The 72,089-nt window shown below is 34.7% G+C and overlaps 3 protein-coding genes across 3 annotated transcripts; 1 reads left to right on the top strand and 2 right to left on the bottom strand.

Moving 5' to 3' along the window:
- Positions 1-2,485: 2,485 nt before the first annotated feature.
- On the bottom strand, positions 2,486-10,429 carry LOC141661928 (uncharacterized). The gene is made up of 10 exons (XM_074468956.1): positions 10,372-10,429; positions 9,652-9,882; positions 7,942-8,127; positions 6,870-6,962; positions 5,578-5,760; positions 5,382-5,484; positions 5,068-5,250; positions 3,364-4,268; positions 2,865-3,232; positions 2,486-2,751 (listed from the first exon to the last, which is right to left on the bottom strand). Exons 2-10 carry the CDS (start codon positions 9,868-9,870, stop codon positions 2,691-2,693), a joined length of 2,301 nt encoding a protein of 766 aa, XP_074325057.1. The 5' UTR covers positions 9,871-9,882; positions 10,372-10,429; the 3' UTR covers positions 2,486-2,690.
- Positions 10,430-47,603: 37,174 nt separating this feature from the next.
- Positions 47,604-56,072, top strand: LOC141661927 (protein TOPLESS-like). The gene is made up of 28 exons (XM_074468955.1): positions 47,604-47,793; positions 48,102-48,134; positions 48,291-48,436; positions 48,533-48,712; positions 48,805-48,918; positions 49,008-49,166; positions 49,559-49,736; positions 49,821-49,944; positions 50,028-50,137; positions 50,268-50,433; positions 50,545-50,654; positions 50,758-50,827; positions 50,920-50,993; positions 51,102-51,197; positions 51,308-51,403; positions 51,532-51,659; positions 51,836-52,070; positions 52,159-52,317; positions 52,402-52,491; positions 52,650-52,796; positions 53,221-53,331; positions 53,417-53,596; positions 53,680-53,808; positions 53,904-53,999; positions 54,419-54,607; positions 54,691-54,857; positions 55,139-55,392; positions 55,790-56,072. The coding sequence occupies exons 3-27, from the start codon at positions 48,357-48,359 to the stop codon at positions 55,347-55,349; spliced, it is 3,399 nt and encodes a 1,132-aa protein (XP_074325056.1). The 5' UTR covers positions 47,604-47,793; positions 48,102-48,134; positions 48,291-48,356; the 3' UTR covers positions 55,350-55,392; positions 55,790-56,072.
- A 3,337-nt stretch (positions 56,073-59,409) lies between these two features.
- Positions 59,410-67,569, bottom strand: LOC141661925 (uncharacterized). The gene is made up of 16 exons (XM_074468953.1): positions 67,415-67,569; positions 66,420-66,696; positions 66,201-66,329; positions 65,880-66,087; positions 64,927-65,073; positions 64,238-64,312; positions 63,849-63,920; positions 63,348-63,419; positions 62,923-62,994; positions 62,735-62,806; positions 62,081-62,152; positions 61,626-61,697; positions 61,369-61,512; positions 60,535-60,606; positions 60,204-60,350; positions 59,410-59,804 (listed from the first exon to the last, which is right to left on the bottom strand). Exons 2-16 carry the CDS (start codon positions 66,615-66,617, stop codon positions 59,620-59,622), a joined length of 1,737 nt encoding a protein of 578 aa, XP_074325054.1. The 5' UTR covers positions 66,618-66,696; positions 67,415-67,569; the 3' UTR covers positions 59,410-59,619.
- Between the last annotated feature and the right edge of the window lie 4,520 nt (positions 67,570-72,089).

The following is a 72,089-nucleotide window of genomic DNA, read 5'->3' as shown; positions in this document are numbered from 1 at the left end:
TAACTGAAGCAAAAAATAAAGATAGCCTTATTAACGTCTGCATAATAACTTTTAGATTCAAACTACGTCAGTAAAATGAAGAAACTTTACATGAATCATTGCAGGAGGAAATCATCTGGTAATTATCTGCACTCTGAGAATTAGTCATGTCTATAAGAATGGAATCTACATTCCGGCCACGGACGCGACGTTTTTTTTCTGATTGGACAAAAACTGAAAAATCATTACCAAATACAAAACAAAAAGTGTAACAATGAGACATGTTCATCAGATTTCATACCTTGATTACCTGAGGTGTGCGATGCATTCAAAATATTTTCAGTATTACGACCACGAACACGTTTGGATCCTACAATTAGTGATTAACGTACATAAGGTATAATCTTGTGAATCACATGACAAAATAACAGATAATAATCAAACAACAAATTAGAAACTGGTGATAAGCAATACCTTGAATTTCCATGATTATGATATCGTTTCAGCGCCAAGATTCAGTTTTCAGATCCAATGGTCATCCATTGTAGCGTCTAATTCGCGAGAGAGAGAGAGAGACCGAGCGAGAGAGAGAGAGGGAGAGAGAGGGAGTGAGAGAGAAAGAGAGAGTATGGAGGAAGAGTGAAAGAGTGATGTAACAGAATGAGCAAATCATGCATGATTTGTTTTTTTTGAAATTATTTTCCATAGATAGGCTGATTTTGAAATTCAAAAATAGGTAATTAGTAATTAAGATGGGTCAATTGAAGCTAATTGGATAGTCCATGGATATGGCAAAATATATATGATTTGGGTCATGGGTAAATTTATTTACTCATGGGTATTTACCCATGGGTAAATTAGGGAGTAGTCATTAAGATATATAGATTCTTCTTAGTCAACTTCAATTATTCGAATTTCACCGATATATTGTGTTCATTGTCACGTATCCTCTTTAAAAGTCGAGCAATCACACCTCGACTTAGATGGTAAAAAGGATCATCAACTCACCGAAAATTAATCAGATCCATTAGCTGTACGAACATATCCTACAAATTCCTGACCTCCATTCAGCTCAATCCATGATGTCCCCTCTACAACTCATTTGCCACAATTACAAAATTAGCCATTAAAGATGATTTTAGGTGAAGAAACAATAGATATTCGATTTTGTAAAATTGAGCTCAATTTAAATTTCTAAAAAAAGGAGGAAATGATATAATTTTCTTACAATTTTGAATAAAATAAATTTTGTGAAAATAAATACTAGAGGTGCGAAATTTTAAATGAAATATTTAAATGAAAATTTTGTGTGGCTATAATCCAAATTTCTAAAAAAAGGTAGGAAATGCCAGTTTTCTTACAATTTGAATAAATTAATTTTTGTAAAAATAAATGCTAGAAATACCAAATTGGATACCAAATTTTAAATGAATGATTAAAATCTTATTTTGTGAGAAATATATCAATTATAGAGATATCAAATTGGGTTACTATGTTTGTTAATCCCGAATGTCGTGATAAAGATGACTTGATAAATTGAAATAATTAATTAATAAAATTTACATGAATACAAGACTGTTCATTATTATTAATTATTTTATACCCAACCACACAATAACATGTGATATTTGATATTTAGTCTCCAACCACAGATGAGTCATCCAAAAGTCTACTAAACTTTCAAGTAAACATTTGTCAATTTTTTAGATTGTTCATATAATTTGGGTATTTTATTTTTGGGTATTTTTCACCAAATACATAAGTTTTATTTAATGTTTGTAGTATCCAGCAAACCAGCACATTTAAAACACCCTAACATTAGTTTGAAGCAAGTAGAAGTGGGCAAGAACCTTGACTCAACTCTAGCTAAGATAACCAATTATTTAAACAAACGGTTTTTCTAGTGTTTGGCCGTGAGCACGCGTTAGAGACGTAGGTAGCAAATCAAATTAGCTCATTCTCGTGACGGGCTCATGTATACACAAAAATCCCCCACCAATACAAATCCACCAACTCGTCAAGTGATTGTTAAAGTGTCCAGGCTAGAAATACCCTTAAACAAATAACAGGGGAAGTGAAGTTGCATTAATTACACTGTGAACCTTACTATACTATAAGGGAGAAAACGGAGCTTTAACACTGCATCAAGCACAAAAAGGCATAGCATCTCACAGTCTCACACTATACTAGCACCAGTAACGCGCAATACTAGCACCTGGAGCAGTTTCCTTGGTGGCACAAACTCGACTAATCTTTTCCAGAACTTGCATCAAGAATAAACTCTTGGCAGAATTAGTGATTCACCTTAATCAAGCAACTCAAGGATACGTTGCTATAAAAAACTCATAACCACCGAAGAAAACTAACATGACAGCAAAGACCAAAAACAAAGACTCTATTATCAATTTTAATTTACTTCTCAGATTGTCATACTTAATTTATTTATTCTTGTTAATTATCGAAATCAAAGAATGGAGATGCATGGGGAAAAAATTGAACCAGGAGATTGTACAAAACTACAAAAACTTTTTTTAATCCATCTTCTAAATTTTTTTTTCAGTTTTTTTTCTAATGCTATACGAACCAAAAAGACAAAAGTTTGAACTGTGCTCAACTCAAAAAAAACCTCTAAAGATCATTCTCAATGTTAGAACCTATAACTTATCGAACTCTCAAGTTAACACATGCAGAAATATACCCCTTCAAAAGATTTAGGAAGAAAGAGGGGGAAAGTCATCATCGTTCTTGAGGTTCAGAAAATTCTCCGCATCCCTGAAATAAAAGACCAAAACATATGTACATGGCTTTAGGAACACACCAGAATATCTAACGAATCTGCATTTAAACTATGAATTCTAAATGAATTAAACTAGATAATCACCCACCTTCCTTGAATAGCTTTTACTTCTTTGGAAATCTGCGCTGCTGGAGATGCAGGGCTTGAAACAGATGCCAACGACCCAAAAGATCCAAATTTAAGTTCCCATTTTGGGATTGTAGTTCCGTTGCCATGAGTGTTAACAGGCTGGCTGTTCAGATCTTGCTTCTCACAACTTGAAACCGAAGACTGTTCTTTCACAAGCTGGTGGTCACCTCCTTCAAATGTGTTCTTTCTAATAGAATTCGCATCTAATGTTCTGGGGGAAGTAGAATCCACAATGTTGTTGAAGGTGTTTTTCTGCACCTGGCAGCGATTGTCTTGTAACTGATTCCTCCAAGCCTGAGAGGTTCTCTCCCTTGATGAATTACGCTTCTGCAAATTACAATACTAAAATTATTAGATTTCCGTGTAGATAAGGATGGTACTTGTACCTCAAACCAAGTAATCAATTAAAAAAACTTGTGTCCAAAAATCAATAAATATTGAAAAAGTCAAAAAGATACCGGGTGAGGAATGTATGTCCCTGTTCCTCGTGCTTTTCTCCTTTCGACCAGACCAAAACCAGCTGTGGATGGATTAGAATTGTCAGCATGAGGATGTCCAAAAGCTGCATCATTTGAGTTCATTTTCCAGATTACTGGCAAGTACTGGCGGACAGTATCCCAGGGCTTGTTCGGGAAAGGACTAGGGGATGCTAAGAGAGTACTACATTTTGCAGGTGAGGACAATGGAATTCCATGGCAACACTGACCATAGAGCAGACTTCTTATGTGACTATCATAATCCCCACTAAGGTCTGCTAGATTTAAACTTTCAGTGTCATCAATACTGCCATCCAAGGATTTCTTTCTAAAATCAACAGATAAACTTTCTGAGAAAGTATCTACTGGACTAGAGATTGCTGAATCACCAAAATGACCTGCATTGAAGTTTGTTACGAAATAATCACTATTGTCTCTTGCAGGCACTGAAAAATCAGATTCTACATTTGTGTTTTGCGAGAGCAGAGACCTATCTGTAACAAGGTCATCATGTTCCCTTTCCAAGTGATCTCCGGTGGTAACAATTCCCTCTGGATGCACCATCTGTGAAGAAACTGTGCTGTTTGAGAATTTACCCAGCTCATTTTTGGATGCAGACCTGATATTATCTTCCAACCCAAACATATGGTGATCAAAATCTCCGTTGAATTGGTTCAGATGTATGTCGTCATAAGAATAAACCGTAAATGGTAATCTCTCAAGCTCATCACCACATGTATGTGAGGCATTTTGGCGCCCATGCCTCTCTAGAGTGTTCTCGAAGAAATTCTTGATTTCTTCGGCAAGTCTGTCCCTGGGCAACCTAAGAATGTTACCAAGTTTTCGGGCCCCAAACTTAAAGGCACTGCGTATCCGGAAATAGTTTCCTGAAAGAATCAAGCATATATAATTTTCATTTCTTGAAAAACAGAACAGCAAAAAAAGAAGAAACATTCAAGTTTGATCCTTCTATAGATATACCAAATAATGCTATCCATGTCCTGAATTCTCAAAACCAGAATCGTGCTTGAATTTTTTTTTAAAAAAAAATTCAAAGGTGGAAATTGATTAAGATTGTTCAACAAGTGAACTAGATATTTAAATCATCAACGCTAATGATGTGCTAGTATTGTGACATTCATGTATCATAAAAAATATTTATAATTTAAAAACATAGATTAAAGCAAACAAATGGTGGAGAGCTGAATTTACAAATATTCGTGTTATTATCTATGTGGTCACCACTGAGACAAGTGCATGCCGGTACCAAATGATTTAACTAATAATTTTTATAAAAAAAATAAAAAATTAAACACTCATACATTTTCTTATGGAAATACATTAATGTTGGAAATACACTTCCAAGTTGCTCAAGTATTTTAAACCCAGTCCACCTTGCAGCAGGAACTACGGGCTTCAATGCAAAGTAACTCATCAATCAAAAGATGATACAAGCTAAACACTCCAAAAACAACTGACTTTATGATGTACAAATATGCAGCCAACTACAGTTTTCTACATTTGCTTTAAATCAGTTTCATCGTCTTTCAGAATTCAGACCAAATAATTTTCATGAAAAACATAATTACATTTCCTTATTTATCTCATCGAATAAAACAAAAAAGAAAACATTAATCTTGCCACTTACAAATGACTTAAAGGGTATGAGGGAAGAAAGTTACCTACCTCTATTAACACTGCGCCCGAGGTTATTGTTTTCTTTCAAAGGATCAATTATATTAAGATTCTTCTTGGGGAAGGCACGCAAATTGGACTCGGATGATTTCGGTGAAACTGAGAACATGTCCACACAGTTTCTCAGAAATTCTTCACTAAGCACTCGCTCTTCTTCACTATCTGAATTGTGAACTAAAACAAACACAGAAACACATTCTTAAAAACTTACAGAATCAATTTTCTTCTATTATTACTTGAACACAGGTAGAAGAAAGAGACTGAAATACATCATGCGACAAATTCAAACGCTTAGTATTGCTTACCTACTAAATCAGGAAGATAGGAGGTGAAAACTGGACCATTCAAACTGATACAATAGTTCTCCCAATCAAATTGGCTATAATAAACCAAAAAACGGTGAAGAGCCTACAATTGGGAAAAGCAAATTTGATAAGACAACTTGTTTGTGTATTGGTTACACAAAGATTTAAAACATTTAACATAGCCACAAGTAAATACCGCTAGGGGTCCATTTAAGGATGAATTGAACATATGGAATATGTACAGGATCAATGATTCCAAAGCATATGTAGATATAAGACCATGATGAGCGCCCAGAATTCGGCTCTCGTAGTAACACCAGGCCTTTATCAGAATAATACTGTGTTTAAACAAATGGCCTTTCCCAATTACACGATCAACCTGCATTTAATGAATTAAAAAACAAGATTGAGAATGAAAAATATATAATAAAAACATAATCAATCAACTATACGTGCACTACTCCAAACAACTATACGTGCACTACTCCAAATAATAGTCAACAACTCATGCCATATCGGCATATCCTGTCACTACAAATCAACAAAAGTAACAATATTTTCTGTGTTAAAAAATGGTATGAGAATCCTCATAAGGGGAATCGGTCCCTCAAGGCTCCATTTAGGTCTGTACAATCTGTTCAAAGGTATAAATACTATTATATATTGGTACCAAATTGGAATGAAGATGGATACAGAAAAAGAATATAGTTTTCTTAAAGAGGCTGCGTCCGTGGCTGCTTAAAAAGGAATATGCTTATAGTATTTACAGTAAAATCAATTTAAATTAATATTTACATCCACCTGGATGATTTGACATTAAACGTTTCTCAGTGTAGTAGTAGGTACCAGGGACGGAGTGAGGGAAATGGCGAACGAGTGAACGGTTAAGTGGTGGCGGACAGCTCTAAAATTGGCACAAAACTATTAAATATATTTTATTTATTTATTTTAAGAAATTGGGTAATTTGAGGATAAACTAATATAATCCGTAAATTCGCCCCCTCAAATGTGTACTTCTGTGAATGTGTTATAACAATTGTGTCAATTTCAAATTTATTTTTGAAATTTAATGAATTTAAGTATTTAACTAGATAATTTAGAATATATTCAATGACTTTACGTTTTATATAACTAATATATAAAATTTATATATTTTTACTATGTAAGTCGTAAAAAAAATCGCCTGCTCATTGGGTAAAATCTGGCTCCATTCCTGATAGGTATATCCATGCAAAATATATACTGCTTATATATACAGTGAAAGAACAGATACTAGTACATTTAAAATTTTATTGTAGTTAACGAGTTTTATTATTACTGTTATGTAGTTCAGCTTTCAGAAAGGCAATATCAACATATTTATAGATAAAAAGTGTACTAAAACAGTAAAACCTACATTATTTAGTAAAAAATAAAATTGATAGTGTTAAAGAAGCATATGAAACCCATTCATGATGTTTAAAATGTACAAAAAGTATAAATTAATACCTGTTCGAGAAAACAAAGTGTAGAAAGACCTCCCAGCTGATTAAAGGATATATCTATTACAATATTATCTACCAGGCACTTAACTAGCTTGACCTGCAACCAGAGAAAACAGTCACCAAGAGATGAAGGAAAAAAAAGCATGGGAGAAATATAACTTTCTCAACAAATACATAACAGCTTAGAAGGGAAAAAGAGTTGTATCAAGTTGTGACATTTTTCTTCCTCGTTAAAACATTATTGTTTGAAAATATAAAAGGGAAAAAATACTGACACTAGTAAATTACGACCAAGTACATAAGCGAACTAGCATTTAATGCAGGCATAACAAGACAAAAAGAAGGAAGCCCTAAATACTATTTAAAATTTAGTTTAATGCGTTACGATCTTAAATCTTATATACCCCAAGTGCTTAACATAGTATCTTAATTTCTGGTGAGTTAGTTACAGATACGACACCAATTGGAGGTAAACAAGCTAATAGGGTTTGTATTAAAAGTAATTTATTTCCTATTTTAGAATAACAGGAACCACTAAGCGTCAACATATATATAAACAAGGTTCAACATATTTGTGTATAAAACATTTACGTTGTATTTAATCGGCAATGATCCTCTTGGTATTAACCGTTCAAGAATTTGGGTACAGAGATATTAAGTAGATAGATTCTATTTAACAGCAATGGTCCATCTAGGGTTCACCATTCCATACTTAAGTATAGACTTTGGTACAGAACCACGATGGTTTAACATGATACATAACCAAGGTTTTACTCCGTGTTGAACCCCAGCGGCTCTCACGATTAATATTCTTGTTTGGTTTCTATTTAAACCAGACCCATAAGAAACACTAATTTTGTAACATGATAGTATGATACCACAAAGACCACTGCCGTCGATCTGCACTTGTAAAAGTTGCTACTAGCTACAACTTAGGGTTCATCACTTGAAGGAAATCCCGAACTTGTCTCAGTAAGTAGCATTGCTATAACTAGTATCCCAAGTTTGTAATTATTATTAGAAGCACCTCAAGAATCACTGGAAACATTTAAGTGATCCAGGAATAAGAAAAGAACCTCGGCATCAATAAACTGAGTATCTCGGACTTCAAATTCGGCATTTGCCTTTAACTGTTCAGCATGCATGACCGCAAGTACATCACGGCACAAAGAATCATTAGATTTAGGAGGACTCAGAGCAGTCAAGTCAATATCTCCATCAGGTAAGTAAGTCTTCAGCGGAACTGAACCGTACGGGAAAACCTGCAAGTAAAAAATTATATAAGTAATTCAGTACAAGAGATTATCTTCCAAATTACAATCACTTCTATCAGCAAAATGCCGCATATAATCCAATAAGAAAGTTAAAATTCTAGAAGTGAATATTATAATGAACTGCAAAAATGAAAACAAAAATAATTAGAAGAACACCAAAAGATTCAAGCTTGGACGCAGATATGCATATTGCATAGGCCGAAACTGATGAACAGTCCAACAAATAAATTGTTAAAACCAACAAGGCAGGCATACACAAGTTCTAAACAAGATAAATGCATACGGACAATAAAACTCCAAGTCCCACATAACAACAAAACATTCCTTTGCTAAATGACTAGTATAGAACACATAAAACTAGACAAAACATACAGCTCCAACAAATTGTACAACTGATTCGATTCACCAAGCTTTTACGGATGTTTTAATTTGGCATTTTAAACTGATGTAGTAACCAGATAAATCTCTATATCCACAACGGGAAATTTTATAAAACACATTGGGAATTGTACAGAAACAAAAAAAAAAGTAAATACCTTTAATTTTCTAAAAGTAAGTAAGACACCGATGACTGAAAAGCATAATGAGATATACAAGACTTGCTGATCAAGCAGTGGAGTATGTTTATGCAACCTACTTATCCAAGACTGTTTCAACAGTTAAAGGAGGTTGGGCAAATTTATTTCTGACTTCAATTAAGGCTGGCATACCTAGATATTGAAGACGTCAACAGCGGCAAAAGATTATTTCTTGAAAGTATTATGCGATCTTTGTGGTTAAATAGTATGCCTTCCACTAACAAGAAGTAATTAAAGCATGGAAATTTCAGGTTATACAGATTTCTCCACCAAGTAATACCGCACATCAAATTAACATTCTTTGTAAACAAGGGCCGCCTGTACGTAAATTTTAATAATCACTTGTGTACACTCAAAACTATGGTTCAGATTAGCAATTAGGTTATACTCCTGCCACTAACTTTTTATCCCAAACATACACCAAACCAAAATAACCACAAACTTAAAAAACAACAAATCATAACCTTGCCTCCTACATCTCTCCAATTAAAATCACAAATGCTAAGATCAAACACATAAAATGTACACACTTGACCACAAAAAGGTAATCAAACTCATATTCAAACCACAAATCAATAAACACAATTATAAACCTTATCACACACACGTAGAAGTATTAATCACTATCATTCACATATATGCACACATAGACACACATATAAAAACATAAATCCCTATCATTCACACACACTCGAAACTATAATCACAAACACACACCAAGCTTAGCATTATCAAAAACATAATCAAATTCATATTAAAAACCACAAATCAATAAACACATTCATAAACCCTATCACAAAAACACATACACAAGTACTAATCACTATCATTCACATATATGCACTTACATAAACACACACATTGATAAACAAATAGATAAACACGACAAGTAAACACGGGACGTAAAAGAGGAGAAAGCTGAAAAATTAACAACCTCAACGCCGAGATTGCGCCTGATGAGCCTATGAACATAATCAATAACGTCTTTACGCTTCTCCTCAGAGTCATAAGTAGGATGAATACACGCTAAAACCTCATCCCACGCCACTTGCTCAGCTGTTTCCATCACATCTTCTCCGATCGCCGTCGGATCCGGCGGCACACTCCGATCACTACTCGATTCCGATGAGCTAATTGAACTGTTCTCCTCCATCACCACCACCGCCTGTACACAATTCACCTCAATTATGTGTGTTTGTGTGTGTGAAACGGTTACTAGTCTTATTATTATGTGTGTTTGTGTGTAAATTAAAAAAAAAAGTGAAATCGGTGATGTTTTTGGGGAAAAAAGAAAACGTTTTTTGAGTATATCCTTTTGCTTTTTGTGTTGTGTGTGTGTAATTCTGTTGTCTGTGACGCGAGAGAGAGAGAGAGAGAAAGAGATAGAGAGAGATGTCTGTGACGCGAGAGAGAGAGAGAGAGAGATGTCTGTGACGCGAGAGAGAGAGAGAGATAGAGAGAGAGATAGAGAGAGAGCGAGAGAGAGAGAGAGAGAGAGAGAGAGAGAGCGAGAGAGAGAGAGAGAGAGAGAGAGAGAGAGAGAGAGAGAGAGAGAGAGAGAGAGAGAGAGAGAGAGAGAGAGATGTGTGTGTGTGTGTGTTTGAGAGAGAGAGAGAGAGAGAGAGAGAGGGGAGAGAGATGTGAAATGACTTACCAAAGAACGGATATTGAAACCAAATGAAGAGGAGATAAACACGGGGGAGAACACACAATACAATAGCGATAGATTTTCTCACAGGGGACACCTATTATACTAGTACTAATTTTTTAATATTTTATTGTTATTTTATTATTTAATTTTATTGAGCCTGTGTTTTAAACAAAAGATAGTGGTGCACAGTAGAGGTCAAATATAATTAAAAAAAGAATAGAATGGAATTTAAAAACTTTGGATTTTGTGGACCAGATTTAATGTCAGCTAATTTCAGAAAAAGAAAGATTTAATTTCACCTAATTCAAGATTTCTAGTTTGAATTTGGATTCTTTGATTATTGACTTATCTCCATCTAATCTTTTTATAAAAATAAGGACATGTGATATTATTAAAAATTTATGATCATTTTAAGGCCATTTTATGAATAAAAAACTAAAAACTTTTATATGTAATATATCGTACGCAAAAAACAATACTCATAAAAAAATTATAATTTTATATATATATATAGAGAGAGATATTTCTAGAAGTACAGTTGAAACTCGATTAAGTAATAATTGTTAAAGTAATAATATCGTTAAATTAATATTATTTTCCGGTCCCAACATAATACACACAGTGTATTTTTATTACTGATAAAGTTATCAGTAATAAATTCGTTAAAATAATATTTTTTTCTCGATTACAATTCTATTATTTTAAAAAAAATTAACTCTATATGCCCAAAAATAAACGTCTAATATTTTAAAATAATTTTAATTTAATGCTTTACTCTATAGTGGGACAACCTTCAGAAATTCTACTATTTATATTCCAGTGGGACCCAATACATTTTGTCTCCCTTGCAGATTTGGTTGTACTTGTTGACTAATATAGCCATATGGGTTAAGTTTACCCACAGATACATGCAATCTGGACCGTGTAATACATAGGATCAACTGATCAAACAAAAGTGGGCCCTATAAAAGGTGGGGCCTACAAGGTAAGGAGGAGGAGTAGTATTCTTTTTGGAGATTTATCATGTTTTTCGTATTTTAAACTGTTACTCCTTTCGTCCTGAAAATGTTTCCTATTTGTATTTAACACGTTTGTCAATGCACATTTTTAATTGTTAATATTTTTAATTTAGTATTAGTATTAAATATAAAAATTTCATTATATTAAAGTACTCATAAATACGAATTTAACAAGATTATACATGACTATATTTAATTTTATAGATTAGACGTAAATTAATAGTCAATCATTTATCGTGAATATTATCAGAAATCAAAATAGGAAGCATATAACGGGACGGAGGAGAGGAATTATTAAATTTTAAGTTTAAAAGAGTTTGCACTTCTTTGCCGTGAATTGCATCGGGTCCGAATAATGATAGTCACATTTCAACTAACACCGTCAAATTATCTGGAAAGTTAAATTCTCGCAAAAAAATGGAGTATAAATTTAAGCAAACTAGGGAAATAGTCCAAATTAAATTGATCAAAATTGTGATAGACCTATTTTGTGTTTACCGAGTATAATAAGGGATTGTTTTATTCAATCAATGGTATTGGGTTGAAAGTAAAAATGGGGTTAAAATGATAAGGAGAAATGGAGAGTATGGATCAGTTCGATCGATTTTCGGATAAAACTGAAATCCTAATCATATATTTTTAGCATTTAAAATCAAAAATCGCAGCTATCAATCCGGATTCAAATTCAGTTTAAAAAACTCCAATTTGATTATAATTGGTTTGATTTTGATTAAAAATATGATAAAATAAGAAAATGAAAAATAATATACAAACGAGACAAATAAATGTGTACAAGTTAGATTTTAATGTATTTCACCTATAAATTTTCGAAATTAATTATTTTCATTCTGAATGAATGGGCACTTGTAGCCCTTCCAGCAACAAAAATTATAGTAAATCAGTTTGCATTGTCTTGTCCGTGACCCCGGTTCTTTTTCCATTCTCGGTTGACAAATAACAAACTAACATTTATAAAATTCACAATTATAATTTTTTAAAAATTCATAAATAATATTTGATACAAATATGTAAATATAATATTTATTAATATTAATAACTAGTTCGATCAATATTGGTTCGGTTAGAATGTATAATCGGAATCGTGCCATTTTAAAACAATCGATTTTTTATTTTCAGTTTCGATTTTAATTCGGTATTTTGCTCAACCCTAAATTAAGATATCATTTCTGATATCGCATGTTTGGTTAAGTGTGTTTGGCTGAGTGTTGGTGTGGAATAAAAACTAGGGTGCGTTAGTAATTAATGTTAGGGTTTGTGAGGTTCGAGCTTTAATGGTTGTTCTCGCGGTAGGGACTAGTTGTCCTCGCAAGATGCCTATGCATCTTTGTGTTGTAAATAATCAAGTCAAAAATGTAATTTTAAGTTGAGGGGTAGAACCATTTAAATAGAGATGAGTATGGGGATAAACTTGTGTTGGGAGACTTGGTGGACAAGTCTCCTACTTAGATGGTAATTAGGAATTTGTGTCCGTTCTGGACACATATTTTTGCTCTTATAGCCGTATTGGCCCTAGTTCGTGAACAGCTCATTTTCGTGGATCTTGACGACCTCTGTTAGTGGGTCTTGACCGCTTGGGCCGTCTCTAGTCCATTACGAGCCTAGACCAGCCTTGTCTGTATTGGGCTTTGAACAAGAATTCCAAGTGTAATTAATGCGACATTTGTCTTTAGGATGTATTTTCTATCAATATCATTTGCCCCCAAATTTCGGGAATACTACTCGAGTTTTCGTGGAAGTTATAATGATCTATTCACGACTCGGGGTACTTTTGGCCCTTCTTGGGTATCGGCCCTTCATTTGTATCGTCATTTTATCGTAAAGTGTGGAGCGACCTACACATTTACAACGACTTATATAGTATGAGTATACACACTTAAGGCCTTTGCGTAGGCTAACTGAATAGTGTTTGACACTAAACGGTCTTAATCGGGACTAAAAAGTGAGCGTTTATCACCCCTTAAACTTTGTCAAGGTTAATTATAGGGTAAAAGCTGCTAACAGGCCCTAACCGGGGCTAGTCGACCCTAAATGGGGCTAACTTCCATGTATAAGCTGCTAATTAGGCTTAAAATAGCCTAATCTTAAGCTAGAATGCACTAATTGGCCTTAATCGAGGCTAATCTCCCCTAATCGGGGCTAATTTATCTTAATCAGGACTAATTAGGATGCACAAGACACTAATTATCCTTAATTCACACTAATCATGTGCGTAATTAAGTTAAACCACCCTAATCGAGGCTAATTTATCACACGAACCACTAATTACCCTTGATTTAGGTTAATTACGTGTAATATACATTAATCGGTCCTACTCGGGGTTAAATCTCACTAATCATCCCAAATCGAGGCTAAGTTTAAAATCCTGAATTTTTTTAAAAAAATATTGAATTTTTCCAATTTTTGCAAAAATTGGAAAACAAATTTGCAGGAGGGTCACCGGAAAACCTAAAGGACCCCTGGACCATTCTCCCAAGAGGTCTTAGTCGGCCTCACCTCCCCATGTAGGCTGCTCGCCTCCTATTGGTCGGATGGAGCTGAGCTTCCTGCTGACCGGGAGGTGAACGTCCTGATTTTTTTTTTGCATAAACTTTTACTCGGCCTTATGCCCTTCATGTGGACTACTAGGCTTTTTCTGCTCTTGGTCGGCCATTGAACCACCTCCATGGTGGTCCTGGAGCCTCTTGTAGCTTCCCTGTTCTTGTTTCCGTGAACGTTCTGTACTCGTTCTAGTGAACGTTTTGTACTCGTTCTAGTGAACGTTCTGCACTCGTTATAGTGAATGTTCTGCTCTTCACGAAACTTGTTTCCATGGACGTTCTAGTCTTTGCGGACCTTGTTCTCGTGGATGTTCTAACCTTCGTAAAACTTGTTCTCGTTGACGTTCTAGTCTTCACGAAACTTGTTCTTGTTGGGCACTCAATTTTGCAAGAGTTTTCAAAAAAAAATCATATGAGGGCCACCGGAAAACCTTCATGAGTGTCTGGACCAATCCTATAGAAAGTTTTGGTCGGCCCTAAGCCTTTCATGTGGCCTACTCGGCCAAACTTGCTCTTGGTCGGCCATGGATCCACCTCCATGGTGGTCCTGTTCGGCCGAGAGGTGAATATTCTTCGAACTTTTTGTACTCATTTCCGTGAACTTTATGAACTTGTTGTGGTGAACGTCCTACTCTTTTCTGGAAGGCGTTCTACTCCTGTTCTAGTGGACGTTCTACTCTTTTTCTAGTGAACGTTCTACTTATGTTCTCGTGAATGCTCTATTATTCATGAAACTTGTTTCTCATAATGTCCCCATAATTGAGTCGTGGCTCTAGATGGCCATTGATGTTGGATTAAGACTTTGATCTTGCTCTAATCTTCATGGTTTTCACTAATCATAGTGATTAGCATAATTAATCACCGAGTTAAGACTTACTACTTGTGCTTAGCCTCAGCCAAGCTTTTCTTGGAGGATTGATATGATAAGTGACGCTCTGCATCGCTTTATTCGTTTATTGTGTCCTTTCATCGGACTTCTTGATCGTTTTTCCTACAATTCTTCGGTATTTTTTCTAGGGATACCTGCTAACGCGAAGCAGACAGAGTTATAACCTGCTGCAGCAGGTAACTAATCTCCTTTAAAAGAAGATGAGAAGTGCATATTTTCATTCACACTTTCATTTCTCAACTTCTCAAGTTTCAGAAGCTCTCAACTTCTTAAGTTTTTAGAGATGTCTCAAGGTCCTGGCAAGCCCTCCATCTCAGCCAAGGAAGCCATGCACAAGAGAGCTACAATCCGATCATTGAAAGGTATAGCCTTCGTTTCTCCTTATTCCCTTAACCGTTCACTTTGATGGATTCAAGCATAAGAGTGTGCTTGATGAAGAGGACGTTAACGAGATTCAGTCAAGTTACCCCTGGCCTGAATTTATAGAGGTTTGCAAGGCCAAGCCCAACGAGAGGACCTGTAATCTGAGCACCAACAGGTTGTATGTGTACAAGGCAACTCTGAAATTCGGGCTAAGGTTTCCATTACACCCTTTCATCCTGAGACTCCTTGTCGAGTTGAAAGTTCACCCGTGCCAACTTTATCTTAACGGGTGGGCTTTTATTATTGTTTTCATAGTGAGGGGCAATGACCAGGGCATTCCACTGAGTGTCTCAATATTCCGAAGTATTTTCATGTTGAAGGCATCTCCTTCCAATAGGCCATGCATGGTCCTTCTACAACACATACCTCGTGTTCCTCACATTGTGAACACGTATTCCCTTATGATTCCATTCACCATTGGAACAAGAAGTTTGTAGTCTTAGAATGAAAGGAGGACAACTGGGGGGTATATTTCAGACGCGATTTCAGCTGTCTCGTAGACAGTGCTCATTACATTTTGCATCTAGGGATGGCAATCAGGTTGGGTTTTGCAGAATCCATATCCAAACCCGAAAATTTTATCCATACCCGAACCGACCCGAACCCGAGAAATACCCGAAAATAAATACCTAACCCGATCCATCAGATTTCGGATCAGATTCGGGTATACCCGAAACCCGAATTTTTTTTGAATTGGATATTCATACCTGAACCCGAAATCTGAAAATTTGTATAATTATTGATATTGCAAGTGCTTGGGATCAAACACGGGACTTGCAGAGAAAGAGTTTTAAATTGTCATCTTCAACCACTCCACCACATCATTAATTGTGTTATTATATGTATAGCTAATATTTAAAAAAAATAACTCAATTGATACCCAATTTTTTAGATTTATCATTAAAAGATGTTTTGTTAACTTTATAAACTTTATCACCCGTTTAAATGATCGAATAATTATATTTCATTGAACTTTATAATTAGTTAATTTTTGACATAAATATAAAAATATATGTTCTAAAAATTATAGAATAATATGTGTAATGTATATTATATAAAATAATATATGTATAATATTATAATGTGTACTATATAAAATTCTAATATTATATATATAATAATTCAGGGTTTTTTCGGATTTCGGGTTCAGATAGGGTTCGGATAGAGTTTCAAATTTCGGATCGGGTTTCGGATCGGTATACATAATATCCAAATTCAAATCCAAAAATTTTCGGGTTTAAAAATTAAATCCATATCAAAATCCAAATCCAAAAAATTAGGTTCGGTAAACTCAAAATTTCGGGTTTCGGATCAGGTATCCGTCGGATCAGATTATTTTGCCATCCCTACATGCATCTCACGGATGCTGAGCTTTACGACCGTGACCGCATTATTAACGATAATGGAAGAACCCCTTATTGGGAGTTTGTCTCGGAGGCCAAGCTCGTTGATGTCGGCATTAGTAGCCTCTCGAAAGAGGGTATTCATTTTTATTTTATCTCAACTTTAGCTGCTGAGGCCCTGGATGCAATGACTGATAAGAGCGACAAGATTACGGAAAGATGGTTAGGGAAGCAGCCAAGCATGTTAACCGTATTACCAAGGTTCCGGCTTTCCTTGAGGCCTCTGGCTCTGGCAAGAAAAGAGTCAAGGATTTTGATGGAAATGTGAAGATCCCCTGTGAACCTTCACGGGGAATATCTACTAACGACTCAGTGTTCGGGAGCCCGACCCTTTCTCTTGAGTGGTCCAAGAACTGCATTACTCCTTCAAACCTTCTTCACGTCTCTTCGGGTGAGAAGTTGCTCAAGGCCGAGGTGCTAGGGGCTCATGCCTTGTACCAGGTACATCTTAGCTTGTTTAATTTTCGTTCAAGTGTACCCCCTTCATAATTTTCATAAAGTTTTCCCAGTAAGGTCAAGGAAAATCCCCCAGGAGGGCCTGGACCAACCTTAAAGGAGGTCCTGGTCGGCCTTAAGCCCTCCATGTGGCCTACTCGGCTCTTCTTGATCTTGGTCGACCAAGATCACTCTTTGGAGAAGGTCCTGGTCGGCTGAGACTCTGTGTGTTGGGGACTCGACCCTCTTGAGTCTTAGTCGGTCTTGATATCTTAACCCATAACTGAGTTAGCCTTTTTATGACTCTTCTTTGTGTTTTTTTTGTCATGTCACTGCCTAATTTATTGTGTCCTCTACTCAAAACATCAAGATGAGGAGTGACTATGCGGCGTTGCAGATTTTCATGAATAAGATGAAGATCTCCACAGATGAATATGAGTCTAAAGCTCATCAAGCGGAAGACAATGTTGATGTCCTAGAGAAGAAACCTTCCGATGAGATGAAGATGAGAAAGATGGAGTGGAGGAAGCTTGTAGATGTGTATCACAAATCCCATGAGTTTACCCAGATGATGGACGACCATGATGACCAGATGCGCCTCGTGAACCTGACCATAGGATGGCAAAGGGGCGTCAAAGACGTTCATAGCTTGAATGCGGACGTGGTCGATTCAAGCCTCTTCACTTGCCCTTAGGACGTTCTTGTTATGGACCCTTCCGAGAAGGCCTCCGGGTCTGTGGCCAAGAATTCCCGCCAGAGGTCTCAATCTGGTTTAAGTCGTGGGGGTTCTGGTTCCAAGAGTAAGGCTCCTTCGGGAAGCCCCGACTCTAAAGCGGCCCTCTAAGGGAAGATCAGGGAGCCGGTTTCAGGGAGCAACAACTCTTCCTTCGAGGCTGGTTCGGATGAAAATGGTGAGGAAGAGGATGAGGAGGTCGCCTGGGAGAGGGGAATGACGAGGATGATTCTTTTGATGATTGATTGAGATAGCCTTGCATGGCTTTAGATGCCACGTGTGGCTTTATATTAAGAACTTGTTTGTTTGAACTATATTGGTTTATAACCTATCCGTCATTCGGGACTTAACTTGTGATCCTTCGGGATCTTTATTTATGCATATCATTTGGTTTCATTTCATACTTGTCTTTTATTTTCGGCATTTGGTCCTTCAAGACTTGCACTTTTTAGATGCTCGTACTTAAACAAATTGGTAGACAAGATAATGGAAACCAACTCGCATAAATAGATAATATATCTGAAAAATGGGTTCAACCCTTACATAAGATAGTTTCATCGATCTTATTCTTATATCTAATACTAAGTACTAGGAATACGTTATGAATGTCCTAATATATAATAAATCTTCAGGCTTGAAGCGTGCCAGGTGCGGGGTCCTTCATCATCATTCAAGGTCTCTAACTTGTAGGAGCCTCGTCCTAATGTCTTTCTGATATTAAAAGGCCCTTCCCAGTTAGGGGCTAGCTCTCTCCCCGACTCATGACACCTCAATCTTCCTTGAGAACAAGTCTCCTTGCTGAAAGAACCTTTCATTTACCCTTCTATTATAATAGAGGGAGGCTCTTTGTTGATGCTCTGCATTGCGGGCGTTGGCCTTATCTCTGACCTCGTTAATGAGGTCGAGAGCAATCCTCATGTCTTCTTCATTGGTTTCATAAGCTTTGACCCTGGGCGATCCATGGATATTTTCTAGGGGCACCACATCTAAGGCTCCGTAAGCTAACATGAATGGGGTAACTTCAGTTATCACTTTATAGGTGGTACGATACGCCCATAGTATAGGCAGCAACTCATCCACCCAGGTGTTCCTCGAGCGTTCGACCCTTTTATTAAGTCCATCAAGGATGATTCTGTTAGCAACTTCCGCCTGCCCGTTTGCTTGCGGGTGTGCAACCGAGGTGAATCGAAGCTTTATGTTGTTATCGTCGCAATATTCTCTGAACTCTGCATTATCAAATTGTCGCCCATTGTCCGTGACAATGATGCGTGGGATACCAAACCGACATATCACATTTTCCCAGAAGAATTGGGTAATTTGCTTGGTGGTTATTTTTGCTCGTGCCTCAGCTTCAATCCACTTTGTGAGGTAGTGTATGGCTATCACAATGAGCTTCCTATGTCCCAATGCCACGAAAAATGGACCAAGTATATCCATTCCCCACATTGTGAACGAGATGGGTGTGTTGATGAATGTAAGCCTCTCTGGGGGCTGTCGTACTATCGGAGCATGCTTCTAGCATCTATCGCATTTCTTTACATAGGCCTTTGCATCGGCTAACATAGTTGGCCAGTAGAACCCCAATCGAGTTATCTTGTGAGCGAGGGCCTTGCCCCCCAAGTGCTGTCCACAAATTCCCTCATGGGCTTTCTTAAGTGCCTCATCTGCTTCAAGAGGTCTCAAGCACTTCAAGCATAGAATAAAAAATGACCTTTTGTACAGAAGGCCTTCAATCAACGAATATCTAAATGTTCCTTAAAGGTTGGTCCATAAGGACTTCGATCTTGTAAGCCTGAAAGTATGGTTTCAACTTCCTCGAGGTTGTGATCATGGCAAGCGCAAACTTCTCAGTAGTGGAATAGTTCAATTTCGCTCTATGGAGTACTTTACTCACATAGTAGACGGGCTTCTCGAGTTTTCGTTCTTCCTTTATCAGTACGACACTCACGGCTTGTTCAGAGACCGCAGGGTATAAGTAAAGGATGTCCCCCAGACTAGGTTTGGCCAACAACGGGGCCTCAGTCATATACTTCTTCAGTTGTTCGAAGGCCTATTGGCTCTCAGCTGTCCACTCAAAATTCTTCACCTTCTTCAGGGTTTTGAAAAATGGTAGAAATTTGTCTTCAGACTTAGAGATGAACCTCCCTAGAGCTGTGATTCTTCCGGTTAGCTTTTGAACGTCCTTAATGGAGCGTGGTGACTCCATATCTAGGATGGCTTTGATCTTATCGGGGTTGACCTCGATTCCTCTCTTCGAGACCATGTGACCCAAAAATTTCCCAGACCCTACACCAAAAGCACACTTGGCGGGGTTCAACATCATCTTGTGGTGTCTTAGCACTTCGAATGCCTCTACGAGGTGATTAATATAATCGACCTTGGATAGGCTTTTGACTAATATGTCATCAACATAGACCTCCATGGTCTTCCCAATTAGATGGAAAAATATCTTATTTACCAATCTCCGGTAGGTAGCTATTGCATTCTTAAGTCCAAAGGCCATAACAAGATAACCAAAGACACCAAAGTCAGTTATGAAAGATACCTTGGGGGTGTCATCTTTGTGCATTTTGATCTGATTATAACCGCTGAAGTCATCCGTAAAACTCAGTATCTCGTGTCCAGCGGTGGCATTGATCGGAGTATCAATCCTTGGTAGGGGTAGCAGTCCTTAGGATAAGCGTCATTCAAGCCAGTGAAGTCGATGCACATTCTCCACTTCCCATTAGCCTTTTTGACCATTACGAGGTTGGCCAACCACTCAAGGGATTACACTTCCTCAATGAATCCAGCTTCTAGGAGCTTCTCGACCTCCTGTTTAATGGCTTTTAGCCTATCAGGGGCATAAGTTCTCTTCTTCTGCTTCACGGCCTTCCGAGTTGGATCATTTTCAACTTGTGAGTTATAAGGTTGGGTCGATCCCAGGCATATCATCTGCCGTCCAAGCAAACACATCACTGCTCTTTTGTAAGAAAGTTATCAATTGGCTTTTCCAGGTTTAAGGAGTCTGGGGGAATTGTTACTAAGTCCTTTGCTGGTTTTCCTCGAAATTCTTCATTCTAACGGACATCCATGTCTTTTATGGGGAGGACCTGCCCCAAGTTCCATCGGGCCTAAGTGCTGCAACATAGCAACTGCAGGACATTTTCTGATCTCCTCTTGTCTCACCGACACCGTTTCTAGTTAGGAACTTCAGTACCATGTGGTAGGTTGAGGTCACGGTCTTAGACACATGGATTCCTGTTCTACCCATGACATCGTTATAAGTAGAGGCTGCCTTAACAACCTGAAAGTTTAACATTTGCGTGGCCTCCCTGGGCTCTTCCCCAATAGTCACGGGAAGTTGTATAGCTCCGTCGACTTGGCATTCCACTTGATTAAAAACCCGTGTATGGGTGCGTCGGATGGAGTCAGTTAGGAATCATTGTAGATCATCCTTAGGAACATGTCATGGAAAAGAATATCCACGGAAGCTCTATTGTCCACTAGGTACCTCATGACATGAAAATTTCCAATAATTGATACAATGACTAAAGGATCGTCCTGAGAAAATTTCAAACCTTCAAGGTATGGGTTACCGAACTCAAGTGTCATCTCCGACTTGGAACGCTTAGACTGTTCTACGACTATACTTTACCTCCCTCGCATAAGCTTTTCAAGAGTTCCTTGTAGTCCCAGCTACTGTCGGACCTCCTAAGATCATGTTGATTACCGGCCCTCGGGGCTGTGGGTTACGATCCCTGTCATTACATCTTTGATCGTCATCTTTTCAATCATTATCTCTTTTTTGGCCTCCAACCTCTTCACCCTGGTGAAGCGTCCGAAGTTTCCTCTTCAGATTAAATACTCAATCTCATCCTTGAGTTGCCTACAATCATCGGTATCATGACCAACATCTTTATGATACCTACAATATCGCCCCTTGTCTCTTTTCTCGGGGTATTCCTGTAGTGGCTTCGGCCATTTGAACTATTTGTCCTTCTCAATTTCCATAAGGATTTGGCTCCTTGGAGCGTTCAATTTGGCATATTTAATGAACCTCGGTGTTTGATTCTTCCTAGAAGAGGATTCAAAGCCTTTTCCAGTTCGTGGATACTTGTCATTGGCATCATACTCCTGATCCGTCTTCTGCTTCTTGTTGTCAGCAGGCTCATTATTCACCACTGTCTTCTTCATACTCTCCTCCGCCTTGATATACTTTCCGGCCCTATCCTGAAGCTGCAGCCTGCAGCATGCTTTCAGGAGGGCGTTTGGCCAGGGACATCTTGAAGAACTCATCTCTAGTCCCTTGTTGTAGGGCTATCATAGCTACCTTGTCGTCAAGATCTGGGACCTTTAGGGCCTCCTTCGTGAATCGGTTCAGGTTGTCTCTAAGGGACTCCTTCGCTCCTTGGACTAAGCCTATGAGAGAAGCCGAACTCTTCTCGTGTACTCTGCCACTAATAAATTACTTGATGAAAGCTTGGCTCAAATCCTTGAAGGATCCAATCGAGTTTGGGGGTAGACGGTTGTACCATATTTGAGCCATACCCGACAGGGTTTGAGGAAAGGCCTGACAGTTGATAGCGTTGTTCACGGTCTGTAGCAACATGGCGTTAGAGAACGTTCTGACATGGTTAGCTGAGTCTCCAGTACCATCATATGCTTTGATGATGGGCATCTTAAACTTCCTCGAGATGTGGGTATTCATTATCTCTCTAGTGAACGGTGGGTTTGGATCATCAGGATCTCCTAGGGGCATCAAATCACTTAGATTAGCCCTTGGGGTAGCAACCCTTTTTGATGTTGGACCTTCCAGGTCTATGATAGGAGGAAAATCCATTTTCCTCGCTGCAGGTGGAGGTATTGGGGTCAAGTGCACCTCCAGGTCATGTTTCAGCCTTTGTATCTCAGCTTCATGAGCCCTGATCCTCTCTTGTACATCTTGGGGAATCATCCCTTGAGTGCTCATGGGATGTTGGTAGCCACTAGGCATTGGATCATTGCCAGCACGCCTCCTCCTTGGAGCGAATTCATCATCCGATGATTCGGAGTCCCTAGCAGAGTAGGTTCTAGAGAATTCTCGGTTCTCAGAGATGGAAGCCAAGCCACGGATATATTGGGGTGTCCGCCTTTATCCTTCGCTGCGATTAGAGTGTCCACTTCCTCCAACCAACTCGGGGTATAGAGGCATCCCGTAAGGTGGGTTGGTGGTCCCCGAGGTTATGATCGTTGAGTATTCATACCCTACGAGTTGAGGGTTTATAGTTGCATGTAGTTGCTGAAATTGGGGGATTCATCCTTTGAGGATCCAGGGGATTCGTCCCTTATGGCGGTTCTTAGATTGAGGGATTCGTCCCTTGAGGCTGAGGCTCAGATGCCCCTACAGAGGTTCCTCCTTGTGTGGAGGCATAAGTTGAGTGTGGAGGTATCTCCACTATTGAGGAGATCGTCTGTGATGGGATGGGGTCATCATCTCCTCTGTTGTTTCTGCTCTATGTGTTCACCATGGTAGTTTTTGTTGTCCCACAGACAACACCAAATGTTGTGGAATAAAAATTAGGGTGCGTTAGTAATTAATGCTAAGGTTTCTAAGCTTCGAGCTTTAATGAATGTTCTCACGGTGGGGACTAACTGCCCTCGCAAGATGCCAATGTATCTCTGTGTTTTAGGGAATCAAGCCAAAAACGTAGTTCTAGGTTGAGGGATAGAGCGCTTTATATAGAGATGAGTCTAGGGTTAAAATTGTGTTGGGAGACTTGGTGGACAAGTCTCCTACTTAGATGGTAATTAGGACTCCTGTAAGGGAAGGAATTTTAAATCCTTCCTTGTAGGAATTTGTGTCCGTTTTGGACACCTGTCTCTGCTCTTCTAATCGTATTGGGCCTAGTTCATGAACAACTCGTGGACCTTGACGACCTCTATTTGTGGCCCTTGACCGCTTGGGCGGTTTTTAGTCTGTTACGGGCCTAGACCAGTCTGGTCTGTATTGGGCATTAGACAAGAATTCCAAGTATAATTAATGCGACATTTAATGTGTATTTGGGATGCATTTTCAATCCATATCAAGTGCTATATTAAACATTTACATTTAAATATTTAAATACAGATTAAGTGATAGAAATAAAATTGATTACTCGTATCACTCTCTCGTAATCAACCCCCAGATATAAAAATACATACCTTGGGGGTTTGAGCAAGGGCCTCTAATAAATAAACTATGTCCTTAAATACATGTCCATTTTGATTTTTAACTAGTCAAGTTGACCAAATTTTGACTTAAATTTACACATGTTATATAATTGAACAAACAAATATCATTGAAAAGTACATTTAATCCGTAACTTTCAGAATTTTAAAATACTTAACCGGTAATTCTTAATTTAAATTAAAAAACTGATCAATTTGATTCCTAAAAAATCAAAATGAACGTATAATTAAACACGAAGGGAGTGAATTTTTGAACCAAACATCAAATTAGTGTTGAAATTAAGAAAACATGGATATGATTCGAAAATACCAAACGACCTATGATTGTAGCTCATAGGTGACATGGGTAACTATATTTTACGTATTTTAATGTAACTTAAATATTTTGGAACTAAAAACAAATTTCAAATTCGAAAACTATGAAACATGTGTTATAATATTTCATTTAACTTCCAAAAGAACATAAAGACACAAAGCTAAGTAGTTAGTGTAGGAAAATTTGAGGATCGAACTTATTCGATAAATACATCGTACATGAATTAATTAGATAATAAAAATTGATTGCTATAAATAATATGAAACAATAACCTTAATACATTTTTACTACATGCCTCGAGTTTGAACAAGTTCGATACAAAACAAAATCAAACTTATTATACTCCCTTCCATCTCAAATTAATGGTCATAATTGATTTTATGCGTATTTTATGGTGTCTTGACCTCATATCTACGTTAATTATTTTAAAAAAATGTGAATAAAAATTTAAACCTTAAACTTTTATTCACAAAAAAAAAAATTTAAAAAATAATTAACAAAAATATGCTGTCAAGACACGTTAAATTACATGCAAAAGTGAAGCATGACCACGAAGTTGCAGTGGAGGGAGTAGTATATTGTGATTGTCAAATATCTAGAGGGCAGGCAAATCAAGCCACTCTGCAGCTGCGTTCAAAACACAAGTTACTATGTCTAATTTATCACACACAGAACCTTGAAAATGTGCAGCATAGGATACTTTGTGACCGTTTGGGAAATCTTAAAATAAGCAACTTATGACTTAAAATTATTAAGTGACTTAAAAGTGATAAGTAGATGAATACTTATAAGTTATGTAAGTGTTTAGTTAATTTTACTTATAAGTCAGATTTTCTTTAACTTAAATGAATTAAAATAAATAATTTTTAAATATTATTATCTTAATTCATGATTTTTAAATTAACTTAACATTTAAAAACATATATTAAAAACTAAAATTAATAAAAAAGTGAAAAATCAAAATAAGTTGAGAAAAAGTAGATCGTTACTAACATTCAACTTATCAGCTTATAAGTTGTAAATTCGACTTATAATTTGGGTTGACAAACAATACGAAATAAATACTTGCAGGTTTATAAACTATAAGTAACTTATAAATCCGTACACAAACATGCCATTTTGTACTGTGACGTCCATTTTCACTTCTTATGTAAACTAGATCAAGTCCTATAAATAGAACCCTTCTCCTTTCTCCTGCACAATATGTGCACATACAAAGCACTTCAATAATAAGTTTTAACAGTTACTTCTATCTTTTCTTTGTCATTTTTTTTATAAGTTAATATTCCATCTGTTTTTTTATAAGACGTTTTAGGTTTTTCATCAGGATTAAGGAATATCATTATTATGATATATTATTCCTTACTTTTCATTTTTTACCCTTGCCCTTGTGCACATTCTCTCTTCACTATCAATGTACAATTAATATTATAATTATTGTGGTTAGAGTAACGTCAAAACACTTTTCAAAAATTAACCTATCATCTTCATTTTGAGTTTTCCACTCCCTCTCATCTTCATTTTGAATTTTCATTTTCAGTAATTTTAATTTTCTATAAAATTTTCAATCTCCCTTTCATGAAATTCCAAAGATTTTTATCTCCATCCATAACTTCACTTCAAATAAGGTTATATATACGTGTTCTTTTAATTTACAACAACACATGAAGAAAATACTTAGAAAAACATTCAAAAAACATGGGTACTAATTATAATATTGATTTAAATATGTCATTGAGTTTATGGGAAGATATCTTAACAAATGAAGAAGATATTTCAGCAAACACCCCCAACCAGAAAATTCTATATTTGCGGGTCTTGGTAGATTTTTAGATTTTTATTATCAATCCAACTTTGTTTTATTTTTTTTTGGATTTATAATTATTGTTATACTTTATTTTATGATTGTTTTTTTTTCTTATTTTAACAAATGAACAATCATTTACGACTGAAGAAGTTAATTCACATGAAGATTATTCAGATGAAGAATTTTACGATCATTCTCAAAATGATTTAAATAGCTCTAATAGTAAGTTTCATAATAAATGATTATATATATTTGCATGGATACATTGTGCATGTGAGTGGCTAGATTTTACTTAAGAATACAAATATAAGTGTGAATAGAAAAGTATGGTCGTGTGTATTTATATATTTTTATCATCAAAATTCTTTTTACGTAGAAATTTTATGTGGAAAAATTATATTTTATTTAACATTTTACTTAAATTATGTTTGTAGGAATTTTTTTATTCTACTCTGATGGAGTAGTAATTTTCTTTCATTTATATATTTTTATTATCAAAATTCTTTTTACGTAGAAAAATTTCGTTGAAATTTTTTATAGAAAAATTATATTTTAGTAGAAATTTTACTTAAATTATATTGGTAGGAATTTTTTATTATTCTTTGATGAAGTATTAATTTTCTTTCATATCTTTAGAGTTTTTTTTATATTTTAGCGTGTGCAGATAAGATTACATGTTAACTTAATTTTTTTGGAGTGATTTTCTAGATACAGACTCTATATTTAATGACGACCAAATTATGTTTGATACAATTGAACTTTTGTCATTAGAGAGTAACAATACATATTTTAGTTTCACTTTTATTTTACTTTAAAATTTTATAAATTTTTGATATTTTTAATTTTTTTTTGTACTTGTTCAGGTCAAACAGAGGTTGGTGATGATGAAGTATTAGTAAAAAAAGAAGAATAACCACAAATGATGAAATACAAACTATTTATGCAGCTTTGTTAAAAAAAGGCATAATGGAAAGCTTAAAAAAAATTCTACAGCAATTGTTGCAGAAATATTTTCGGTGCCATTACGTACGGTTGAGAGAATTTGGAAGAGGTCAAAGAAAAATTGTGATGAACAATGTGTTACACAAAAAGACAAAAATTGTGGTCGTAAAAGAATAGAAATTAATCTGGAGCAATTTGAAAACTTACCACTTCAACAAAGAACAAATGTACGTACTTCAACAAGTGGTATGAATATTAGTTCATCTCTCTTTTATAATAATTACAAAAAGTATAGTAAAATTAGAGGACACGCTAATGCATTCAAACCTCAGTTGAAAAATGCTAGATTATAATTTTGTTTATCAATTCTCAAAGAAGAAAGCTTACCAATTAATCTTATGTTCAAGGATATGTATAATGTTATTCATATCGATGAGAAATGGTTTAACATATCTAGAATAAATGAGACATATTATCTTTTACCCGATGAAGAGAAACCTTACCGGACATGCAAGAGCAAAATTTTTGTGAGAAAAGTTATGCTTTTAGCGGTTATAGTTAGGCCACGATTTGATGTACAAGGTAGAGCAATATTTTTGGGAAAATTGACATATTTCCGTTTGTTACTAGAGAGTCGGCAAAAAGAAGTACCGTGAATCGAGTTGCAGGGATACTTGAGATAATAACTATGACTTCAGTAATAAGAGACAAAGTACGATCTATTATTATTAATGATATGGTGCGTGTTATTGTAAAAAAGTAGCCAAAAGAAGATGGTAATCTTACCATCATTGTTCAACAAGACAATGCAAGAACACATATTGATCCAAATGATAGAGATTTTTGTGAAGATGTGAGAAGAATTGATTTTGACATAAGAATAAAATGCCAACCTCCAAATTCTCTTGATCTAAATGTATTGGATCCTGGTTTTTTTAAAGCTATCCAATCTTTGAAGTACAAGGAAGCCTGTAAAAGCATTGAAGAGTTGACGACGGGAGTAGAAAAAACTTTTGATATATTTTCAAGTAAAATGCCATATATAATTTTTTTTGGCTCTACAGTCATGTATGCAGTGTGTACTGAAGGTGAGGGGGAGCAATAATTGTAATACCCCCAAATCCGGGGTCGGGATTGGGTGTTACTAAACAATCTTTACATAATATAAACCTGTATATTGAAATAATATACAGATGACCCCTCAATTCCGGATCGTGTACAGGTTATAGTATGAAACAAGAATCTAACCTTCTAAAATTTATATCAAATAATTACAATTTCATTACCTCTTTACTAACTTCCTTGTCTTATTTACTTTGCCACCTTCAACTTCTCACAACTAGGATTTCTCCAACTTTGCTTTCTACTAAGAGCCACTCACTTTACTCATTTAAAACTGAAAGAAATAAGAATTTACAAAGTAAGAGTGAGCCAAAAATATCCAGCAAGTATCATAATTGATTTCCAAGTATCAATATCAAAAGGAATTTCTGGACAAAATTTTTAAATAATTTATAAACATTTTTATTTATTTATTTGAAGTAGTTGAACGAATAAAACATCGACCCTCATTGGCCTCTAATCATAAATCACATTTCTTTGAGAAGAACTTCGTACAATTATCATATTCATCTCTTGAATCAAATCTTGTTTGGTTTTGTAATCATAAACTTTTCACGAAGGAATGCCATTAATGGCGATCAATAATAAATTAGACTGGACACTAGAACCAACATATGCACTATAACCTGCTGATTAGTCGGGGTATAGTGCGGATCTATACACTACTGCGTAGACCCACCAACATATAGGGTACTCAAGCACTATGGCCTAATAATCAGGGTCCAGCCATCTCTGGCCCTTAGGGTCCAGCTCATTCCTGGCCCTCATCGTAACCATCCAGTCCGTAGAGTATTTTCATGTCAAATCACTTTGATTTCAAAATATCCCGATTCAGGGTTCGCAAATAACCCGAAATAATGAGTATTTGCTCAAGAGATCAATCGATAATCAAGGAACAAGACCAAAAAGGTACTTGCATAAATAAGAGTAATTGCAGCGAAATATAAAAATATTTAACTATTCCGAACATAGAATAGGAATGAAGTATTTGTAGTATATTAGAAGAAAGTTTAGGAATACTTGCCTCAATTGATAATCCTTTGATCTTTAGCTATCTGCCATATAACTCAGTTATGGTTTATCTGTGTTTCCAGTGATAGGCTATATGATCTTGTAAATCACCATTCTATATTTATCTTTATTCTGTACTTACTTGTCTCGGTACCATACACAATCAAGCTTTACTTTTACTATCACTGTCTGGCTTTGAACGTCTCGAACTATGTGTATGTATCATAAAAGATACCATTTCAACTATCTGATAATATATACTTATCTATTTTACGCTTATTCTTATCGTCTACCCATCCGATAATAACATATAAGGATCATATTTTTATTAGATAGCGTTTAGAAGACACATGGACTCATAATTCACATGACATGTATACACATAAGGCACGTATCACATAATTCATGTAACATATGCTTCAGTTCGTCAAAACATTCGACTTGATGTATTTAAAATTGAAATCGAGTTTGAAATATGAATTTTTAATAATTACGCGATTCAGAAACGTTTACAAAATCAAGCGACCTTTCGAAACAAAAGATTTTAGGTCTCAAAAGTATTTTTAATAGATTCAAAATATTTTACTGAGTCTATACGCGTTCATTTCGTATTAAACGGATAAACGGTCTATTTAATATGAATAAAATAAGAATAATTCAATTAATAATAATATTAATTGAATTTTAAATACCTTTCTATAGTTTTGAAAAGCTCAAAATGATTTTTAAATCATTATTTGGTTAATTATATATAATTACATTTTATTTAACCATTTATAGAATTAATTAATTAATTAATTAAATCAATCAATTAATAAAATCCATAAATAATTACCTAAAATAAATTATAAGTAATTAAATCAAATTTTTATTTATGAAAATAACAAAGAAAATAATATTACGAAATTAAAATAATTTAGTCAATTATTTAAAATAATAAACTAAATTAATTTTGAATTTAAAATCAATTTTTAGAAATTAAAAAAAATGATTTTTGAACTAATATTTGAAAGTAATTGCCAAAAACAGTTTTCTAAAAGGAGTTTGGGCAAAAACAGATCAACAGCGGGTTGGATTTGGGTTCCAACCGGGTCTTATCTGGGTCACGAAGAACCCTGGAACCGACAGGATAATCTGCAGAATCCGATGATTTGCGATTTCCAGCCGAGTTCCGGCCAAGGCTCTACAACATCCAGACAACAAGATCGATCTGGTTTTCAAGCCCAAATCGTTCCTAATCATTTCGGCAACTCTGAAACAACAACAAAACATTCAAACACTCTGCAGAACTCCGATTCCGATCGAAGTTCAAACAAACCGGCGAGCAATTCCGGCGAAGATCGAATTCATGAAAAATAGAACCAAATTCAACGTTTTATTTATCAAAATAAACGCAGAACATTTAGAACTTATTCATGCTATCATAATCAATCAACAATTTAGGAATAACCTGGGAAATCGAATAAAGAAAACGAATGAAATAAAAATAACAAAAAACTTGATTTAATAACCGTTTGATGCAAATAGATTTACGAATCAATTGCAAATAATGCAAGGAAGCTATACATATCATCAAAACAAACAAATAACCCCAGAATCAAAAACCCCCAAATTCAACATAAACCCTAGAAATTGAAATTTTACAAATTACCAATCGTTTGGTGATTTTGACGATGGATTATGAAATAGGGGGTCGAGGGCTTCAATTTGGTTACTCATACTTTGATTTCTGAGATCCACATCACCTCCAAATTTGGATTTGATTCTCAAGGACACTTAAGAACAATTTTCAGAGAATTTTCAGATTTTTGTTTATTTTCTGATTTTTTTATAATTATATAATTATTAAATAATAAATAAATGGTATTTATAGTTATGAAATAATACCCCCAAAATTATTTAGGGCCTAGTTATATCATTTAATAAAAATTATTATCCCAAAATTTATAATTAACGGGGAATACTTTTTAATCCAATAAATACAAAAATTATGTTAAAAATTCCAAAAAATTACAAATAATCCAATAATGCAAAAATATTGAATCTTTGAAAGTCCCATGATTTTATAGAAATAAAAATACAATTTTTGTGGGCTTTGACGTCCCGGTAGGGGTCCGGAAAAGTCATTTTTCACGAAACAAAACATTTTCTAAATTAACTGGATGTTCGAAAAATCAATATGGTATACGCCATATGATGCAAAATAAGGTCAATTCCTCTATACGAAATAACAACTATTAAAACTGAACTTGGGAAGTATAACTTTTAATATAATCTATTTAACACGTAATTAAATACCTGGAAAATAACGCGAATCACACAAAACTCATACAACACATAACATATAACCTTTTATGATCATTCATAATTTATAACATCATAAATCGCATAATACTCATTTAATATAAATAACAGTCGTAGTTTCTCGATCGTTACAATAATTATAAAACTTCTCATATGAAAAAGGTGTTTTTTGAAAGAAAAGGACAACCATCATGTCAACTAAAATGTGATGCACATTTATATAAAGATGTGGTGATGGATTTAATTTTTAAAATATAATCAATGTTTATTTAGATTTATGTTTTTGAGGTTTATTTTTATTAGATTTGTAGTCTTTATATAAATTCTTAATTTTAATTTATTATATTTGTAAGTTAAGATAAAATATTGTCATGACTTTGTTATTTTTTGCCGATAATGATATTTTGAAAATTTATAGATAAAAAATGGAAAAAGTTAAAATTTTATTTTATAATATTTTTTACTCTGACTTAAAAAAATAAGAACTAATGCTTATTTCTAGAACTATTTTTCAAACAAGAATATCTAAATACAAGTGTAAAATTAAAGCAAATACAAAACAAAGAAAAATAACTTTTCAACCAAAATTACAAATAAATAGGGGCACTAACATGGTTTTTTTACTCAACAGATTAATCAAAATGGATGGGGTACATGAATATATTTGCAACCTGAATTCAAAAAATTTTATAATCTAAATACAGAAGAAAAATATATTTATGAAATTGCATGCACCATCTCATACATGCTCTCTTCTTTTGGTAATTTGTTGAGGTCAAACGGGTGCATGTTCAAATCCACAGGTTGTTTATGCTCTTTTTGTGTATCCTTAGAAGTATCCATAAACCTTTACTTTTCATTATCATCATCATGTAGTAGTAAAAAAGAACATACACTAGGTATGTATATAGATTACATTATTATTAGTTCTTCGTGAATAGCTTTACCTGTAGAATTTTTCTTTAACTTGTATAGTAATGCTCCTCTACTTTAGTCCTATATAAAGACTACGGGTTAGTGATAGGAATAGATCACCTAGAGTTTTCACTTTTCTAGGTTTATTGAAAATAGTATAAGTAGTAAATAAGGGCATTAGTGGTAAAATATTATACACATGTCCTTGAAAAGAGAGAACGTCATATATTTGTAAATAAGAAAGAAAACCTAAAACGTCATATAAAAAAATAGAGGGAGTATTATTTTATAATAAAACTATAATTTACACATATTTAACTTGAAAAGTAGAACAAGAAATAGGTACGATGTGAAACAAAATTAAGTTGTAATTTGCACAGATTCAACTCGAACTGATTATGTTTAACTTGGTATTATTTCATGCTCGTCTGCTCAACTATTTTATTTAGATTAAAACTCACATAATCACATTTAGTATTAAATGAGATAGATCTCTTAGCATTTATTTCACATTTTAATTTATTTCAATAAATAAGGTTTTATTTATAATTTGATTAATCTCCTTATTTTCTAAAATCTTTTTCAATCACAACTAGATCTTATTTATAAAACTTAAAACCACCGTTAGATATAATATTATATTTTTACAAAAACGATTTAAGGTTAAAATTACACCAATACTATATATTATTCAGTTAAGTCCTATACCATAAAAACAATTATGAAACATATCAGGCTCAAACCCAACATAAATATGGCTATTTAGGGTCTTAGCCCATGTCAATTTAGGAAATTTGGATAGTTTAAATGTAAATAATGTATTAGTCATGCGCGCTTCACGTCCGGAAGATATGTGAATCCCTGTTGTTTATGTTAATACACTCCAATTCAGATTTGTAAATCGCATGGATTTTAAATTAGTAATAAATTCAAATTAATAAATTGCACGAATTTTATATTCCAATTTTATCTGAAAACCGAGTTGAACCGACCCATACTCTCCTCAGTCTCCATGACACCTCCAGCGTGAGAATGAGATAAGGATTTGGAGAAGAAGGATAAGAATGAAATTATGTAATGTGGTGTGTGCAAGGGTGTATAGGTGTGTAGAAAATGTAACCCATATATCACATTCCTATATACCACATTTTTGGTATCCTTTTACATGCTTTTAATTAGGTTTTAGAGGTTGATGTTACGATCATATTCGTTGGAACATCCATTTGTCCACATTTTTTTTTTTATTTTGACAAGTATATCGATATTTTATGAATTGCGACCCGAATTCGAAGAAGCAATTAATTCCATTTTTTTAGAAAAAATATGGACAGAGGGATGTTGTGGCCGAAATTTAGTACACTTTTGTAAAGAGTTTTTATTTGGAATGTTCGGTATGTAAGGAGTATAATAAACAAGTATGCCTGAAATTAGAATTATACTAAACGAAAATACGGGAAAATATTCAAGGAACGTGAAAATCATGTTGTCCTTAAAACAGATAAGCCCCTCCTCGTGGTGTTTGAAGGTGTTGTGGCTTTCGTTTCCTAGGATACAACGAATTGAGGTGATCTTAAGCAATCAAGATCCGCCTCATATAAACTAAACAAATACGCCTTCAATCTCACATACACCGAACCTAGTACTCTAAGATGATATGTAAGTAGACCATGGAAAATTTTGATGGATTTGGTGTGTATAAAACAATGAAGCTAAAGCCTCATTATATAGGTGGAAAATAATGTATCTTACATAGCAATAAATTTTGTAACTTATCCACCATAAAGAGCAAACCAATAATACATCATTATAATGAGAGTTACAAAATCAAAAAATAAGTTATAAAATATAAAAAAATAAAGTTGTAATTTTCAAATTTATTCAAATTACTCTAACAATTCCCACATGAAAAAAATTGACAGCGTAAAATGGCTTTATGATACGGAGATAAAAAGCCATTGTAGAAACCATCATATGTTAATAGGCGTTACCCCTTGAACCTTCCCCTGGAAGAACATATTTACATTTCTAGAATTTCAGTAGTCGCGTTGACCTTGAACTACCGTCCTGTTTAGTGAAATGATGATATATTCCCCACTATAGTCTTTCCTATATTTGTTCAGTTCTCACTGTTAAGCCCATTTTGGTCCTGAGTTTTAGCCCAGTTCTGTGATTTTTACCTGGAATTGTCCCCTACAATTCCTTCTTGAAGCGACCCACTTCACTCACATAGGTGATCTCTTCAACAATACCAACGTATTATTTTTTTGACATACCGACGCATAAGGATCATTAAAAGCATAGCTTGACCTTTTCCAAATAATCACTGTTTTTCATCATAGCAAAGAACCCGGGAGTAAAACCCCCACAGTGATCCCGCTAAGTCTTTACAGTTAGGTTGTCCCATTGAACCAAGATCTTGGGATCTCCGGTCAACAAGGTTGGTTTCCTCTGTAACGACTTTTCATATGGATGTTAGTCTCATTCCCTTCGATGATTTCTCAGCTAACTCTTTAGTTAACCCTTTGGTTAGCGGATCCGCAGTGTTATATATTGACCTGATATAGTCAATAGTGATAATTCTAGTTGAGAGTAATTTTCTTACAGAATTTAGTCAACAACAAATGTGTATCAACATTTCATACGAGTTTCTTTCAAATCACCATTTTTCCATTCTTTGTCATTCGTTTCTGATTTTGTACAAATTCAAAAGAACTACATACACTACCGAACATCAATGCTCAAATTTATAATTGACATTACCAATTTTCAGCGTCCTAAAAATTAGAAATAACAATTCACGAAGTTACTAAATTTGAGCGTCCTCAAATTGGCGATTCACATTGATCTAGTTACTTAATTTAAGTGTCCTCAAATTAGCAACTTAACCGTAATTTTTGAAGCCATTAATTTTGGTGCCCATTCAGACTCGCGCATCTTTCACCAAAATATGAGTCTTTTCTCATATGCCCGATTCGACGAACTGGACCTTCCTTTGGTATTTTCAAGGAAATACATATTCAAAAAATTGAAACATTTCTCGACACTATTATTATATTATCGTGCATGTCAGGGATTTTTGACTCGTGCACAAAAAACTTATATGTCGTACTGTTAGATACATACCCAATAAAAATACAATTCATTATCTTCGGATGTAATTTCACAATCTTCGATTTTGGTACAAGAACCTTTGCAAGTTTCCCCCACACTCATAAGAAATCTGAGTGATTCCAAATTTGAACCACACTAACAAGCTCAACTTCTGACTCATCCTCTTTCTGCAGTGCATTCTCAGTTCGGAACCTCACTAGGTTCAATGTGGTCTAGAAAAAACAATATATTTTGTTGCCACTTCTTAAAGTTCAACACACTTAATTTCTCTATTTTTCCGTATGAGCGGTTACCGGTACAACTGTATTTGACACTGCAGTCCACATGGGTCACCGTATTAGACATTGTCTTAGCAGTCACACACCCATCACCAGAAAAACTAGCTTGGAACTCCCGTCACATCTCAAATGCACGAAAATAATATAAAATTTCAATAACCCACATTCGGTGATTCTTGATCAGCCGATGCGTTAGGGTTAAAAACATGTTAAATTCTTATATTGGAAATTAGCATCATTATTGCTTTATTAGATATCCATGAGACTAACTTGATAAGCTCGTGTGTTATTGCTGTTACATGTTGAGTATACAACAATGAAAGAAAAACTCAAAGTGAATAAACAAGAACAAGAAAATAAACGACAATCACACGAGACAAAGATTTACGTGGTTCAAAAATTCCTACTCCACAAGCCGCACTAATTTTGTATTGATCTCTCATAATTTATTGTGTTATGATTTTGCAATTACATGAGTATTTATAAGAGAAGAAACTAGTCTTAAATCAAAATTATAGTCCAAATATGAAAAGTAGACTAATCCATAAACTAATTTGAATCTAAATAGTATATTTTCACGGGCTTATAATTAATAGACTCCACAAACCCAACAATCACCCACTTGGAGTCTGGCCAATCTTCACTTCACTCTTGTAAGTCTAGTAAAATCAATTTTTCAACCAATAACTCTAACTAGTGCAGCGCCTTCTCATCAATCAATTCTGAACGCCAGTTGAAGCTATGCAAAGCTTCAACTTTTCATTCGTAACCACCATAGTCAACATATCTGCAGGATTCTTTGAATCAGGGATTTTCTTTAAGGACAAAGTACCATTGCTTATCAACTCTCTTTTAAAGTGATATCTCAACTGAATATGCTCTGTCCTAGCATGAAACACGAGATTCTTCGCAAGATGAATAACACTCTGACTATCGTTATACAAAGCACTGTTCGCATGTTTCTTTCCCAACTCATCAAGAAAATTCTTCAACCAAATCATCTCCTTGCTAGCTTCAGATATAGCCATATATTATGCTTCTGTGGTTGAAAGAACAACATTCTTTTGAAGTAGATACATTCAACTAACTGCGGTGCCACCCAAAGTGAAAATATAACCCGTTGTACTTTTTCTTGTATCTAAACATCCACCCAAATCTGCATCAAAAAACTCTTCCAAGATAACATCCTTCTTACCGAAACATAGTGCAACCTTTGATGTGCCTTTCAAGTGGCGTAACAACCACTTGACTGCTTTCCAATGCTCTCTTCCTGGATTAGACATAAATCTGCTAACAACTCCCACTGCATGAGAAATGTTTGGCCTTGTACACACCATAGCATACATTAAAATACCAACTGCAGATGCATTAGGAACTTTAGCCATATCTTCCTTGCCTTCATCCATTTTAGGTGATTGCTTCTTTGCGAGATTAAAGTGACTCGCCAACGGTGTACTTCTGGTCTTCGAATCCTGGACACTGAATTTCTGCAATAATTTCTCAACATACTTCTCTTGAGATAATTTTAAAGTACCTTCAGCTCTATCCCTTGTGATGCTCATACCAAGTATCTATTTTGTTACACTCATATCCTTCATCTAAAACTCCTCAGACATCTGTCTCTTTAACCTGTTGATTTCCCGTATGTTTGATCCTGCTATCAACATGTCATCAATATACAACAATAATATGATATGAGATGAATCAAACTGTTAAAAGTAACAAAAATGATCCATATCACTCCTCGTGAACCCATTCTTCATCATAAAGCTGTCAAACTTCAAGTACCATTATCTTGGTGCTTGCTTTAAACGATACAAGCTTTTTATAAGCTTGCAAATAAGGTTTTTTTTCCCAGCTACCCGAAATCCCTCTGGCTGAATCATGTAGATGTCTTCCACAAGATCACCGTGTAAGAACGCGGTCTTAACATCTAGTTTCTCTAGATGTAACTCCTATGCAGCCACAATACTTAGCACAATTCTAACTGTAGTCATCTTAACAACAGGAGAAAATATATCGATACAGTCAAATACCCTTTTTCTGTTGATAACCCCTAACTACACTAACCTCACCTTGTATCTCTTTCTGCCATCATGTTCTTCTTTGATACTGAACACCCACTTATTTTATAAAGCCTTCTTTCCTACTGGTAACTCTGTTAAAGACCGAGTCTCATTCTTTTCAAGAGAACTCATCTCCTCATACATGGCTGATTTCTACTGAACTGAATCATCCACTTGTATTACCTCTGAATAACACAACGACTCCCCGTCCTCGATCAATAACATGTAATATACTGAAGGAGAATATCTTTATGGCGGCCTCACACTTCTGCTAGATTTTCTTACCTCAGTCTGTGGAGTTACTGGAACCCTATCATCAATATTCTCCGAACTCCCACTATTTCCAGCAAGATCTGTTTCTGTAATATCTTCAAGCACTACTTTCTCTTTCTCGGGTTGTTCCTTTATAAACTCAGAATCGACTACAAGCTTATCCTTATACACTATATTCTCATTAAAAGTAACATCTCTACTTATAATAACCTTCTTAGTCAGTTCATCCCAGAAACGGTAACCCATATCATCTGAGCCATAACCAATGAAGATACACTTCTTTGCTTTCAGATCAAGCTTGTCCCTGTCGGAATATCTAACACGCACATAAGAAGCACAACCAAAAACTCGCAAGTGTGAAAGATTTACCTCTTTTTATTGTCACTTTTCTTCAGGAATCTTGAACCCCAAAGGACTTGAAGGTCCTATATTTATGAGATACGTTGTTTTGCTAACTGCATCAGCCCAAAATATATTTGGCAACCCTGCATGTAATATCATACTTTTGGCCCTCTCATTCAAGGTTCTATTCATGCGCTCTGCAACACCATTCTGTTGTGGTGTCTCTGGAATAATTTTAATCATTCTAATTCCAAATTCCGCTTAATAGCTTTTAAACTCATCATCACTGTATTCACCTCCATTATCTGACATCAAACTCTTCACCTGTAAATCGGTCTGATTTTTAACTCCCGTCTTTCACTTTTTGAAAGTAGCAAACACATCTGATTTATTCTTCAAAAAATAAACCCATACCTTTCTAGTGGAATCATCAATGAAAGTGACAAAGTAGCGAGATCCGCCCAACGACGCAACTGTTGTTGGACCATATACATATGTATGAACTAGCTCTAACTTTTTAGCCTTGGGGGTCCTCCATGATTTTGCAAAAGTCACACATTTCTGCTTTCCAAGAACACATGGCTCACAAAATCCAACTTCCACATTCTTCAACTCTAGAATCTTCCCCTTCGAAGTTAACAGCTTCATACCTTTTTCACTCATATGACCAAGCCTTTGGTACCACAAAGTTAAAGACTCAATCTCATCAGCAACTGCATTTGCTTCATAGCTAGATTGTTTAACAATGTACAAAGTCCTTTTTTTCTCTCCACGAGCAATAACTAGATTCCCCTTTATAACTTTCCAATGTCTGTCTCCGAAAGTAACTTGATACCCTTCCTTATGTAACTGACCCACAGATAACAACATCTTCTTCAGTCTAGGAATGTACCTTACATCTTTCAACATCCAGCTAGTTCTCAAAGAGGTTCTGAGATTAATATCTCCCATGCCTGCAATATCCAAAGTCTCATCATCAGCAAGACGAACTTTACCAAAATTTTCAACTCTGAAATTTAACATTAAATCCTTGCAAGAGGTAGCATGGAATGATGCACCAGAATCCATAACCCATGATTCAACAGAACATTCAACACAACAAATCAAAGCATCGTCATCCACCACTTCTTCAACTACGTTAGCTGAATTATCCTCTTTACCCTTTCTTTTAGTAGCCGTAGGAGCCGTGCACTAATTCCTGAAGTGACCCTTCTTCTAACAATTCCAACAAACAATATCCTTGCGATCTTTGGATTATCCTTTCTTATGTGACTTCGATCTGCTACGCCCCTTATTCTACCCCTTTTCGAACTTTCTGCCTCTACTCTCAGCACTCAACAAGGAACCTAACGACTCTCCTGAGTTTCTCCTACAAATATATTCTCCAAGAATCGAATCTCGAACTCCATCAAAAGTCATCTTGCCGCTCCCGTATGGATTACTTATAACAGTGACAAAACCTGACCAACTGTCTGGTAATGAGGATGCCAACAACAAGGCATGTACTTCATCATCGAATTTAATCCACCGATGTCAATTTTGCTAGGATATAATTAAATTCGTTCACATGATCAGAAACACAATCACCTTCATTCAATCTAGTGGCAACTAACAAGCGAATCAAATACACCTTATTTGAAGTAGACGGTTTCTCATACATATTTAACATAGCCTTGATCAAACCATAAGTTATAGTTTCCTTGACGATATTGTAAGCAACGTTCTTTTCGAAAGTTAACCTAACAACCCCCAAAGTCTTCCTGTCCAATAGCTTCCAGTCTTCCTTCTTCATTGAAGTTGGTTTATTCTCTTCCAGCGGTTCGTGTAGTTTTTTCTGATACAAATAATCCTTAATTTGTATCTTCCAAAACCCTTAATCGTTGCCATCAAATTTGTCGATCTTTACCTTCCCGTCTTCTGACATCGCTCCCACTCGCCTGAAAACCTAGGCTCTTGATACCAGTTGTTGAGTATACAACAACGAAAGCAAAACCCAAAGCGAATAAACAAGAATAAGAAAATAAACGACAATCACACAAGACAAAAATTTACGTGGTTCGGAAATTCCTACTCTACAAGCCACACTAATTTTGTATTGATCTCTTACAATTTGTTGTGTTATGATTTTACAATTACATGAGTATTTATAAAAGAAGAAACTAGGCCTAAATCAAAATTACAGTCCAATTCTGAAAAATAGACTAATCCATAAACTAATCTGAATCTAAATAGTCTATTTTCATAGGCTTAACTAGGAGACTTTACAAACCCAGCAGTTATAGACACACACCAACAGTCCAGCACTAGAAATAATTATTAATTGAAATAATAAATCCAATCAGAAAAAACATTTATATCTCATCTGACCCTAAATCGGCCCTTATTAAGTACCAAGCCTATTGGGTTTTTATTTTCCCCGAATATTCAAAAAGCATTTAGAACAAATATTAATCAATTAATTATTAGATAATTGATATTTGAAAAAGTTGATACCAAAGCAAACTGGGAAAAAACAGATTCGGTTAAATAGCAGACATATTTGCCGGTAGCAAATCATTTCATATTATGAGTTTCAAATTTCAGATGTACGAGGATAAAATAGGAATCAAACTAAGTTATTTATTTAATATGTCAAGTTATAGTCCACACACATAATGCCAACACCGTGTCATATTAATACCTTAATTTACATTGAGTAGTTTATAAAAAAAAGATTATCTGTTTTAAGCTTGTAAGGAGTATAATAAAAGAGTAAACCTGAAATTAGAATTATACTAACGAAAATACCGGAAGATATTCGTGGCACATGAAAACCACGTGTCATTAAAACAGATAAGGCCCTCCTCGTGGTGCTTGAAGGTGATGTGACTTCTGTTTCCAAGGATGTCATGAATTTAGGTGATCTTAAGCACTTGAGACCCGCCTCATACGAACTAAACAAGTACGCCTTCTATCTCACAGAAACTGAACCTAGTACTCTAAGATGATATGTAAATAGACTATGAAAAAGTTTGAAGGACTTTTATCTATAAAACAATGAAGCCAAACTCTCATTTTATACGTGAAAAATAATGTAACTTACGTAACAATAAATTTTATAACTTATTCATCATAATGAGCAAACCAATAATACATATTATAGTTAGAGTTACAAAATCAAAAAATAAGTTACAAAATATAAAAAAAACAAAGTTGTACATTTCAAATTTATTCAAATTACTCTAACACGGTCCATCCAGCCAAGAGAAATGGACCCAAGGTCACTTACTCGTTATGAAAAAGGAAATCCATTATTTTTTTACCGAAATTAAGCCATGTAATTACTCTGGATCTTGTCTTTGATATATATGTTACGGCTTTTCAAATAATTAGATTAGAAACCCTTTTTTCAGTCATAAGCAGTTTTCTAAAAATCGTCCGATTAATCGAGAAATTGGTGTTTGGACTATTCGGTCTCGATTAATTGAAAGCAAGTCAAAGTACCGTTTTTCAAAAAACTAGCCAAACGCCGCGAAAGACGGGATTAGCCAGTCGGGTCAAAAATCGACCGAATAAGTCAAAATTAAAAAATAATTATAACTTCTCTAAAATTTAATTTTTAGTAATATTAAAATTCAAACAAATAAAGCATATATTGTACAATCTTTAAACGCATTTCCAAGATGAATAAAATTACAATAAAACTACATTTGTAGCTTTTATTTTTTCATTTTATTTGTTTTGTATGAAAATATGATGTTCGAATAAAAAACAAAAAAATTGAAAAAAAATAAATCACTTAAATATCACGTACAAACTCGTGAATTCTGTTTTTTTTAAACCTGGCACATAAATACCTAATCATATACGTTTTTTTTGTAAATATTATCGTAGATTGATGAAGTTTAAATGAAATTATACATTATCATTAATTAATTTTTTCCAATAATTATTTTAAATTACTATCAATAATCAATAATAATAATAACCGATTATTCGATTAATCACTAAAAAATCACGTAACCAACTAATGCCATTTTTTGTCTTCTAGAACATTGGTCATAAGTGACGATAACATCGATTAATTGTATTGAAATACAATAGCAAGTGTAAAAGGTTTCTTTATTAAAAAAAGTTTATTATTTGTATCTAACAAGCGGACATGCATTGACTTTTACACAATAAGAGTATGTTGAGATTAACTTTAAAATAATTATTTATTATTTATAGTACAACTTATTCGATTTAAATGCAAACGATATTTCTAATTTAAAGTATAATATATATGTTTGGCTAATTTTATTTCAAGTGGATTAATTTGATAATTTTTTACTACAAATATTACTTCTTCGGTCCCACTGAATGCTTTAAATATTTTTTTTCTTATACTTGACACGTATTTTAAGACTAATATAAAATATATTTTTATAGTTTATTTTTAGAATTTTCTTTTTCTGTATACAAATTTAAACATTATATTTTTATTTAAAAAATATATTAAAATTATCTAGGTAGCCATATTTTACATGGCCATAAAATTAACTTTAAGTAGAAAATTTTAGTTGAAGTTATAAGAAAAAAAGTGCTCTAAAGTTTTGAAGTCACGTATAAAATATTCGAGAATAATTTAAGGTTAGTCAAACACGCTCTAACTAACTTAAAGTGAGATGCAAACTCGAAAATACATAAACAAAATGCGGATGCAAACTCGTGCCTTTCCTATTTCTGCACAAAGCCGATCTCATACATGAAATACGAAACCATAGAAGGTCACGGCCCAATAATGTCATTATATTCAAAAGTTAATATATTTAATACACAAATAAAATCTACCCAAAAAGTCTTAGTTAGACATCTCTTCTATATATATAATAGGATCAGATTAAAAAATCTGATTGAAAATACTAAATTACCCCTATAAAATGTTATCAAATTATAGTTAGGAGAATAGTATAAAATGTTATCAAATTATTATATGAAAAAATATTAGAGTCGTAATGAAAAAACTTAAAAACGGTTTAACTAACGATATAAATATAATATTTCTTTCGAATTCTTGAAAAAAATCATGAATATCCAAATAACATAAAAATTTCACATAAATACATTTTAACAGTACTCTCAAACGGAGCCTTAGTTCTTTTGAGTTATTTAATGCAGTAATAATAATCTAATAAGTGACACTTACTCGGTAAACAAAAACAGGTGTATTGAAATATGTAAACCACTTATAAAATGAACCAAGACAAATTCTTTAAAATAATTATAACATGAACAAATTCACTTTGAATGAGATGAAACAGGTAACACGTAGCAAACGATATTTAAAGCATGTCCAAATAACGCAAAAATTTCAGATAAATACATTTTATACACATAACAATTATCCGAAAAATATTTCGGTCTTTAATGAACCCCGGATAATATTGCCCATATATAATATCATACCCATAAATATTTTAAATTAAAATAAACACGTAATATTTTATGTAACAAGTAACAAAATAATCGTAAAATGTTATTTATAAATATTTTCATAATTCACCCTCTATCATGGTGAACCCAGATAAGATACCAAATATAATTTTGACGGCGATAAAATATTCAATTGACCCAAAAATTGTAAAATAAAATTATTTTACCGGTATTGATAAAATGATCAGCTATTAAATAAAAATTATGATGATAATAAAAAGAATCAAATACTTTCACAATAGAGGTCGATATATAACTATTAATTAACATATCGAGTCATTTAAAATATCCACTATTTTATTCTTTCCATTTGGGAAGATCACATAATTATAGTCAAATAATAATAAATATAAATCCTGAAAACTCAAGATATTGTGTCTGTTTGAGAAATCTGAAAATAAGTAACTTACGACTTGAAAATCAATAAGTGAATTATAAGTGATGAGTAAAATAATACTTATAAGTTAAATAAATGTTTAGATAATTTTACTTATAAGTTAAATAAAAAATTCTCCTAAATGAACTAAAATATATAATTATTAAATATAATCATCTAAATTCTTAAATTTTAAATTAGATTAACATTTAAAAATATAAATTTTAAAATTGAGATTAATAAATCAACGAAAAATCAAAATAAGTTCAGAAAAAGTATGTCGTTACTAACATTCAACTCAACTTATAAATTGTATAAGTGGGTTGCCAAACATACCCATTATAATCTACCCCTTATAAGAATTTCGTGATCAGAATCAGTCGAAAAGAACGCTAAGATTTTTCTTGCCAACTTTTTAATTTTGCTACGCGTCTTTTCTCAAACTTCAAATAAAACTTTAATTTTCTTATATAAGACAAATAGCACTTGAGTTTCACACCACATTATTGTCTTTTCCTTATAAAAGTTGACTAATTTTTCAATAGGATAATTTTCATTGGTAGAGAGAGTATAAACTTTAATAACAAAAAGTTATAGTTAGACATTAATATTAAAATATGAAAAAAATATTTGTGAACAAAATAACAAAATATAAAGGAAGGGGATTATTGGAATAGATACTTGCGCACATACCTCATATTTATATTGCTAAAGTATTTAAATATTTGAGAAATTATCATAAATTCCTTTTTTTTAATTTTATTATTTTCTGAATATATTTGTGAAAGCAATGGTTACAAAAAAAATGGATATGAGTTTTTTTTAAAAATTTTTGGTAGATAATCGAAGTTATGTTTGATTGCATTCGAAACTGAATTTGGTTATATATAATTGCAAAATCGTATTTTTTATAATTATTTTTAGGCTTCTAAAAACGTATTTTTCGCAAAAAGAATTCGCATTTATAAAGAAACCTCTTAAAATTTTATAACTTTTAAATTGAGAACTATGAGTTCTGATTTTATTTTGGGGAATTCTCAATGTTACCCTCTTAAAATTGTCTTTTCCAAATGATACACAAAATATTTTTAGATTTCAAATGGTACTATTCTAATACTATGTGATTCTATATTGTACCCTCATCGTTAACTTTTCTGTTAGTCAAATGTTATAGTTTTGTTATTATTCGAAAAGGTCAATTCTAGAAGGTCACCATTGATAAATTCTCTTAAATATGTTTCAAATTTTCTTTACTGAATCTTATTATTATGAAAATATCATTTCAATATGGTTTTATTACTATATAGTGTGTGTATATATAAAGGGTGTTGATCCAATATAAACTAATTTGAAGTAAAAACTATAAACTAAGGATGACTCTGAGTTCCCCTGCAACCGGGGATTGGGTCAGTAATGTGATATAGATGACTAATGATTAACGAATAAAGTTTAAAAATCATTAATATGTACTATGGTTGTGCATTTGATTATTCGATAACCAGACTAATCTATAATTTGGTTACCAAATAAGGAAAAATATTATATCGGAATAAGGGAAAATATCATATTTGAATACACTCAGTTTGATTGTCCTCAATTTTATTCGAACAACTATCTCTCATTTTAACCTAACCCCGACTTAACTAACATTTAGTCGAATTTGTATGTTTAAATTTTCAGAATAATAGGATTAAAAAAATCATAATAATATTTAAGAAGAATTAATAATAGTACCATTCTATAATTGGCTTTTTTCTAAATTATATCGAAAATATAGTGTTTGACTAACAGAGGTTAACGATAGAGGTACTGTATAAAATAACATAATAATAGAATAGTATCGTCTGAAAATTAAAAATACTAGCTTAAAACCCGTGCAATGCACGGACGATACAATTTCTTTTTAATATTACATAATTTTAAAAAATACTTGAATTCAATTCTTAATTTTGTTCATTTAAAACTTTAAATGATATGACTTCATAATAATTATATAAGTAAACGTATATTTTATAACTTTTCAGAACATTTAAACTTATTTAAAGTGGTAACATTAGTAAGGGGAAAATATTATTATAATAAAATTATTATTTTAATGAGGGTAAAAATATAATATCTCTATTGTGTTGGTACCTTAAAAAACTATTATTTAGCATAGTGATTACTTGATCGATTAACTATAACTCTATAAAAGATATTTGAAAAAGACAATATTACTGATTGAACGATATAGTTTTATTGATAATTTTAAGTGTATTAAAAAAACAAATTATGTTTTAAATAAAATTTGATTTTTTATTGCACATGAATAGGATACGAATTATACATAGTCTAATATTAATTTGATTTATCTCGGATTAGTGATTTACATTATTTTATCTTAGCCCGATGCCCAATACACCGACCAAATCAAATTAATTATTTTTAGTTTAATTTTTTTTTTAAAAAATTCCGGATCAATAAGATAAATTATAGTGATATAGAGTTCGATATAAAATATAATTGAAATTGGTAAATTAATAGAGGAAGTTGATTTAAATATCAATTAAAATTATAATTGATAATTATAATTAGAACAATCAAGTAAGAATAATTAAGTAATTTCAGCAAGTACCGACCGACCGACTACCAAATTTTTAATATTTCGTCTATTATAATATAGTATAGATTTCATGTATCATTTAAAAAAGCAAATTTTACGAGAATACCATCAAGTAAAATTTTACTTTTATTTTGGATGATGCGAATAATTAGGCCCGGCCCAACGTCCCGTCCCGTCAATAACAAATCACTTTCGTTTCAAAAGGCTTACGCAAATAAATAAAAATCACACACGTACTGCAAGTTCATAACATGTCATTATCAATAGTGTGGTACAATAAAAGGTGGCAGTTTCGTAAATACACTGAGAACCAGTGGCAAATACTTAAACGAACATCCTCAAAATATCGCTGTCGTAGCTTTCAAAATCAGCTGATCACAGCCGTACGATCATTAAATCATCAAGTGACCCCACTAAATCAACGGTCAAGAATAGACGTGCAAAGTAAGAGATGGTGTACCAGAATATAATATCTCTGTCCATTTACAGCTCAACTACCGATGCATTTGAAACACAATTATACTTCATTCTGCTTATCTATAAGTTGTTGTACTTATACATTTGATAAGCTAATCTGCTTATCTGCATCTATCTGTTCCCCACTTTCTTAAAATCTCCATTTCTGCAAGTACTATAATGTTATTTTAAAGTATTTTTCAATTATCGTCGCACGATAGACTAGAGAGAGAATATTAAACTCTCTCTCTCTCTATATAATAACTCGAGAAACTAACAAACTAGTACTGCAACTTATCTATACATACATAGATATACACAAAGAGGTAGAGAGAGAGAGTAGTGTTTGTTCTTCAACCTGGTCTTTCTTAATCGATCTCTTGGATTTGATTTTGATTTGGGTATCTCTCTCTCTCTCATCTCTCTCTCTCTCTCTCTCTCCCTCTCTCTCCCGCCCTCCCTCCCTCTCTCTCCCCCTCTCTAATCTCTCTCTCTCTCTCTCTCTCTCTCCTGTATAATTAATATCATTTCACTTGCTTTTTTGTGCCCATTATTCTCTCTCTCTTTATGCATCTTTGATTCCCTTTGTTTAAAGTTGCTTTTAGTGCCTGATCCACTGAAATAAAACCCTAATTTTGCTATGCAAATACATACACTACTGGACTATTAATTGTGATTCATATATGTCGGTGCATGTTCTTTATTGCAGATGAGCTTCAAGATGACCCGAGTCTAATTAGAGGTACAATAAATTAATTTTCTTTTGTATGTTTATTTTGTTTTATTTCAATGCTTGAAAATAAAGATTGGATTTTTATATTTCAATAGTCAAAAGAAAGTAGTGATATTGACCTTTTTTTTTACATTTTTATAATAATATTGTTTTGGGGTTGTACAGATCTGCCCATATACTAGCTTGATTAATTATTAGTCTCTAGATTTGAGGAGGGCTAGATTGAAGACAATGTCATCTCTCAGCAGAGAGCTTGTGTTCTTGATCTTGCAGTTTCTAGATGAGGAAAAGTTTAAGGAAACGGTTCACAAGTACGTAAATGATTTTATATTATGTCTGCCTTTTTTGGGTTTTTGGTTAATTGATTGTAATGTTTTTCCTTTTTATGCATTTAAATTTTTGAATAGGCTTGAACAAGAATCGAGTTTTTACTTTAACATGAAATACTTTGAGGAAGAAGTGCATAATGGGAATTGGGATGAGGTTGAGAAGTACCTCTCTGGTTTCACTAAGGTGGACGATAATCGGTATTCGATGAAAATCTTCTTTGAGATAAGGAAGCAGAAGTATCTCGAGGCTTTGGACAAGTGTGTGACTCATTTTAGTATGCCTAGTTGGTCCTCAATACTTTTACATTGTTTTCGGGAATAATATTCTAACGTTGCAATTTTTTTGTTAGAAATGATCGTCCCAAAGCTGTAGAAGTCCTGGTTAAGGATCTTAAAGTTTTTGCGTCATTCAATGAAGAGCTTTTCAAGGAGATTACTCAGCTTCTAACCTTGGAAAACTTTAGGTATATATATTAATAATTTTATTGATGAGCTTTATGGGAGCTACTCATTTTTTGGTTCACCGTGGATTTATTGTGTATTATTTCAACAGGGAGAACGAGCAGCTGTCCAAGTATGGAGATACGAAGTCTGCAAGAGCGATTATGTTGGTTGAACTTAAGAAGCTGATTGAGGCGAATCCTCTGTTTCGCGACAAATTACAATTTCCAAGCCTCAAGAATTCTAGGTTACGTACCCTTATTAACCAAAGGTAATAGTCTTCAAATCAGTTAAAATGATGCGGTCAATATTTAATCTTTTTATCACTCAAGTTTGGCATAATTTATCTGAGAGCAACTTCAGAAACTGCAGTGTCACAACAGCGTGGTTCTTATCGGATATACTTTTGAATGATTCCTTTGATTGTGGCTTTAATTTCTATTACAAGAAGAGTGGAATTAATAGTTTGTGCTGCTAATTTTGCTTTCTTTTAATTTACAAAAAGTATTTTTTTCCGCCTTCTTTCAATTTCCGGCATGGACAGTTATGTTGTGGCAATCAGCTTAGACAATTTACCGTTGTAATTTGATATAGCTTGTCTGCTATGTTATTTGAGGAAACCTATACTGAGTTGCTGCATACATGGAATTTTTCTTTTTGCAGCCTAAATTGGCAGCACCAACTTTGTAAAAACCCAAGGCCGAATCCAGATATCAAAACGCTTTTTGTGGATCATTCTTGTGTGCAACCAAATGGTTCATCTGCTCCATCACCTGCAAACAATCCATTGCTTGGATCTTTACCTAAAGTTGGAGGGTTTCCTCCACTTGGGGCGCATGGGGTTTGTACATCATTTTTACAACATATTAAGTCCACTTTAGTATAATGTAAATGATCTTATTGTTTTTCAATTTCTTATATTCAGCCGTTCCAAACTACAGCAGCACCAACTCCAACTCCTCTTGCTGGTTGGATGTCTAACACACCTACAGTTAATCACCTTCCAGTTTCGAGTGGAGCTATTGGTTTTGGTGGTCCATCCATGCCAGGTTTCATTTCAACCTGCTATTATAGTGCTGTTGCTAATCTCAGACCGTGCTATTGATCAGTTTTACTGTTTCACGTCATGCAGCTGCTCTGAAGCATCCAAGAACGCCACCAGCGAACCCTTCTTTGGATTACCCTTCTGGAGACTCAGATCATGTAACCAAAAGAACAAGGCCCATGGGAATATGTGACGAGGTTATTACCTGTTTCTCAATTTTTAAAATAATAATTATTTTTTTACTACATTAGTATGTATCATCACCGAGGAATATTTTCCAAGTAATTGTTTCATCTAGTTCATACTATTTCCTTTGTTCTATCTCAGGTAAACCTTCCAATTAATGTATTGCCTATGCCATTCCCTGGACACGGTCCTAGTCAAGCTTTCAATTCACCTGATGACCTGCCCAAAAACGTTGCAAGGACTTTGAATCAGGGGTCATCTCCTATGAGCATGGATTTTCATCCAACAAAACAGACATTACTTTTGGGTATGCTTTCTTCTGGAGCACAACTCTACGAACTTCAAATTGTACATTGTTTTGTGTCACAAAGCTGACCCACCATTGTCAATACTAAAATTTGCTAATATGGTGTACCAGTTGGTACCAATGTGGGAGATATAGGATTGTGGGAGACTGGTTCCAAGGAGAGACTGGTTCTTAAAAACTTCGTAGTTTGGAATGTTACTGCATGTTCAACAATTCTCCAGGTCTGCTCCTTCCTGCAATTAGTAAAGATGAACTTGATTCCTGTGTATAATGTAGTCTACTAGACTGTTGGAGGCCTAAATTTGTTGTTCTTTACTAATTCAGGCCGCTATAGTTAAAGATCCTGGTGTATCTGTTAACCGAGTGATATGGAGCCCGGATGGTTCTTTGTTTGGTAAGATTTAGGTTGTAGTGATTGTAGTTCAACAATGGTTATTATGTTATAATGCAATCATTTTGTGAAAATAAAATTATTTCTTTATGTAGGAATTGCATATTCAAGACACATTGTACAAATGTATTCTTATCATGGGGATGATGATATAAGGCAGCATTTAGAGGTAGTTTTTTAATCTTGACTCAACCTTTCATCTCTTCCAATTCCTTAGTTTGCATACTACTCGATCTTCTAAACAATTTGGAGGTATTGACAAGGATATTTTGTATAGATTGATGCTCATATTGGTGGAGTAAACGATCTTGCATTCTCTCATCCTAATAAGCAGCTATGTGTGATAACCTGCGGGGATGATAAAACAATTAAGGTTGGTTGCCCGTAAATATTCTAAGATGTTGCCCGCCAATTAAGAACTCGTCTAAATTGTAGTATTTCTAGTAACGAAAGAGCAGTATCTCCCTCTGACATTAATTTCAGGTCTGGGATGCGAATACTGGTGCAAAACAATACACTTTTGAAGGTCATGAAGCTCCCGTATATTCTGTATGTCCCCATTTCAAAGAAAATATCCAGGTATTTCAAATTGTTTCTATTCAGGTTGCTAGAATTGATATCTAAGGCTTTAATTTATTTATTTCCCAAATCTGTTTACTCCTAAACCAAATTTGCTAATGGTGGCCTGTTAATCTACTTGTTTTCAGTTTATATTTTCAACAGCTCTAGACGGAAAGATTAAAGCGTGGTTATATGACAATTTGGGATCTCGAGTTGATTATGATGCTCCTGGGCGGTGGTGCACAACAATGGCCTACAGTGCTGACGGAACAAGGTAGGTTTATTTGTATAACTTGATTGCTACTATTCTCAATTGTTGATAATGTACTTGATTTCTAGTATACTCACCTGTTGATAATGCACTTGATTACTAGTTTGCTCATTCGTTGATACTAATTTGCTTATTTTGCCATTCTGAAAACACGTGGCTTTTATTGGCTTGTTGTGAAGGCTCTTCTCGTGCGGGACCAGCAAAGACGGGGAATCTCACATTGTTGAATGGAATGAAAGTGAAGGGGCTGTGAAAAGGACATATCTGGGCTTCCGTAAACGTTCTTTAGGAGTTGTCCAGTTTGATACAACTAAAAACCGGTACTTAGCTGCTGGTGATGAATTTTCTATTAAGTTTTGGGATATGGACAATGTTCAAATCTTGACCAGTATCGATGGTGATGGAGGCCTTCCAGTAAGTTAAATGTCTATAGACACAATGTTGGAAGCATTTCTATTCATATAATTGACAAGTCTTGTTTTTTCTTGTACGATTATTCAAGGCAAGTCCACGTATCCGCTTCAACAAGGACGGATCCCTTTTGGCAGTCTCTACCAATGAAAATGGGATCAAGATCTTAGCAAATTCTGATGGTCTTCGGTTGCTACGTACATTGGAAAATAAATTTTGTGATGCTTTAAGAGCTCCTGAAACAGTAAAGGTTCTCATCGGAAACTTAATTTCCTTGTATCCTGAAATGCAATTCCTGTAGCTTAAAAAACATTTATACTTCTGTTTCATGCAGCCTATAATATCAGTAGCTGCAGCAGCAGCTGCTGCCAGTAGTTCTGGACCTGCAGACAGGACCGTGTCCGGTGTCTCTCTTCCTGGAATGGTTAGTGTTACAAGGTCTTAATTTGTTTGCTTTGCATGAGCTGGTCTTAATTTTGGTCTCACAGGGGGATTCTTTATTAATTATTTATCTCTGCTTATACCAAGTAGACTAAATAATGTGTATATTACACGTACCAACACACAATTTCTTGTTTCTAGAACGGAGATGCCAGAAATATGGGGGACATTAAGCCGAGAATAGCTGATGATTCGAGTGACAAATCCAAGGTTTGGAAACTGACAGAGGTTTCTGAACCTTCTCATTGTCGGTCAATAAAGCTCCCGGAAAACATGAGAGTACCTAAGGTATATTTCAGTTTATTATATCTCAAGCTTATGAATCATCACACACATATATAATTTATATTTGGTTATTGGTTACAATGAACTAATACTTAGCTTGTAAGACAGTTTTTTCACAAGTTGAAAATCTTTGTATCCCCCCTATTCAGCAGACTGTCTGTTCATTTGGACAAGTTACTGATTTTTTAAATGTTTCTTGCTCTAGAAGTGAATCTTTTTCTCAATGCTTCTAATGTTGTCCACACGAGTACTTGTTGAAATTAACTTCATGTCTCTGCATTGCCACTCACTTTCATGCTTTTACATTTTAGTTCTGCATGTGCTGAATTTTGTACGACTATTGCGAAATTAACCTATCTTCGTTGCTCTTTTAAGTATTTCATGTGATAAAGCGAAACATGCTCGTTGCTTCCTGTGTGTTCCACAGATATCAAGGTTGATTTATACAAATTCAGGCAATGCTATATTGGCATTAGCATCAAATGCAATCCATCTTCTGTGGAAATGGCAAAGAAATGACAGAAATTCTAGTGGCAAGGTATATATAAATGTACACAAAAATCTCATCTGTTCCATTGCACTATTCAAAAAAATAACTTCTAAGCACATGGTTGTTGATGTAGGCTACAGCTAATGTTTCACCTCAATTATGGCAACCATCTAGCGGCATTCAAATGACCAATGACGTTACTGATGCCAACCCCGAGGATGCTGTGTCATGCTTTGCATTGTCGAAAAATGATTCTTATGTGATGTCAGCATCAGGAGGAAAGATATCTTTATTCAACATGATGACTTTCAAGGTAATTTATGAATGACGACCAGTTATGGAGAATTTTGTTTTGTTCACATGCTGAGCAAATTTATCTAAACCCTCTTCTGGCAGACAATGACAACTTTCATGCCCCCACCACCGGCAGCAACATTTCTGGCATTCCATCCTCAAGACAACAATATCATTGCTATTGGCATGGATGACTCCTCAATTCAAATATATAATGTCCGCGTGGACGAGGTATCCTCTGTTTCCTGCAAATAATAGAGTTTATAGATGATTCATTTATTCCAGCTTCACTTGTTAAACTTGTTACCAATGGTACATCTCTGCAGGTTAAAAGCAAGCTAAAGGGCCACTCCAAGAGAATAACCGGTCTTGCCTTCTCTCATGTGCTTAATGTGCTAGTTTCTTCTGGGGCAGATGCTCAGGTTTACAATGTTAATTTGTTCTTTTCCCCTTTTGCCTTCGCTTTCTCGCTCTTTTTCTTAATGCATGCCATTTTTTGCTGTTTCACTTGTAATGGTATAACAAAATCACAATTTTGTATCTTCCATATTATAAATAATCTGCATTTCTTGTATGTTAATGCATATAATGTACTATTAGAGATGATTATACTGCAACTTGTTACATTATCCTAGTTTAATGTAGAAAATTATCAAAATTTTATTATGTTACGTGCTATTTTAGATGATTTGACAGGCCTATTAGGCTCCTGTCACTGAGACTAAACTTTCAACAATCATTAAAAGCATTCTTGTGTTGTGACTATATGAAACTTTTATGATTTAGACTTTGATCGTCTTCCCTGTGCTTTGTTCAATTTTTATGCTGTGTTTATTTCTAGCTCTATGTGTGGAGCTCTGATGGATGGGAAAGGCAGAAGAACAGATACTTACCTGTTCCAGCTGGAAGGACCCCAACAGCACAGTCAGACACCCGGGTACAGTTTCATCATGACCAAATCCATTTTCTGGTTGTACATGAGACTCAGCTTGCTATATATGAAACAACAAAGCTAGACTGTTTAAAGCAGGTACATCCATCAGAACAGTACACTTTTTCCATTTTACAGCGTTCCACTTTCCAGTCTTCACTGGATTAACCTCTTTTTTTCAGTGGGTACCACGAGAATCTGCTGCTCCTATATCTCATGCAACGTTTTCATGCGATAGTCAGCTGGTCTATGCCAGTTTTTTGGATGCAAGTGTGTGCATTTTTAGTGCGGCACACCTCCATCTCCGATGTCGTATCAGTCCCGTGGCTTATTTGCCACACAATGTCAGGTTTTTTTTAAACATTTACAGCTTTTGTTCTGTTGTACCATTATTTCCTCTAGAGTACATAGAATTTTGTACTCGGGCAATACCTCTGGAAACAACAATGATTGGATGACACTTGTAATATCTTTTACATTTTAGAGCTTTTGGTAACAAATTTTATTGGTTGACACTTGTAATATCTTTTACATTTAAAGAACGTTTGGCAACAAATTATATTGATAAACTTTCTCATAATATGTTGGCCAAACACTGCCGTCCACTGATTTTTTTTATCTCTCTTGTAGCAATTCAAATGTTCACCCAGTAGTTATTGCTGCACATCCACAAGAACCAAATCAATTTGCACTGGGACTATCAGATGGAGGAGTGCATGTCTTTGAACCCCTTGAATCTGAAGGAAAATGGGGTGTACCCCCACCAGTTGAAAATGGTTCAGCAAGTAATGTCCCGGCAACTTCAGTTGGAGCATCAGGCTCGGATCAAGCCCAGAGGTGATAGGGAAGGTTGCAGGAGAACCAGTGTTTTGAACTCTTGCTTGGTAATTGAATTTAAAATGTATTTCACTCATGTCCTAGAGTTACTTTTAGACGAGATGGCTGAAGCAGTAGAATAGCTTACTATATTAAGTCTGAAGTCTACAACAAAGCATCGGATGTTAAAATGTTGGGTGTCACAAATTTGTGTATATAAATTGTCTCTCAAACCATATACATTGTAGTTATACACTTTGGACACATTTGAGCATGTAGAAATTATAATTCAAGTCAAATAGATAAAATGATATGCAAGATTAGTGAACCCTAGAGTAATCTGCCTTATTTGCAGATTAGCCAAGTGTCACGAAAGTTTCTCTCTCACCATCGAGTCATTTTACACACTATCATCTCTTCGTCTGTGGTGTACTAACTCTCTTACAAAAGTACTTTCTGTTGCAGGTTCAAGTGCAGAAGGTTCTGTATTTTATTAGGAATTGACTTGCGCACCGGTAGATCTAACTATATCAAGATATTACTTAAAGCCTTGAAGGTAGATGCTCTATATTAGTAATGCTGAAACCTTCCTCCTCTCTTTTCTTGCTGGAAGGGACTTCCTCTAGAATATCTTTTCCGTTTTATGTATTTGGGCCCTGCTGCTTTGTGAACGAAAAGTTTTTTAGTCGGAATTTGGAAATATTTCAACTCAAGTCTGTTTGTGATTCAGCTGCTCTATTATTTGATCGTTTTGGAGTTCTGGTTACCTTCAAGTAGAAGTGTATAGGGATTCATCAGTTCATTGATTGAATTGATGTAGTTTGTTACTATACACTTCAAATTAGATGTCGCTATTTTTTATGCAGCAATTGCATTGATCCATCAAATTAATTAATAAATTGATGGGGTAAATCAATGCAATTGGTCCTTAATAGTCCTTTAATCAAATCGTTGGCCAATTCATTTGGGATGTTGTTGAACCACTAATTATGATACAATTGCCCACCCCCTTTCAAGTGATGGCTCCTTCCTATATATAGAGTCTCCAATGGGCCTCTCCTTTAGTGGGCCTGATCCCTTTATTGGGCTTTGCCCCAACAATAGTCCCCCCTTGAGTATAAAATCTTCAGATTTTTTGGGCTTGTAATTCTTAAAAAATGTTTCTTTGAGTGTGGCATTTTATTCTTGAGAGCATTGATCAGGCTATGAGGTGTTTGACCTCTGAGAAGGATGAAGCTTTAAGGAGGTGACGTATGTGGAGATTAGAGCTTACTCATTTACCAAAAAGAATTTGTGAAGTCTTTTAGGAGATTTTGTGAGGCCTGATAGCTCATAATTCTCAAATTTCTAATTCAATTGTTATACTTCACGAGTTGAACCAATAATTTGATAAGTCTGTGAGGCGTAAAGGCCGTGCCACTCTAATTTGTGTGGGGGAAATTTGTGCGGAGATGATGATATAAATATATAATAAGGTAGTGAGGCAAATCGTTGTATAATTTGTGTGGAGATGATGATATAATGAGGTCGTGAGGTAAACCTTTGTATAACTTGTGTGGAGTTGATAATGTGATGAGGTCGTGAGGCGAGCCTTTGAATAAGCTGCGGAGTTGATAATGTGATGAGGTCGTGAGGCGAGCCTTTGAATAAGCTGTGGAGTTGACGATGTAATGAGGTCGGCGAGCCTTTGTATAAGTTGTGTGGAGTTGACAATGTGATGAGGTCGTGAGGCAAACTTTTGTAAAATTTGTGTGGAGATGATGTTGCGATGGGGTCGTGAGGCGAGCCTTTGTATAATTTGTGTGGAAATGATGATGCGATGAAGTCGTGAGGCGAGCTTTTATATAAGTTGTGTGGAGTTGATGAATTGATGAGGTCGTGAGGTGAGCCTTTGTATAAGTTGTGTGGAGTTAATGATGCGATGAGGTCGTGAGGCGAGCCTACTTGTGTGGAGTTGATGATGTGATGAGGTCGTGAGGCGAATCTTTGTATAATTTGTGTGGAGCCGTTGATGTTATGAGTTTATGAAGCCTTGGAAATCGTGTAAATAGAGTCCATGATCATTTGAGCCATTTTTCTCAAGCTCTTGAATAAATTGAGATGTATAAATTAGATTAGAGAACACGCAAAGGCATTATAAATATTCAACTGCCATTGAGGTGCGTGAATTCGCTCTTGGCGAGGTATTTTCAAATTTGCTCTTGGCTAAGTAAATTTATTCGCTTTATGCGAGGTGGCAAGGCGTATTTGTTCACTCTAGGCGAGGTATTTCGGGCTCACCATATGCAAGGTGGAGAAGTGTATTTGTTCTTGACGAGAATGTACTCGTTTTAGGCGAGGTGAAGAGGTGTATTTGTTCTTGGCGAGGTGTGTTCACTTTAGGCGAGGTGGCGATGTTCTTGACGAGGTGTTTTTGCTTTAGGCGAGATGGCGATTTTCTTGACGAGTTGTTTTCGCTTCAGGCGAGGTGGCGAGGTGGCGAGGTGGCGAGGTGGCGATGTTCTTGACGAGGTGTTTTCTGCTTCTAATTAGCCTCTTCTATAAAATTCTGCATCATTTTGGTCAAGCAAAAGAGCTCGGTTCGAACAATTCAGCACCATTAGATACCTTCAGCTTGCTAAATTGAGCCTCCGGACCAGTAATAGGCTTCTCCGGAACACGAAATTGTCTCATAAGCCTTGATTTCAACACAGGCTTAACCGCATCACTACGGATCGGTACACCTCTTCTTGTTTCTCGTGAATCAAACAGTAAAATCTTCGTAGGCCGCATGATTCAACTCTCCAAAAATGATCAAAAAATATACTGTGAATATTAAATTTAGTATTTTACATAAAAACAAAGAAACGAATAACTCGCGAAGAGATTTTAGGTGTTAGTGTTCTTCAGCATTTTCGTGTAAGATGAGCCGACGATGAACAGTCAAAGGAGCATTGTTTACAAGAGAGAGTTATCTGATGCCGGATTATTCTGAATATTATCGCCGGCGGTGAAATTGTAAAGGGATATGTTGTTTGTTGGAGGAATCCTAAATTACAGTTCCCATTAGGAGTGTAAACGAGTCAAACGACATGAGCTACTCGAGTTAGGCTTGTAAAAAATTCAAATTGGACTCAGAAATAATTGAGCCGAGCCCGGGCTCGAGCTTTTCTAATTCTTTAACGAGCCGAGCTCAGAAAGGTTCGCAAGTCTTATCGAGCCTTTACTCTTTTTAATATTTGATAATATAAATATATTTTATATAAATATTTAATATTAAATTTATATTTTAAATATTTAATTGAATCGTATCGAACTAATCAAATTTCAAGTTTTTGTCAATATCTGATAAAATCGATTTGAGCTTTCGAGCCGAACTCGAGCCTACCAAATTTTTTACGAGCTGAACTTCGAGCTTAAAATTTAAGGCTCGATCGAGCTCGAGCCTGAACATTTTTAATCGAGCTCGAGCTTGCCGAGCCTTTTGTTCGATTCGGCTCGGCTCGATTGCACCCCTATTTCCCATAGATTTAACATTTGGAGAGAGAGAGACCAGACTGATGGTAACTTACCTCCCTATAGTTGGTTGACCTTTTCCTCGCTATATACAATAACACAAGGAAAAATAACTATAGCTAAACAAGAAAATGATGCTCCGTAAAAAGAGGGGAGTGTTGATGATATACCTGCATTTTATGTTCTGCTACAAATATCATAAAAGTTACTGTCATTAACATCACTGCAAAATCACTACAAAATCAGACCCTTTCCTGTGATGTTATCTTGTTGGTATAACCGCCTGTCTTTCCATGAACCCGCAGAGCTCGAGTCGGACATTCTATAACATGATACTATGTGTAGCCGTAATCAGATATTATCCACCAGCAAAAGATAGTCAGCAACCGAACATCCATGAACAAAAAAGAGGCCTCAGGTTAACTGATACTTCGATTTAGGAAGCACTATTTTCATTATGCAGATATTTGCCAGTATGAGAGATAAATCAATGACAATTCAGAGGCCTATGAATTGTCATAACTCATCTGAAAACCAAATAATATACATCAAGTGTTTGGTTGAATATCTACAATGTTTATGAGAACACATTAAGAAACTTGGCCACAGAAGCATATATACATTTCTTTTGTATGTCGGAAACACAAAAGGAAGGCTTCACATGCAGCACACAAATGTCTACGTCCTTCCAAGTACGGTTTAGGTCTATCATATATACAAGTCCACATATTGCTTATTATTCGAATATACAGCAGCACTTCATGGCTGATTGACTATTTACATGATGTTTTCCTCGAAACCTATTCTGGTCGAAAGCTTACCAGATTAGGGAGGTCAGTGGCCTGAAGCTTCTTTATATCACTTGCATTTAGCTTGCAGGATTCCAGGGTCAGTGATCTCAGATTCTTCAGGGGCTTCAGGTGCTTCAACCCTCCAGCTGTTACACGAGAGCTTGAGACATTTAGAGATACCAAATCCGTCAACCCTGTAATTATGTTGATATCAGGCTTTTACACGGGCATTGATGGGAAATAAAAAAAAACAAATGTTTTCCAATGTTGGAGAGGAACACACAAGTCCAAGAAGCAAATCGTGATTCATAATCACAGTATACAGTTCTAAAGAAAAAAAAGGGAAATTTACTGTCCTATCCACTAGCTACCATCAACAGATGGATAACAATTGAAGCTGATATACCCACACAAAAGAGTGAACTGAAGAATGTTTATACAATCTGTGTGATTAAAATTCTAGTAGTTTATAATTCTAGAGTACTAAACTTCTATGTGATTAAATTTCTAGTATAAAATTCTAGAGTACTAAACAACTTCAACCTATATTCACATAAAGCAGAGCAATGTGTGTTTAAGATGCCAAGATATACCAGAAATCAGTTCCAAAGTTCTATCTGTCAAATGGTGGTTCTGGGAAAGATTCAACATTGTCAAAGACGAGAGATCTTTTATATTCTTCACACCCGCGTCAGTTATTCCTCCACCACAAACTTCCAAGGACCGCAAATTCTTAAAACCTAAATAATCAGACCGCAAATGAGATATGAATTAGAATGACCCGGCTTTTTCAAGTTCCAAATACATATTACATTTATCGCATTGAACTACTTTAAAATAATAATGAGGAATTCAACCCTCAAATAACTATTCAGAATGGAATGTGTCAATTTCAAATAAATGAAAGTAGTTATATTCAAGTACTGCGCAAATAATTTGTTCCCGAGTCTGTGATGCGAGCGCAGAATAGATCCAAATGAGTCAGACCAGTCAAACCTGCAAGTACCCATATTTTTCAAAATAAATTAAAAGGAAAGGGACATAAGGATGAAGTGACAATAATGTACAAAATAATGATCATGTTTGTGAGCTTCAGATTATAGTTTTTTTAAACAGTCAATCAAATTTCTGCAATGCACAGCCTAATTCAAACAATCATACTCGACAGAAGTTTAGAAAATTGTAGGGAGCAAAAGAGAGGTAAGATTAACAAATTTAAATATCAAGCCCGGACATTTATGTATTAGAGAGAGAAACTCTCCAGCCAAAATCTAATGTTCTGATGTGTCGTACAGTATAAAAACTCACCTGCTGAGTAGAGCTGGCAACTAAATGAAATCAGGCCAATCCCAGGTGCTTCATTACACATTTACACATAAGTAGTAAAGACTAGCTAACATTTTGATGTAATACGAAAGATAACGGATTTGGTAGGCCTTTCTTATCTACTGGAGAGTTCAACACACTAAATACAGGATTTCAGTGTGCTTTAGTCTCCACAAGCTATCGCAAAGGCCACTTGGCCTTGCAACGATTAAAACTTACTAAATTTCGATTTCCTAGGCAATAATTTAAGAAGCAACTATATATAACTTGCACGTATATGATAACCAGCATTAACTAATACATAAATTTAGCTTAGGAAGGAAATTTTGTACATGCATAGAATTTGGAAGCATAAAATCTTGAACTAATGGAGGTTTTAATAGTTAGCAATTCTAAATTTTAAAGCAAAATATGATGCTAAACAGTCTTTACTTGTGAGAGCTGCCAGGCCAGCATCTGTAATTTGGCGAGCATCCAAATTAAGAGACTTCAGAAATGATAATCCAGATAGCTTTCTCAGACCACCATCAGAAACAACAGTGAACGAAAGATTCAAACTCTCCAGATTAGTCAACCCTACAAAATAAATACACACTGAGGTATTAAATAACTCTGATATATATAATGAAACTTGAAACATTACCAAATGATCACAGATATTTAATTACTACACAAGACACATGTCTAACCAGAGAGATGGTGAAGTCCATTGCTTCCTACTTCAGTATCAGACAACTCTAAACATTTCAAATGTTGAAGGCCTGAAAATTAAGTACCACATACATCACATGGAGCTGACTGGGGGGCCGGAGATGGATATGCAACAAGGCAGTGTGCTTAAATATGAAGAAGTAAAAAACGAACAAATTTTGTTAAAGGGAGATACAATACAACACATGTATTATACCCAAAATCAGCAAGTTTTTTTTATTTATGAAGGTAAAAAAATATATATAAGATCCCATGTGTCATTCTTCTGCTTTGATTAGACTGGAAGTTACAAAATCTCTCACGAGCTCAATCCAACAAAAAACTTTCCTCGGATGATAAAATAAAAGCACTGCTTCACCTCAAAAAGAAAGGAGCTACGTATAATAAAGCTCATGTATCAAATACATAGACAAATTTATTTGCATACACTCACCTGACAAATTATGTAGCTCAGCATCGCCAATTCTACAGGAGTCAAGGTTCAAACTCTCCAAATTTTTCAAACCTGATTTGTTTTGAAGGCAAATATGAGCATGTACTCAAAACAAGCCTATACACTTGATGACTACAAACAGTAGTAGAAAAGCTATTCTGCAAAAATAATTATAAATTTGACTGGATGTAACACTTCACAAATTGACCATGCCACATGGTGTAAGGATGATTCACTAGATAATACATTATTACATTTTGTCAAATATTATACAAAAGAAGGGATTCCTCTTTACCATTCTCTTACCCTGTAATGAGGAAAATAGCAATTGCGATTAAATAAATGTTTCAGCGTACTAACATAATCCATATGTTGGCACTAAATATACATATAGCTTTATTAATGAAATACAATTGGCATAATAGATTCTACAAGCAAGAGGGTACAAGAAGCCATATCATATGCCAGGTTCAATGGTACAATTAGTTCATGTGCAATGTGTTTATGTAACTCTAATACATTACATTTCAGATGCTCAATTTTTGGCTTAGTGAAGTTCTGCACCAAATGCATGGATATACATGCACTCCCGCAGAGACTTCAAAAACATTTAAATCCCCAGTACTATTAAAATAAATGTTTTGACAACTTAACCTTTCAGGTGTACTAAAATAGCATCTGATATATCATTAAATCCCAAGTTCAGAACCTTCAGAGTTTGCAGCCCTGCAGACACAGGGACGAGTATGGAGTTATAAATTAAATAACATCAAAATGATATTTAATCGACATAAATTTTATACAGATATTCTATAGTTTCAAGGCACAGTGATGATACTTACTTGAAAACTCGTCACACCCATCATCAGCCAGATTACATCTGCTAAGGTTCAAATACAACAGGGCAGTAAGAGCTGCATGAAAACACAAAAAAGACTTATATAAATCTATATTATAAAGTGAAAATTACATGGGTAGCTGTCTAGAATTTAATTCCGCCAGCCAGTTAATTGACATGTTGCGCTGCTAATATAGCTACGAAAGTTAAAATCACATGAAGTACATAGCCCTACAAAACTTATTAGGGTCAAGTGGCATCATATACAAAATCCAACTAACGAAGTAAAAGTTCTTTCACATATTTACCATGTACACCTAAAAAAAGAATTTCCATGCAAGACAATCAAATATAGTACAAAGTTTCGATATGAATACAGACTCTACTGATAGAGATTAAAGTTACAAGGAACCATGCACTACATAAAACCTGAAAGAGATTCCAAACATGCTGCAGTAACAGGGCAACCTTCCATGTTCAGTAAAGTAAGCTTGTTCAGGGCTGCAACCATATAAGATCAGTCACTTGATGAATTTTCTAATAGCAAACTGTTTAATAGGATCAGTCACTTGATGAATTTTCTTATAGCAAACTGTTTAATAGGATTTTGTATTATTTCACTGAATTAATATGTAAACATCGTCTTCCCACAGAAAAATCTGGGGCATAGTTCCCATTTAAACCAAAAAGAGGATGAGAAGTTGAAAGATAATTGGAAAATTCAATTAAAAAAACTGGGAAGGTGCACAAAGGGATAAAAATGAAAATACTTCTGAAGACTGTAAAATAAGGATGATTTCAGATTAGTGCAAAATGAAAACACTGAGACAAAATCACAACTGATGTGGCAACGCCAAGACACTGCACTATCCATGCTTCTATTGCAGATTATAATTTATAGATAAAGATGGGTGAATCATAATTAAGTACCTTTTAAGAAGCTGACACCATAATCAGTAACCTTACTAGAGGAAATCTGCAACTCTTTCAAGCTTGTAATGCCTGGTAAAGCAATGCATACAGCAGAGCATAGAATCTTAGCACAAGCAAAAATTTGTAGTGCGAAGTCATTATATGCATGTTAAACTTGACTAAAGGATCAACAAAAATCTTTTAATGGTAGAAAAAATACAAGTAGATGCTACCAGACTCCCCAAGAAGCTGCAAAATTGCAAGACTTAACAAATCTAAAAGCATGAACAACTCTCCCAAAAAGCATTCGTGTTGGGAGAAGCCACTAAATGGATCAGAAACTTGTACATTTAATGAACCTACATTCAAAAATAAACACTGCATCCCTTCCAATCAAGACAGGTTACCTTCGAGAGGCTTCATATCAGTATCTGTGATGCAATTGCAACAGTTGATGTTAAGGGCCTCAAGCTTTGAAAGTCCTGCCAAGCATGATCAGGAGATAACTGAGATTCTAATGGCATGTGCAAAAGTTTTAGGTAAAACTTCATTCTGTTAATATATTTGACAAATTACACCTCAGCAACTAAAGTTCAAAATTTTCAGCTTAGCAGCTATACTAATTTATTAATTGGTAGCACATGCTTTTGCAGAACTAACAGAAAAATCAAATAATATACTCTTTTGTTTTCTCCAACAATGTACTTCTCTTTTGTTTTCTCCAACAATGATAACTTCCATTTATTGATTTCAATAAACTAACACAATATACCATCAAAAATATTCTCCTTAATGAGATTAGATTAGTTCACTAAAACCTCTCATGGCAGAACCTTTTGGGACATTAAGCTTAATTTATCATATATACAATGAAATTTAATGCAGTATCTGATACGGTTAAAATATAGAAACATGATTTGCTCTATGCTCAAATTCTAACTTGGAAGTTGCACAATATAATATGAGATGAAGCCTCATAAGATTTAATGATAAATTTAAGAACCTGTAAACCATAGGAAACCTTGTCATATATGCATTAATACAGCAATGGCGCGAGAAGCTTATTATTAAGTGAGAGTGTAGAACAAAAGCAAACCTTTGAGATGAACAAGCCCGCCATGAATCCCAGGACATCTTTCCATGTCCAACTTTGATAGATTGACTAATCCAGACAAGGCACTCATTCCTCTTGCAGTGAAACAATTATTTCTTCTGAAACTCAAGGTTGTCAAATTGCTGTGATCTGGAAAGGAAAGAAGCAAGTCAAAATAGATAAAGTCGGGTGTAGGGAAATCATCCACAAGTAAATATGCAGAAGTTAGATGTTCACGTCTTGGTACCCTCTTTTTCCTTTTCAGTGTAATTAAAATAAGACTTGCTGATAAAGATCTAGCCAAAGAAAAAAAGATTGCTAATGAAATGCTACAATACCCGGTCAATTACCAAAGGTCTTCATAAACATAAGCTTGAAGTTAATTGACAAATACATAAAGCTTGTGAACTAATCCATGCTTGGGTTTTACGAGTCGAGGGGTAGACAATACACCTAACAAGGGCACTGCTTCACGTATAGTCTATTTCATCACAATATTCCAAAATATAGATGATGTAAAAAGACAGTGGTTTCATATGCTGTAAATGGATATAACTATACACGAAAAAGTTGCCATGTTCTATTTATACAGATATCATCAACTTTCCTTGCACCACAAAATCATTCCATCTTCAAAAAAAAGTATTTTGGAAAAAACAAACAGAGGCACAAAGCATTCAGGAGGGAATACAGCATGAAGTAGTTATATGATTTATTCCACAATTTGATCAGGTTTGCGAGAGCACTGAGTTTTTTAAGGAACCATGCATGCATCACATCCCAATTTTCCACTAATTAGTTTCAACAGGGACAATGAAGCTCATCAGCATCCTTTGCATTTAAAATTTCAAGATTAGGCATTCAGGTTATTCCTGAACATAATTTATGCTCTAGCTCTTCAAGAGCCCCATCATAGTTGAAGATACTTATTCCTTAACTAGAGAGGAAATACATACATCTGATACACTCCAACCCATGATCCGAAATCTGGTCACAGTAATTAAGATTCAAGGCTTGGAGGTTTCTGCATTCTTTAAGATTCATTAAGCCCGAGTCAGTAACATCAGAACCAGAAAGGTCCAAAGAGAGCAAAGATGCTTCTTGTGAAGCCACAACATCCATCCAGCTGTCATCAAATCCTGGATATTCTCCCAAGTCGAGATCCTGATTAGCACAACTTAAATGCGTTTAGTTCTGGATGAGCTTGAAGTATCAAAAGTGTGCCTCCATGTACAAGCCTCAAAATTTAAACTTTAGGGTCATGTGCTAAAACTTACCTGTAGATCACAATCTCGAAAGGCTTCAAGTGTAAGCTCAGTTAGACGTTGGGAACAGATCAATTCATTAATTATCTGCTGATTAATATCCCTTGGCAGCATAGACAGAGTTTTATACTGATCAATATCCTGTTAAACATTCAAAACAGAACAATGTCAGTCCACATGACCAAAATCCTCCAACTTTCATATAAGACCTTGATAAAGAACTCCACTTACTTCACATATTTTATAAATACATAGTTCCATAAGAGACGGACATTTCCCATGTCGCTGCTTAATATCTGAAGATGCTCGTGAAAGCGAGGAACCAAGCCATTTTGAACTTCCACTTTTAAAATACCTCACAGAAAGCCCTCTACTTATACTCTCATCATTAACCTGTTGATCTCGCTTCCTCGAACAAACTCCACCCATTAATAAACAATCTTGAATGATCAAACACTAGGTTCTAAATCAACCAATCACCAACAACAAAATACTCATTTTACTGTACCTACAAAACAAGTTATGCAGAAATTAGAATCTAACCATAAAAACCAATTCTTGAACATAATTGCAAACAGAAACATGTAAAAAAACAGATCATTAAATAGATTCCCTGTTTAGAAACTAATCACCCTTTATGTCATATCATTAATCACAACCAACACTAAAATTCTCAACTAATTTACACTCACTCAATACCACTCTTCATAAGCTCTCAAGCTCATTAATTTTTTTCCCAAAAACAAAACTTTTTTTTACCACAACAAATACCACTTACTAAAAAGATGCACAATTTTTCATTTTATTTTTTTGTATCTATCATTTCCAAAATCAAGAAAATAAAAGATGACTTTTTGCACAAACCTAAACACAAAACATATAAGTCCACATAAACATAAACAAGCCTTATACAAAAAGGGTAATCAAAACAAGTAAAATTGAACTTAAAACCAAGCAACAACATCAAAAAACACAAAAATCAAATCAAGTCTTTCATTAAAATCAAGCTTACAATTTTTCCCGGGAAAAAAACTACCCATTTCAAGAAACATGAAACAAAAACAGACTAAACCAACAAACACCCAGATAATATCTTTGCAATATGTGTGCAAATATGTAAAAAAAACACAACCATACTTGTAAAAAAAATATGTGCATAGATAGATAGAGAGAGAGAGAGAGAGAGAGAGAGAGAGAGAGAGAGAGAGGGAGGAAAATGATCAAACCTGAAGAAAGGAGAATATGTGATCAGTCGGCAGAAATGATTATGATGGATATATATATATAGATATAGATATAGAAACACAAAGTTGAATGGATTGATTTTAGTTACTGGAAATTGAAGCAAGAAGGAAAGAAGACGAAAGATAAGCATATACAAATGGATTTGCATTAAATAATGGGTAAATTATGATAATAAAGTGGATAAATATAAATAAATGTTTTAGTAGCAGATTTTTTTATTTTGGGAGAGTGTGTCCTAATAAGTGAGGACGAGGCTGAGGCCAAACCACCTACTACTTCATACGTATGCATGGGTGTGGCTCCCGGCCAGATGCGGATTCAGAAATTAATTTTCGAGAAAGTTTGAGTATATCTTGTAAAAAATAGTAGGTTACTCAATTTTTTTTATGATTTTTTTTTTCAAATGCTGACGTATCATATAATGAGTAACAACTTTCCTGAATATAATATGAGATCTAATATATATTAATATACGTCCATGAATTCAAATATATCATATGTCTGCCACGTCATTTAATAAAAAAATAGGAAATAATTTTGTTAATGTAGTACTATTCATATCTTATTGATATATTTTTATATTTTTTTAGATATTTTATATATTTCTAAGAATTTTAAAAAATGTAAATTTTTGTTTTATGCCCGTGTCCTTGCTAGATCATGCCTTCGTGTTCATATAAAAATCTTATGGATTATATATTATAAATGTCGAATTTAGGATAAATAATACTTCCTCCATCCCGAAATGTATTTCCTATATTGACTTTTTGTACCATTTATGATAAACGATTAACTACTAATTTATGTATAATCTATAAGATCAAACATAATCATGAGTGATTTTGTTGGATTTGTATTTATGAGTACTTTAATATAATAAAATTTTTATATTTAATAGTAATACGAAATTAAAGATATTAACAATCAAAAGTGTGCATTGGCAAACGTGTCCAACACAAAGAGAAAACGTTTTTAGGGACTGAGGGAATATAAAATATTGAAAATATGATGAATACTCCTAAGAATACTCCTATATAACATAAAATAACTTGTTTTTTTATATTTATAAAATATTGATATTTTAATTTCATGAATATAAAGGTTTGTAAATAACTTGAAAATGTGTGTATAATAAAAGTAGTCTAGGTTAGAAAAATAGTGTAGGGAGTAGGACTTTATTGTTTTGTTGGATAAGTGTGAGAATCAGTGGGCTGGGCTGCTGGTCCCACACTACCGGCTTTTATGGGCTCCACTCCGGAAACTTATGATTTTCTACTTGTACAAAGTGACGGGCGTTTCGGGGAGTCCTGTACTTTTTGCTCGACAGTTTCTACTTTCAATTATCGGGAATATTAATCTTACTCCTTACTCTTGTTTCGCCGAATTGTTATTATTTTTAAGAGAGTGTTTGACACATATTTTTTGATAAATAAAAATTACTATTTTGTAACTTATTTTTTTAAAAAATATATTTTTTCTGAATAAAAATTGAAATATATTCTATTTTTATTCTGAAAAAAAATCTCTAAAAATAGTTATAAACCATATTTTATACTCGATTTAAAATACGTTCTCGGAAACGATTGTACTTAAGAAAAGGTGGAGATTGTTAGGGTTTATATTTGCCTTCTTAGAGCTCTCAAACACGCCCCCACATAATTTGCCTGCGTACCTCCTTTTATAGAGGATCAAGTCGAACGTAATTCTTGGTGAATAAGAAATTTAAATGGACTTGGCTTCTCATTCCGCGACTCAATAGGAATTGTCGAACCAACTTCCTATTATAACTCGAACATTGATTTGCTTTACGAGTGCCCAGTGATGCATCCTAGTCACAAAGACCTGAGGCTCGGTTACGACTTCGGAACTTCACGAATAAGGAAACTCCACGACTGATGGATATCTCATTCGCTACCACTATCTTCATCGATCGTAATCGCAGATTTATCCATGACTTCCACAAATGCTCAAGCGCATCCTTGCTCCCCGATAAGGATAATACACTAGACTACAGGACAAGTTATCCCAAACGTATAAGTGCAAAATGCAAGATAACCTCAAATCTCCCGGCGAGGACAACCCGACGAATGCCGAGACAGGGCTCCCAAATCATACACTAAGTGTTTACGACCGTTCCCCTACGAGGACAACTCGCAAGACTACACAAAGAAGCTTTCAATATATTTCCCGGGACGACGGGCTCCCAGAGGGCCCTTTTCCTTCTTGGGGCGCGCCGAGGATTGAAGTCCTTTGGATACCTCTTTTATGCCTATGGCGCGCCCTAGGCACGGAGAGCTCCTCCGGGACTCCTCTTCTTCTCTTGTATGATTCTTATACTTCATTTACTTCCCAGTTTAGTTGTGGGAGTAACCTCCTTGCTAATTCTTCCTCGTCATTTCACTTTCATTGCGGAAGGGTCCGGGGTCATTCTCCCGGAGCCCGGAACCCTATTTGTTCCTTAATTATTTTCACTCTTCCTCATTGACTTAAAATCATCTTTTATACACTCCTTATCAATACATGTTTTTCATCGCCGTCTTCTCCTATAGCGACCGTCATGGCATCGTCGTCGTAGCGGCCGTTGCGCACTTCCTTCACCATGATTGTTGTGATTTCTCGTCGTAAGCTTTCATATAAAACTTCACCAATCTTCTTTATAACTCTTCGTCGTCAATAGTCGTCGTAAGCGACTCCCATATAGTGTGAGCTCTATAGGGCGCGCTCTAGGCTCCGGGATTCATTCTCCGGAGCTCGTCAATTTTCTTCATCGGCGGTGATCTGACCCATTTTCTTAATGATCCGATAAAATATTCATGACGATTTTATGGTATAACACATGCCGTCATACTTATTTATCAACACTTCAACCACCTTACTTGTCACATGACCAGTTACAAATGTCCCATTACTAAAACCGCTAAACGTGAAACATCATCATATCTAAAGGTCAATCTAACTTTCTCCAGAAGGGGGTAAGAAAGTTTAATGATGCCTTTTTTTAGCCGGAATCATGTCCTCCAAAAAATATCGTACAACACATCTCTGATAATATCATGATGATACTTAAAATCTGACTGTTTCAGACAGTGAACACCATGCTCTCCAAATATGTTCATGCAAGATAAACATAGAAAATAATATGCACGTTTTAGAGATAAGGATATCATAGTTTGTAGTGCAAAATTATATGATACTCGGCTGGTGTCATACATTATCCCAGCCTCTCTATAGTAGTGACAAGTATAAAAATTAATAGTAGCGACCAAAAGAAAATCCTGAGCATGTTTGGGCCCTAAGCAATTATGCTAGATATATTTGATAATGTCATGGCTAATATGATTTATGTTTAGTTTTCAGATCTTACTTAAACATGATAAATCAGTACTTACTGGAAGTCAGGACTTAAGGATATCAGTACTTATATTATCAGGAGATAATCATCAGAAGATGGATATCAGAACTTAAGTACTGAAGGACGTTCAGATAAGGACAACGGTTGATTAAAGGAAAGAAGATCGAGACAAACATAAGAAGAGATATGCATGAAGAAGGAATTCTATGAAGAATAGAATACTTGGAAGAAAAGATATATGATTGATATATTTTAGGAAGCAGAATTATATTCCATATCAATTAGCAATTATCTTGTAATTGTGTTGTATATAAACACAGACATAGGGTTTACACTATAAGTGTTATCATTACTATAAATATCAGAATTTAAGCAGTTGTAGATCTTCGACTTGGCTTCATTAACTTCTGATCTCTCTGATGTCAGGAGTTGTTCTGAGATAGTTCTTCAACAAATATTTCTCAGCATATCTTAGTTCATCAATCATCCTCCTTTTAACACCCTTAAGCTCTGCAGTATCTTCACCAGTTTGAAAGATTGCAGCTCTGAGATCATTAATCTTTGCTTTCCTTAACTCCTGGTCTAGTCTTATGACATAAGCTTTGTCAGATTCAAGATTGAATTCAAGTCGCTTAATACCAAGATACGTTCTGATCTGTGCAGTATTAGGCTTCATATCAACAATATCCCCATTGTGATCTCTGTACTTTGGAACATATCTGCTGTCAGACTTAACAGAATAAAGCCTTTTCTGTCTCTGAATCTGTTCTTTTAAGTAGTTTGCAGCAGTCTCTGTTATTCTGTCATCCACTTGAAGTAAGAAAAGTACATGCTCCAATTCTTCAAAATACTTCAAAGGAATGGCATTTTGTCTTATATGATAAACCCTACCATCTGTCATGAAATACAACATGATGTATTCTTTCAAGTAGGTATGGTAAACCATCTGTACAGATTCTAGTTGATTCAATCTCTCAGGAGTTGTTCCAATACCTGGTTCACTCAAGGAAGTTGGATCATCGGTAGTGTTGTGTACTCTTCTTTCATCAGCACTTCCCAATCCAGTTTTATCTCTAGCTTCCTTTCCAGTAACTACTCTTGCTTCAAAACCACTTGGAGTAGTCTTCAAAGATTGAGTCTGTTTTGCTTTAGTGAATCCTGGTAGGAGTGTTTTAGATCTATTTTCTGATATCAAGTTAACTTGAGCACTGTCAGAGGTTACTTGCTTCTTCTGAATATCAGAACTTATAATTTCTTGACTCTGAACAACTTGAGCCTTGTCAGAGGTTGTTTTAAGAACTTTT

Source organism: Apium graveolens, chromosome 5 (assembly GCF_009905375.1).
Source record: "Apium graveolens cultivar Ventura chromosome 5, ASM990537v1, whole genome shotgun sequence".
In the NCBI taxonomy this organism is placed as follows: Eukaryota; Viridiplantae; Streptophyta; class Magnoliopsida; order Apiales; family Apiaceae; genus Apium; species Apium graveolens.
The sequence above is the reverse complement of the archived record's forward strand: the minus strand, read 5'-3'. Positions and strand labels throughout refer to the sequence as shown.

Bases quoted from the DNA above. Each gene is read 5' to 3' on its own strand.
- LOC141661928 (XM_074468956.1), bottom strand. From the start codon at position 9,870: ATGGAGGAGAACAGTTCAATTAGCTCATCGGAATCGAGTAGTGATCGG. The intron at 8,128-9,651 runs GTTGTTAATTTT...TTTTACTTGCAG, and splicing joins GGCGCAATCTCGGCGTTGAG to GTTTTCCCGTACGGTTCAGT. The intron at 5,485-5,577 runs GTATTTACTTGT...TCCCAATTGTAG, and splicing joins CCTTAAATGGACCCCTAGCG to GCTCTTCACCGTTTTTTGGT.
- LOC141661927 (XM_074468955.1), top strand. From the start codon at position 48,357: ATGTCATCTCTCAGCAGAGAGCTTGTGTTCTTGATCTTGCAGTTTCTA. The intron at 49,945-50,027 runs GTTTCATTTCAA...CACGTCATGCAG, and splicing joins TGGTGGTCCATCCATGCCAG to CTGCTCTGAAGCATCCAAGA. The intron at 51,198-51,307 runs GTTGGTTGCCCG...CATTAATTTCAG, and splicing joins GGGATGATAAAACAATTAAG to GTCTGGGATGCGAATACTGG.
- LOC141661925 (XM_074468953.1), bottom strand. From the start codon at position 66,617: ATGGGTGGAGTTTGTTCGAGGAAGCGAGATCAACAGGTTAATGATGAG. The intron at 60,607-61,368 runs GTAAAGACTGTT...GGGTACTTGCAG, and splicing joins TGGCCTGGCAGCTCTCACAA to GTTTGACTGGTCTGACTCAT. The intron at 59,805-60,203 runs GTATATCTTGGC...ACATAATTACAG, and splicing joins AACTTTGGAACTGATTTCTG to GGTTGACGGATTTGGTATCT.